The sequence below is a fragment of the Furipterus horrens genome, unplaced genomic scaffold, assembly GCF_987537825.1.
Source record: "Furipterus horrens unplaced genomic scaffold, mFurHor1.1.pri manual_scaffold_3, whole genome shotgun sequence".
Lineage (NCBI taxonomy): Eukaryota > Metazoa > Chordata > Mammalia > Chiroptera > Furipteridae > Furipterus > Furipterus horrens.
Genome location: NW_028327173.1, coordinates 179,584,565 through 179,656,653, shown reverse-complemented (window position 1 = coordinate 179,656,653; position 72,089 = coordinate 179,584,565). Strand labels below are relative to the sequence as shown.

Genomic DNA, 72,089 nt, shown 5'->3' with positions numbered 1-72,089 from the left:
TCTTGCCCATGACCAAAGGCTGGCTCCTTAGGGGTTTGGGACATTCAGGGAAACACAGCCACTTACTGTTTAGGAAGAACCTCCAGCCAGCCACTGTGATTATGGCTTTAAAGAAGCTGAAGGTGCCACAAAGAACCCAGCAAGAGAAGTTCTTCTGAATCCACAAATCTCAAAACAGACATTGGAGCTGGGCCTGTGAAAGAACAGGTGTCTGTGGACCTGCTGATAAGCAGAGGGTGAGGTGACTGGAGGAAGGTCTCAGGTGAATACCTCCCATTTGCCCAGCTGAAGTGCCCGCCTGGGGGGATAGTCAGGAGGGGTTTGGAATGACAGTGGAAGCACAAAGCAGGTGCATCACCTGGCTTGGTAGCTCAGTTGGTTACAGCATCATCTTGATGTGCTAAGGCTGCATGTTCAATCCCGGTCAGGGCACATGCAAGAATCAACCAATGAATGCATGAATGAGTGGAACAGCAAATAAAAAAACAAATTTAAAAAGCAAGCAGGTGCATCACCACAGACTGGCTGGGCCTGCTCGCCAACCTTTCTTGGTCCAGCAGAACTGGGTGGGACACAGGAACATGCCTGGGAGGCTCCAGGGTCGGGCTCTATCAGCTGTCTCCATAGTAACAACTATCACTTACTGAGCTCTCATGGGGGAGCAGGCCCTGATGTAAGCAATTGACCGTGGGCGTGGTTCAAGGCAGAACTAACATTCGGCATCAGCTGGACATTGCCATTCTTCCACTCCCTATTTATTCACTGGCTTGTCTCATAACTGTGTACAGCATCTAACATTGTTCCTCAGTGACAGGAATGAAGTCTTTCCCACACCTTTTTCTACAGAGATTAGCCCAGGAGCTTGTATGTACTGTTGGACACGTTAAGTAAAACCCTTCAACTATGTAGTGGGTGTGATGGGACTGAGTGCCCACCACACTCACAGGTGATCTTGCCTTATCCCATGTGACCTTACTGCTCTAGGTCAAAGGTTGGCCTGAGTCTAAGACAGCTGTTTCACAGGCTGGCCGTGCCCATGAGGTGGCCCTGAGAGGGAGCCCAGCCCAGCAGGACTGGGACTGGATGTTGACTGGCTAGCCACTCAGATCCTCTCTTTGGGGGAATTTAGGTTAAAGGTCTATGGAGGAAGCCCATCAGTTTGTAGCAGCCAAAGTAGTAGGAGCAAGCTTAGTAACATGTAGTGGAATCTTGAAAGTGATCAGCACTAGCTGCCCACATATAAGGCTGGGGCTGTTACAGCCTTGAATGATGTAACCCTGAGGCCTTGTTTGTCTAGCTAAAGTTACATGCTATATTTAGGAACATGTTTACTCTTCTATAACCATCATCCAAGGTATAAATGCTATAAAAGAGTTTGGAAACATAAACCCAAATGAAAAACAGCCAAAACAGTTTCTTAGCTCAGCTTATTGTTTTGAAATTGAGGACAAAATCAAGTGCTTTCTACTGCCGGGGCCCTCCACTTCCTAACCCAATTCTGTGGTCTCACGTGGCTGACTAGTATGAAATCTCTGGCCACGCAGGCTACTATTCCTAGATTATAGGTCACTACCTTGCTCTCCAGAGGGGCTGTGGGTTGAGAAATCAAGCTTTATTTGGATGAATTGTGTTTATGTTTGGCCAGGAGGGGCATTTCGAGGCTATGGTAGATCTAGCATGAGGTCTACTGTTCCCAAATAGTGTAAACAATAGATGCCTTCCAATGTGCAGTTAAGTTTTGTCCACACCTAGGAAATTTAAATTTTTTTCTAGTGTGCATTGTCTTTTCCTATCATCATCATTATAGTTTACAGATACTGGGGAATTGAATGTATTTAGTAAAACTACATATATCCACACATATCAATATAAGATGCAAACACGTTTACATGACAAACATTGCATTAAAAAAATGACATTTAGAAAATAAAAGTGGCATTCAGCTAATAACATGAAAAGCAAATACCATGAAAAGCTAATGCCATAACATGATTTTGTAATAATAATCTCCTTTCCCTAATCACTACAGATTTGAGGACATCCAACATCAATGCGGTGAGAAGAAATAAAATATCACTGAGTTTTTATTAGGATATTTTTATATAGATGTTGTCCAGAAGATGCAGCAGTTTCTGAGAGTTCTGATCACAGGTTGGTGCATCCAGGCAAAGACTTCAAGTGTGGGGTTCTCAAGAAGCAAGGTACTTCAGATTCCAATCAAGATGGAGTATCAGGGACCAGATTTATCCTTCCATATGAAGCAATTAAAGTAAGATAAAATATATGAAACATTTTGGGGGACATTGGACAATCATGCAGCAAAACACAAGGATCCTCTGAGAGAAGAGAAACATAAAACATGAGCCTCATGAATGCTCCAGTGTCCTGCCTGGGGAGAGGCTATGGTGCAGGAGGGAGAATCATAAGGGCCCTGGTGACTTCCCTGTGTTGAGCAGATAGAGTTGGGAGCCCAGAGAAGCCAAGGCCACTAGAATTCTCAGGGGTCTCAGGAGAGAAAGCTGAAGAGGGAAAAATCTCTAGAGGTCTGCAGAGGTTCATGCAAGTCTTCAACTGAGTATCAATCAGCATGTGTGCATGTGAGGAAACCAGGTAAGGCCAAGGCCAGAACCGCCCAGCACTGGATATTGGTAAAAGTATCGTACGTTTTCAGTAGCAAACTTGGTTACTTAAATTTTGGTAAATTTAAAATGTATCACTCTTTATTTGATGAATAAAGATGACAAGCTAATGATAAAACTCCTTTTTCACTGACTACTAAAAAGCCCAAAACCAAGCAAAGCCCACATGACATGCATTCTATACATTAGCCTTACTCCAGGCTTAATCTTGCTTTTGCTGCTCTTGCTTCCTGTGTTAGTCAATATGGGCTGCCAAGAGTCACTAGGACTGCAACTCTTATCTGATTAACCTTTTCCCAAACCCCTTACCTACTCTTTTCTTCTCCTTAAAAAAACGTCAGCTTGAGATAAAATGTTAAGATGCTTTTGAGGGTATAAAACCCTCCACCTTCTCAGATTGCTGGCATCTGAATAAAGCACCCATAAAGATTCAATCCTTGTCTCTACTTATTGGTTTTGGTAGTGACAGGCAGCACAAATGCCAACTTTTCTGGTTTCAATCCATCATCATAAATAAATCTGGTAATCTTTTCAAGAAATGGTGCTGGGAAAACTGTGTACCCACATGCAAAAGAATGAAGTTGGACCTTACCTTACACCATATACAAAAATAAACTAAAAAATAGATCATGGGCCCTCACCAGCGTGGCTTGGTTGGTTGGAGTGTTGTCCCAAAAGGTCTTGAGTTTGATTATGGCCAGGGCACACACTTAGTTTGTGAGTTCCATCCCCAGTGGGGGGAGTGCAAGAGGAAGCCAATGGATGTTTCTCTTTCACATCGATGTTTCTCTCTCTTTCTTCAGCCGCTCTCCTCTCTCCAAAATCAAAGGGCATGTCCTCAGGTAAGGATTTTTAAAAAGTGCATCAGAGGCCAGGTGAGAAAAGATCACTGGGAGATCCTGGGGTGAGGCTCACATGCCTGCCCCCACAAAGTCACCCAGCTCAGCCATGATCAAGGTGAGCTTCATCTTCAACAACCATGGGTAGCCGCAGCTGTCCAAGATCTACCAGCCTTGCAGTGGAGCTACACAACAGGAAATCATCAGGGTGACATTCCATTTATATTTAAGGTTAAAATGTTTGTAATTTCATAGAAGGATTATAATTGGGAGATCTGACAACAAACTGATTCATAGACATTATGCAACATTATATTTTATCTTAAGTGTGGATTTTTCAGAACGTGAACTTGACATTTTAGATCTAATTCAAGCATTTGTGGAAACATCATACAATTGTTTTAAAAATGTCTGTGAAATGGATTTAATTTTCTGTATAGACAAGGTTCACAATATTTGAGCCCAACATGAATGAGACTGTTACACAAATTGATACAGAAAATAAACTGGAAAGATCTGAGGCTGGCTTAGCATGGTCTCCAGCCTGCATTGTGTCAGTTGTAAAGAATATGAATCTTCCTGAGATCCCAAGGAATATTAACACTGGTATAAAAATGTCAAATTTAGCCTCTTAAAAAAAAATTAAAAGACCACTGCCAAGTAAAATCCAAGGGGAAAAGTCATCTAGAGGACTTGTGGTCAAGATGGAGTCACAGGTAAACAGGGCTCACCTCCTTGCACTACCACATCAGCACTACAACTAAACTATAGAACAACCATCACTCAGACCATCAGAACTCTAATTGAATGGAAGTCCAACCACTACAAAATTTAAGAAACGACATCTACCCAGACTGGTAAAAGGGTCAGAGATGCAGAGATGCTGAACAAGCTGGTGCCACACCCGTATATAGAGGATAATAATTCAGGAGGGATATCTCAGGAGTGAGGAGTGCCAGCCCCATACCACGCCCCACAGTCCAGGTTTGCAGTGCCAGCCAAGATAACTGACACAACTTCTGGCTGTGAAAACCAGCTGGATTGAGTTGATGGAAAAAATTTCTGGAGTCCCAAGCAGTACCTCTTAAAGAACCTACACACGGACTCACTTAGACTCAGTCCCTCTGAGCTCTAGCACTGGAGTAGCAGCTTGAAAGGTACCAGTGGCATACAGAGAGGAACTGAAATGTCTGGCATCACAGTGAGAGCTGGGGGACAGCTTTCTCCCAGACAGAAACATAGGCAGAGATCACTGTCCCTTTTCTGAACCCTCCTTCCCCCTACAGACACAGAGCTGGCATCAGATGCCATATCTAAGACTCCATCAACCTGGCTAATAGTGTTTGCCCTGCGATGAAGATCCTGAGACTCTGTCCACTTAACTTACAGGCCCCCTAAGTGTTCAAAGCGACTTTTCCATATGAATGACTGGTCTTGGCTCATGCTTCACAATTTCCTAAGTCCTCTCAAATAAGCAACAGCCGGCCTCAGTGAGACCTCAGCCCCCATACCTCTTGCTAAGTGGCCCCAGCCCTGGCTCTAGCAGCAGCCAGCCTCCATTCATAGCTTGGCTTCTTCTGGGAATCTCCAGGCCCAGTACAAGTAGCAGCCATCTCAGATTGCTTGATAGCTCAGGCAGGGTGGCCCCGGGCAAAACACAGGTGGGGGCTGACCTTGGCCTGCACCATGCAAGAAATTCCAGGGCCAGTACACCCAGTGGACAGCTACAGACCACGTCAGAGCACCACCACCCTGCCCCTGCACAGCTGATCTCCCATGAAGGGCAATGTTGGTGGTGGTCAGTGGTCACAGCCAGTCCTTACAGCTGACTGGCCTGGGTAAATCCCTCCATTGACTTGCCAACAGTAATAAAGGCTTACCTACAAGAGAAGGATGTACTCAGCCAACATGAAGGTGCACCTCAAGTATCTAGCTTGAGTGATAGGAGAGGCTGTTCCACTGAACCCTATAGGACACCTACTATATTAGACCATGCTACATAGCGAGTCATAGAGACTCTACCTAATACACAGAAACAAACACAGGGAGGCTGCTAAAATGAGGAAACAAAGACACATGGCCCAAATGAAAGAACAGATTAAAACTTCAGAAAATGAACTAAGCAAAATGGAGATAAGCAATCTAGCAGATGCAGAGCTCAAAACAGTGGTTATAAGGATGCTCAATGAACTTAGTGAGGACCTCAACAGCATAAAAACAATCCAGTCAGAAATGAAGGATACACATGTAAATGAACAATTTACAGGGAAAGAACAGTAGAGTGGATGAAGCCAAGACTAAAATCAATGGTTTGGAACACAAGGAAGCAAAAAACAACCAATGAGAACAACAGGAAGAAAAGAGAATCCAAAAAAACAAGGATAGGGTAAGCAACCTCTGGGACAGCTTTAAGTGTTCCAACATTCACATCATGGGGTGCTAGAAGTAGAAGAAAAAGAGCAAGAAATTGGAAATGTTTGAAAAAATAATGAAATAAAACTTCCCTAATTTGGTGAAAAAAATAGACATGCAAGTTCAGAAAGCACAGAGAGTCCCAAAGAAGATGGATGCAAAGGGGCCCACACCAAGACACAGCATAATTAAAAATGCCAAAGGTTAAAGGATAAAGAATCTTAAAAGCAGCAAGAGAAGCTAGTTACCTACATGGGAGTTCCCATAACACTGTCAGCTGATCTCTCCAAAGAAACTTCTGGCAGAAAGGGATTAGCAAGAAATATTCAAAGTCATGAAAAGCGGAGACCTATAGCCAGACCTACACCCAGCAAAGCTGCCATTTAGAATCGAAGGGCAGATAAAGAGCTTCAGAGACAAGAAAAGACTAAAGGAATTCATCATCACCAAACCACTATTATATGAAATGTTAAAGGGACCTATTTAAGAAAAAGAAGATCAAAACTACGAACAATAAAATGGCAAAAATACATATCTATCAATCACTGAACCTAAGAAACAGACTAAGCAAACAAGAACACACACAGGGCATTTTGATGGCTGCCAGAGAGAAGGGCATGTGGAAATAAACGATGAGGTGAGGGAATTAAGAAATACAAATTGGGAGTTATAGAATAGCCATGGGGATGTAAAGTACAGTATGAGAAATGGAGTAGCCATAGAATTTATACACATGACCCACCCATGAACTAGAACAATTGTGTGGGGATTGCCTGAAAGGGGGGGGGTGCTGTATGAAGGGAGATAAAGGCAGAAATATTGGAAAAACTAATTAGCATAATCAATAAAATATAATAATAATATAAAAAGACAAGTTATTTAAGTTCATCATGCAGTTGTTTACCAAAATTAGAGGAGAGTCTTAACTTTTACTCCTGAATTTAAGTCAAGAAGTTGTGTAAAATCAAGTGTGACAGGTCAATGTCATTTTTCTTGCTCAGTGAAATTAAAGAAATTGAGTAGTCCAGTGTGAATTTTGTCTTTTTCTGGCCTGAACTGCATTCCTATGCCCAACTAAGGCATGCCTCTATGTATTGGCTACGACAGTATTTTGAAAAGTGTTTTAAGATGAAATGTTGGTGTTTTCCATGGATAAGTACAGCATTCCTTAATTCTCCTGTTATTTGTTGCAATTGTTACTTACTGAATCAACTATGTATTACATGAAAACATTATGATCTTTTCCTCTTAGTTTAAATAAACTCCAAGGTAACTGGACTTGCAAAGCACCTTTCTGTTTGCCTGATATCTACTTTAGCAATAACGTTTTTTACGACCCTCTGATTCAACAAAGTAAATAAAAGTATATTTTATCTGTTAAAAAATAAAAATTAAAAAATGGATCAAAGACCTAAATTTAAGAGCTATGTAACCCTTAGAATAAAAAATGGGTGAAAATCTTCATGACCTGGATTAGGCAATGATTTCTTAGGTATATAACACCAAAAGCACAGGCAATAAAAGAAAAATATTGGACTTCACCAAAATAAAAAAGTTTGGGCATCAAAAGACACTGAACAGCGTAAACATCCCACAGAATGGAAGAAAGTATTTGCAAATCTCCTATCTGACGAAGTATTAATATTCAGAATATATAAAGAACTCCTACAACTCAACCAAAAACAAAAAAACAACCAAACAACCCAATTAAAAAATGGACAAAGACCAAACAAAGACATTTCTCCAAAGATGCATAAAAAGCCAATAAGCACATGAAACGATGCCTAACATCATTAGTCATCAAGGAAATGCAAATCTAACCCACAGTGAGATACCACCACACACCCATTAGGACAGCTATTAAACAAACAAACAAGCAAACAAAGAAACAGAAAATAAGTATTGGTGAGGATGTGGAGAAGTTGTAATGCTCATGCAATGTTGGTGGAAATTTAAAATGGTGTAGCCATCGTGGAAACAGTCTGGCACTTCTTTAATAAATTGAACACAGAATTAAAATATGACCCAGCAATTCCACTCTTAGGTATATACCAAAAAGAACTGAAAACAGGGACTCAAGCTTGTACACACCCATGTTCATAGTAGCATTATTCACAATACCCAAACAGTGGAAAAACCAAAACCAAAACCAAGTATCTATCACGTGGATAAAAAAATGGGTATATACATCATTAGTATAATATTCGGCCATAAAAAGGAATGAAATTTCTACACATGCTGTAACATGGATGAAACTTGAAAACATGCTAAGTGAATAAGCCAGACACAAAAAGGACTAATAGTGTATGATTTCACGTATATGAACTATATAGAATAGGTAAATACCTATAGATAGATAGCAGTTGCCAAGGACTGAGGAGAGGGGAGAATGGGAAGTTACGGCCTAACAGGTACAGTGTTTCTGTTTGGGATGATAAAAATGCTCTGGAAATAAATAGTGGTGATGGTTAAACAACACTGTGAATGTACTTAATGCCACTGAATTTTATGTTTAAAATGACATTTTATTATAGATATTTTACATTAAAAATTATGTCAAGATAATTAAGTTTGTGAGATCTTCCCTAAGAAATTAATTCGGGTGGTTAATATTGATCAAAGATGTTTGAAATATACTGTTTCCTCAGTTTGAGAACTTTTTTACAGGTTACTTTAAATTATGCTGGGATATAATCTAGTAATTTTACTTATTAGTATTACTCAATTTATACAATAATCCATATATTTAGACTTCCTATTTGATTTCTTTTCCCTGCATCACAAGAAAATGATCAGAAAGACTGACATCAAATTTGAAGGTTTAAGATAGTCTAACTTAAAATACAGGCTCTTTGGAGACTTCCGGCCAAGATGGAGGCGTAGACAGACATGCTGTGTCTCCCTCCACAACTAAGAAGGAATATAACTATCTCAAAACTAGAAACAACCAGAAGTTCCGGAAAATCAAACTGCACGGAAGTCCAGCAAACAAAGATATAAAGAAGAAATACTCATCCAGACAGGTAGGAGGGACAGGGGGGACACAGTGTAGTGGTGGCGGCAGCAGCAGCAGCAGTGGCAGCGGCAGGCCAGTGGAAAGCAGTTACATATTTTAAAAAGTCAGGAGGAACACCCGGGGAGCATTCCCAGCTCCTCACTGGACCTCGAAGCTCATGGTCCCAGCACCGGGGAAAATCAAGCCTCATTGCTTTTGACTGTGCAAACAAGTGGGGGTTGGGGCAAAGGCAGAAACTGCTGGTCTCTCAGCAGAGTCTGCTTGTTTAAAGGGCCTCCATGGTCCTAGACCATCTGCAGACCCACCCACTCTGGGAACAATGGCCAAGGCAACAGGTAGAGAGACACCAGTCTCATATGGAAGTGGGAGAGGTGTCTGGAAAAGGGGGGAGTGCTGGGCAGGCGGCCTTGTTCCTTCTCAGACCCCTCCCCTACATACAGTGCCACAATGTAGTGAAACAGGTTGCCCTGTACTGACGAATCCCTAAGGCTCCGCCCCTTACAATGTAACAGGAGCGACAGCTCTACTTAATACACAGAGGGAAACACATAGGAGACTTCCGGCCAAGACGTAGGCCTAGACTGACATGCTCCGTCTCCCTCCACAACTAAGAAGGAATATAACTACTGCAAAACCAGAAACAACCAGAAGTTCCAGAAAATAAATGGAAGTCCAACGTATGAAGTTATAAAGAAGTGGTGCTCGTCCAGACGGGTAGCTGGGGTGAAGCCGGGGCGGCGGCAGTAGTGGGACAGCCGTATATAAGGGGAGGCAAGAAGCGCCTGGGGAGCACCCCCGGCTGCAGACTAGACCTGTCAGCTTGTGATTCCAATGCCGGGGAAGGCAGACCCCCATTGCCTTGGACTGTGAGGCCCAGAGTGGGAGGGGACGAAGGAGGAGGCTCCTGGTCTCCCAGCGGAGAGTGAACAGCAGGAAGCCATCTTGGACCCCCACCCCCACAGAAAACGCCACATCGTGGTGAGAAGGGTCACCCGGTTGTGATGAGTGCACAGGGCTCTGCCCCCTATAGCGTAGGAGGTGTGACAGCCTCGCCCAGGAAGCACAAAATTGTCAGGATGGCACAGATCATGATAGAGATCCCAGTGATGCAGCTGACCAGAGAACAAATATCTTATCTAATGAAGCAGCAGATAGGAAATCTTTCTGAGGCACAGTTCAGAGCTTTGGTTATAAAAATGCTTACAGACCTAACAGCAGATCTTAGACAAGACAGGGAAGGAATGATTAGTCCTGCTGAAATGAACAAACACACATATGAAACTAGTAGTGAGGGAGAGAAAACCAGGGAACCAATCAACAAATCAGAACATCAGGAAGGAACAAACAGTCAACTAGTGCAGAAAGAGAAAACAAAAAGTGAGGAAAATGAGGAGAGGCTCAGAAACCTATGGGACAGCTATAAGAGGGCCAACATCTGAATCATAGGGTTGCCAGAGGGTGAAGAAGAACTAGAAATTGAAAAATTATGTGAAAATATAGTGAAGCAGAACTTCCCCAACTTGGGGAAGGAAATAAGACTTACAGGTCCAGGAAGCACAGAGAGTTCCAAAAAAAACTGGACCCAGGGAGAACCACACCAAGACACATTATAATCAAATTGTCAAAAATTAAGGATAAAGAAAGAATCTTAAAAGCAGCAAGAGAGAAGAGAATTACGTACAAGGGGGTCCCAAAAAGACTCTCAGCTGATTTCTCAAAAGAAACTCTGCAGGCAAGAAGGGACTGGCAAGAAATATTCAAAGTAATTAGAAAAGCAAAAACCTACAACCACGATTACTCTATCCAGCGAAGCTGTCATTCAGAATAGAAGGGCAGAGAAAGTGCTTCCAGGACCAAGTAAAACTGAAGTTCACCAAATCCAAACCACTGTTACATGAAATGTTAAAGGGACTTGTTTAAGAGAAAGAGGATCCAAACTATGAACATTAAAATGAAAATTATCACAACAACCAACAGAAGCTAGGGAATCGAAATAAAGGCAAACTAAGTAGGCAATAGAGGGGAAAGGGAATTATAGGTATGGGGAACATTTTGGGGGGAGGTCAGTAGGGAGGGAGATGGTACAGGAATTAAGAAGCGTAGTGGGAGGGAGTGGAGTAGATAGGAAGATGTTGAGAACTATATGCAAAACCAATGGGCATGGACTAAGTTGGGGGACAACTGGAGGGAGGATGTCACTGGGTGGAGGGGAACAAATGGAAAAGAAATTGGGACAACTGTAACAGCATAATCAATAAAGCATATTTAAAAAAAGATTACAGGCTCTGTGGTAAACATAAAATTCATGTTAGTGCCCCCAGTAGCACCTCAAAGCTAAGGTGCCATTATCTAGAGAAGCTGAGATTGAGGCCCAAATGTCTACTAGTATATGGGAGCATGGAGATACTCAATAGTTTCCACGTGAACTGTGTACTGAGTCTCAAAGGCAGAAATACCCATTCAGGTGTGGGCTGCAGTAGAGGCCTCTGAAAGGGGCAGCTTTAGCATATTTCAGGGTTAATGACAGCAGGGATTCTTTAATATTGGCGAATAATTCTCCCTTACAATGTGGGTCAGGATGGCAGGACAGCTGGAGAAGCAGGAAGATGTAGTGTCCAGTGGGTAAGAAGAGCCCGCACTGCTGGGTTTCGCTTTTGCTCACCATTTGTATTCAGAGAATTTCTACTCCAAAGAATCACAAGTACTAAGAAGAAAATATGTTGTTTTATCTCATGTCAGAGGCACAACTAGTATAGGTTAGTATTTGAGAATGGAAGGAAGCAGAGCACCATGGGTGGAGGGAAGCTTTCTGAATAAACAAAAGGTCTTGTAATGTTTACATCCACATTATCTTATTCACAATGAACGGATTTGGGTAATAGCTTCAGAAGCAGCTCAAAAATATGATGATGCATCTTTAACACAGTCACATTAGAAACAAGTTGCTGATAAAAACTGGACTGTTTTGGAAAATTATACATTATGCTGTCCAATGTTAAAACTTGGAACATGATGAACTATCAAATACCTGACTGCTTTTAGCTCTAACTTTGGTGGTGTCAGTGGCGGCAGTAGCGGCAGTGACGGCAACGGCAGCGGCAGCAGAAGCAGCAGCAGAGCTAGAGCAAACAGGAAACCTCAAGAGGCATTTCATGTGGTCCCCGCCTCCCTGCTCACATGCACTTGCCTCAAACAGTTCACATTAGACCACAGCTCCTGACTGATGCTGGCCAGGTGCTAGCCAGGCCAGCCCAGCAGGGCTCAGCTAAGGTTATGTCTTCTACATGGACCTACAGGTCTGCAGACCACTGCCAAGGCTCTATACACCCACATTTCTTCCTGAGGCCCCAGAACACTCCACTTGGGCGGGGAGGCCTAACAAATTGTTCTTGACTGGACAATCCGCCAAAATTATTTAAAGGTTGTTAGGTTTGTAGCACTGGGTGGTGTCTGGTCGGAAAACAACTTCATGTGTCATTGAAGTGCCACTGCACTTTAGAGTAAAGCTGATTTGAGATAAGCAATAGCATATAACTTAGGGAAAGCTCTTTGCAAGACGTGGAAGACATAAAAAGCAGGCTTTCTTTAGGATGTACCATTCTCAGTCCCCTTAGGTGGTGTGTGGAAAGTTCCTGCTAAGACCAACATCCTCACTGGTTTCAGCTGCCTTCCCTACCTAGCTTGCCTGTTTCTTCTGCTTGGAAAACTCTTCCTACTTAGCTCTGTTTTTGCAAAAATTTTTAAAAAACTCTTTAGAGAGAGCGGAGAATGGGAGAGAAACACCAACGTGTGGTTGCCTCTTGTGCACCCTCAGTTGGGGACCTGGCTAGCAACTCAGGCATGTGCCCTGACTGGGAATCAAACTGGCAACCCTTTGGTTCGCAGGCCTGTGCTCAATCCACTGAGCCACACCAGCCAGGGCTACCTTTGCAAATTTAACCCCACCCTCAATGCAGGGTGATCCATTCCATCCCCAAAGATGCAGGAATCCTGGCCTCTTCCTAATCATTATGGATACTTACAATGAGATGACCTCCGCCTCTCTGCTACTGGCACTTGTTAAGACTGTCTCCTAGAGCTTATGTAACATCAATCTCATTTTCTGCTGGCGCAAACACCCCCACAGGCTTACTTCGCCATCAAATGCAGAGTGGGCCACCACGCTTCACTAGTAATCTTTCCTGTTCCTTTCAGGTCTCCTTGAAATTAGATTTGACCTTGGTCAATGACACAATCCAGGTAGAATGAACAGCTAAAGCAAGTGCCTGTAAGACCCTAGGGTTTGAGTGAAACAAGACAGTTCTGAGGATAGCCAAGAAGGAGACCTCTGTGGCTAAAGCAGATTAAGGTGAGTCCCAGAGGTCCTAGGGACCATATGCTACAGTGATCCAACTTCCTAAGCCACTGTAAGAATGTTGGCTTTTACAGAGTGAAATAGGAGCCATCCCAGGAATTTGAACAGAGAACATGAAGGTGAGGGAGGATGCGGGTATTCACTGGGGTTGGGGAGGTGGTAGACAACAGGTCTTTTACTGTGATCTTCCAACTTAATCTTTACTGCTGAAGTACTTTTTAGGTTTCCCAGGTCATTCTACAGTATCTTGCTGGGAGGTGGCAGGTTGAGGACGCCAGAGTAAAACTGATAATAAAGGGGAAATCTGCAATCCTTATCTACTTTCCTACTCAAGCATACAAGCAATAGCTGACAAGTTAGATCCTCTCCTCCTTCCCCTAATACTTTGTGTAGGACATAATGGAGGGAGAACAAAAGGAGATCTGACTAATCTACCAACTAGTAATGCATTATTGACTGCTATAAAACCTAAGCATGACTTATGGGGCCTAAATTGATTAATTTCATTTGAATTTCATAAAAATAGAATCTTCTTTACTTAAAAATAATCTTTTAAAAAAACTTTAAAACCTCCTCTTTTTGCCCTTAGTATTTTTCTCCCTTTCCTCCCCTCCTTCAGTCTTTTTCCTCTTCCTTCCTTGCAAAAAAGAAAAAAAAAAGAGCAAAAATAAAAAAGCCAACTTCATGAAATTTTTGGTAAAAGTCTAAGATAAGATAATCACAGATTCTAAGATTAAAAAGTACAATTATTTTCACATAAAGTATTCAAATTTTTATACCTGAACATATCAAGACAGTCCAAGCAGATTTAGAGGATTAACTATGTGATCTTCAAAAATAGCTACTGTTTTCTTCCTTATCTCAAATTATGGAGACTTTCACTCCAGGAAGTTTCCTTCTTAGAGCCCTGCTCCTCCTGAGGTGAAGGATTTACTGATACTGTGGTCCCTGTTGGATACCAAATCCATCTGGTCCTGAAGCAGATGAAACTCTCTGGAGGTCAAGTTGAACCAGTAACATCTAGTGACAGGTCTTGTGGAGTTAACAAGGATGCTTATACATGCAGAAGTAATACACTTACAGCCATATTGTTAAACAGTCCAGCTGTAAAAAATCAGGACAGAGCACACGGCAAATCCTTATGATGTCCAAGGATGCAGAATTCAAAGCCTTCAGATTCAAAGGAAAAAATAACAAGGCAAGCATTCTGATTTCAGACATAAAAGTAAATACTAAGAGAGGGAGATGCCAAGCAAGCTTCTTTCTTTGATTTAGGCACAGAAGCAGTTTCAATGCCCTTATCAAATGGCAAGACTGCTTCTTTTTTTATTTCATTAAGAATCATTGCAGCAAAGAATCTGTCAAAATATTTCAAGAAAGGCAGACAGTTATAAAAGTTGAATTTAAATTAATTACATAAGACTTCTACTTACCTAAAATAACCAGTTTTAAAAGCCACCTCCTATGTGCAGATTCTACTACATCAAATACTAGAAAATTTTAGCTAGAAATTTCTGTTAGAAAAGTTCTGGAGACTTTTAGTTTTTAAAAACTTTTCAGTTTTGTTAGTAAGCAGTTAAAATATCAATGGCTAAAATAATTAAGAATTCTGCTTTTATAATGATATATAGTAAATCTTTGTTTTCCTGATTAAATATAATCAAATACACATTCAAGACTGTTATACTGAGAATTCAGAAGACAATCCTGGAATGGTTTTAGTACGCTAATATGAGGTACACATACAGCTCCTTTGACTGAGAATGATCACAACTCTTCCAGCAAACCCTCTGATGTTTAAATACTAGACAATTTTAGTTAATGGTTACCAAAACAAATAGCAAAATATAATAAAAGAAGATCTTTAGGAAGGGCACAACATGGCTACAACCTAAGTCAGGTCTGTCACCTAGAACAAAGTTAGAGCCCTCATTCACCTTTAACAGAGACTGCACTTAAAATAATAGTTCAGAGTTCAGTGATATCTCATAGTCATAAAGAATGAGTTGGAGCCATACCTCTCCACACCTTCAATAAAATGTTTGAAGGACCTCTCTACTCACCTCACTTAATTATGTAATTCAAAATAAAAGATTAAAAGCATTTTCTCACCTTATCATTACATTTTATTACGATCCTACCTGAACACTAAATTCAATATTATTTCCTTTCCAGGTCACTGCTTATATAACATTTCTCATACCAATGTCTAAGCAGCAAATAGATCATCTGTGTAAAGTTGTAATGACAGTAAGTTCATTTAAAATAAATTATAGTCCTGGCTGGTGTGGCTCAGTGGATTGAACACTGGCCTGCAAACCAAAGGGTCACAGGTTTGAGTCCCAGTCAGGGCACATGCCTGGGTTACGGGCCAGGACCCCAGTTGGGGGTGCGTGAGAGGCAACCACACATTTATGTTTCTCTCCTCCTCTTTTTCTCTCCCTTCCCCTCTAAAAATAAATAAAAAATAAAATAAAATAATTATATATTTGGTATTGTTAATATATATGGCTTTTCTTTAAACCTGTCGTCAATTCTAAGGATCAATTCTAAGGAGACATGATTAAATATAAATAGTGAGAAGTACTGACTTGCAATCTGATCATTCAAGAACTAATTTCAGAAACCAGTAAATTGAACCAGATAAAACTGCCATTTTAATAGATCAAAAATGGTCAAATCTTGGAAATTTCACTGTTTTGAATTAACACATGGCAAAGCTTTTGTGTAGATCTCAGGAAGGCCACAGAGAAAATGCCTTGGTCTGGAAGACCCAAGCCTGGACCTAAACTATAGCAGAGAACAGATGACACACATGTAGTATGTTTAACAAATCCATTATTTAGGTAACAATACAGCTATTAACATGAAACATGTGATCTAATAAAAATTTTAGATACTCTGAATCACCTTACATAACGTATTAAAACAAATAAATATAAATCTCATGTAGATAAGAGACAGCAGTGGAGCAAAGGTTTTGTGGCAAGTAAACAACAAGTCCTATGGAGAACACGCAAGCCAAGTTTTTCTGGGGTAATCTACAAACAGATTTTCAACTGGAATCAAAATTTCTATGAGTTGATGAGAATTTCAGCCTGAGCTATTATGTAGTAACAAGGAAAAAAGAGAAAGTTGAGTTCCTCACTATTAGTTTCTCAGTAAGTAATCAATTAAAGGGGGGAAAAGGAACTGAAACAATTTTTACATAAAAAACAAAAACCTTGCTTCAACTTTCAAATGAAAAACTTCAAAAAACAAAAGGATACACCTTGGCAAGTGAACAGGTACTAGCTATATTGTACACAGTCAAGTAAATCCTTATTTGCCTCAACCTTACTTAAGTTCTAAGACTTGCTACACCTTTAGGAGGCCTCATTATTGTGCTTCCTTACAAATTTTATAACAAGCAAAAAAGCTCTTACAGTCACAGAAGTTCACTTACATAACAAATTCAATGTACTCTAAAACCCCTCTAACTTAATTGTGCCAGCCTATAAATAAATCACACTTTCAGACAAAAATAAACACAGGTAGTACAACCACTTAATACAATTAGCACAAAAGTATCGTACACACGCACACATACTAGGTGGGGAAGTTCTTTTGCAGACCACTTCCAAATCCCCATCTCAACTTTTCAAGAGTAAGAATTCAAGAGTAAGAAATGTGTGTGTGTGTGTGTGTGTGTGTGTGTCTATAAAATCTATAAGAAGACAAGGAAAATGTTCTTGCCAAAGAGAAACTACTTCTGGCTTCTTTATTTATGGAATGTTTTCATGAAAGTAATCATTGACCCAAACTTACTGGCTTTCAGTAATCTTCCTAAAGTCAGGAAGAGATAGGCCTAGTTCAAACTGTGACTACCATATCTATCTTTTACAGCAAATTAACCAAGTTCAGTTGAAGAAAAATTCTCTTAAGGTCTCCTAATAACAAATTTCAAAATTTCCAAGTTTATAGCCAGAATAAAAATGCTGCTTGCTATAGCAATCATAAATACACACACATTATACAAATGCCTGTTTATTTAGTGGCAATAATTTTGCAAACTAGAAATTATTTCTGCTTTTCATCTCACGTAATTTGCAAGCATTCACAGGCTGAATAAAATTTCTCCAATGGACTTGAAAACAAAAAGTACACTCTTAGGACTTCCGGTCAAGATGGTAGTGTAGGCAGACATGGTTTACCTCTTCACACAACCACATCAAAATTACAACTAAAATATAGACCCACCACTCAGAGCTGTCATAAATCAAGTTGAATGGCGGTCTGACAACTACAGAATTAAAAAAACACATCCATCCAGACTGAGCCACAAAGCCAGCAAGCTGGTGCCATATCCAAGACTTCATTAACCTGGCTAACGCTGTTTGTCCGGCCATGGAGATCCCCTGAGACTTTGCTCTACTGAACTTACAGGCCCACCCAAGCTGCTTTTCCATATGAATGGCTGACGTTGGCTCATGCTTCACAATTTCCTAAATCCTCTCAAATAAGCAATAGCTGGCCTCATTTTGCCCCATGCCTGGCACTAGCAGCAACCAGCCTACATTCACAGCTCGGCTTTGCCTGGGAACCTCCAAGTCCAGTACAAGTAGCAGCCATCTCAGATTGCTTGATAGCTCAGGCAGGGTGACCCTGGGGCAAAACACAGGTGGGGGCTGACCTTGGCCTGCACCATGCAAGAAATTCCAGGGCCAGTACACCCAGTGGACAGCTACAGACCACGTCAGAGCACCACCACCCTGCCCCTGCACAGCTGATCCCCCATGAAGGGCAATGTTGGTGGTCAGTGATCACAGCCAGTCCTCACAGCTGACTGGCCTGGGTAAATCCCTCCATTGGGATTTAAAGGCTTAACTACAAGAGAAGGGTGTACTCAGCCCATATGAAGGTGCACTTCGAGTATCTAGCTTGGGTGATAAGAGAGGCTGTTCCACTGAACCCTATAGGACACCTACTATATTAGACCATGCTACATAGGGAGTCATAGAGGCTCTACCTAATACACAGGAACAAACACGGAAGGCTGCTAAAATGAGGAGACAAAGGAACATGGCCCAAATTAAAGAACAGATCAAAACTCCAGAAAAAGAGCTAAACAAAATGGAGATAATCTATCAGATGCAGAGCTCAAAACACTGGTTATAAGGATGCTCAAGGAACTTAGTGAGGACCTCAGCCGCATAAAAAAGATCCAAACACAAATGAAGGATACACTAATTGAAATAAAAACAATTTACAGGGAAACAACAGTAGAGTGGATGAAGTCAATAAGTAAATCAATAGTTTGGAACATAAGAATAAAAAAACCACCAATCAGGACAACAAGAGAAAAAAGGAATAAAAAAACAAAAAAATGAGGATAGTATTATAAGCAGCCTATGGAACAACTTCAAGAGGTCCAACATTTGCATCATAGGGGTACCAGAAGGAAGAGAAAGAGCAAGAAATTGGAAATGTTTGAAAAAATAATAAAAGAAAACTTCCTTAATTTGGGGAAGGAAATAGATATGCAAGTCCAGAGAGCACAGAGAGCCCCAAACAAGATGGATGCAAAGAGGCCCACTCCAAGAAACATCATAATTAAAATACCAAAGGTTAAAGATAAAGAGAATCTTAAAAGTAGCAAGAAAAAGGAAGTTAGTTACTCACAGGGGAGTTCCCATATGACTGTCAGCTGATTTCTCTCAAGAAACTTTGCAGGCTGGAAGGGATTGGCAAGAAATATTCAAAGTCATGAAAAGCAGGGATCTACAGCCAAGATTGCTCTACCCAGCAAAGGCTACCATTTCGAATTGAAGGGCAGGTAAAGAGCTTCCCAGACAATAAAAAAAATAAAAGTGTTTATCATCAGCAAACCATTATAATATGAAATGTTAAAGGGACTTATTTGAAGAAAAAAACCATCAAAACTATAAACTATAAACTGGCAAAATTACATATCTATTAATAATTGAATCTAAAAAACCAACTAAGTAAACAAGGACAGACACAGAATAATGGATACACAGTGTTTTGACGGTTGCCAGATGGGAGGGGGATGTGGGGAAATGGGTGAAAAGGTGAGGGGATTAAGAAGTATAAGTAGGTAGTTACGGAAGAGCCATGGGCATGTAAAGTACAGTATAGGAAACAAAGTAGTCAAAGAACTTACATGTATGACCCATGGACATGAACAATGGTGTGGGGATTGTCTGAGGAAATAGGGGTGTTGAGTAGAGGGGGTACAAAGGGGGAAACATCAGAAGAACTGTAATAGCATAATCAATAAAATATAATTTTTTAAAAAGTACACTTTAGAACTGAATTAACATTTTCTTTGAACTAAGACACTGTACATAATACAAAATATACCTTTATGTAATTTCTTTAAAAGTTTGAATCTCAAACTGCAAAGAGTGGGTGAATTACTGTGGAGAATTTTGTTATACATTGTGTTTAAGAAAAATATTTCTACAGCTGTATTAGTTTTACACCTACGAATTAAAAAAGATCAATCTACATAGAATGCAACATGCTTTTAATATGTATATGGTCTCTTCGCTCATAACATTGATACAAATTAAGAGAAATAAATCATTTCAAGAGTAAAACCAACCAGAACAGGGCATATTACTACAAATAAGACATTTTCCTGCAGGTATGGTAACTTAGTTAAGGGCTAACCAACTAAGACAATGAATGGTTTCTGTGTCAAAATTTCCACAAATAGGAATTAAATGAGCTGTAACTAAACATCCAGTTTTGGCAACAAATGCAACAAGCTAATGAATTTTTTCATGGTAGTTATACTTTGGTAGAAATCTCATTAATACTGTACATTGGTGGCTGCATGTTAGAACCTATTTTAACATTCTGTATCAGTAAGTAAATATCTAATTCCTTAGCATTGAAGACTTAAGCATTTAATGAACTCTAACACCAGGAAGCTCAAAATCTTAAAACCTGAGTGAGATCTGGCAATTAAATGTGCTGTTCGTGAACATATTGCATTTGCACCATGCAGGTGAGAAACATTCCAGAAATGCTTCATTTCCATTTTACCTCTTTTCTATTGTCTTTCAAAAGTGGCAACATCAGAGAATAATGTTATCCTCCAAAACTATCCTAATACTATTTTTTTCACCTTTAATCACTCTCCATTTCCCCAAAACACAACCTTTAAGAAGAATATTTTTAGCACTGGCATGGTGACTCAGTCAGTTGGAGCATCATCCCATTAGCAAAAGTTTGTAGGTTCGCTCCCTGGTCAGGGCACACATGTAGGTTGTGTGATTCCTGGTAGGGAAAACTGATCTATGTCTCTGTCTCTGTCTCTGTCAAATCAATAAACTCAGGTGAGGATTAAAAAAAAATTTTTAAGAATATTTTAATGTCAGATTCCTGCCTAGGCCCACATCTACCTCCTCTTTCAAAAAGTGAAACAATTCTTTAAAAGTCAAATGATTTTTGATGCCCTTGAAATATTTCTTATGGCTTTGTAGGAAAAAAGCTGATGCCCTACTATGCTATAGTATGAGATCTTAACCAGGAGCCCCAGAACCACTGCAACATTGTAAACTTTGGGGGAGTTATGTCTATTTTCCTGGGTAAGGAAGTTCCTAGGATTCATCAGTCTCAAAGGGCCTATACCGTAACCCTAAAAGGTTAAGAATCATTGCTATAGTGAATTTATGCCTATACCTAAATCTGAGCATTACCCAATCTCCTACAAAAATCTAACTACAGATAGTACCATACAAATTCAAATGTTATTAAATGTCCTTTACTGGGTCAGGAGGACTATGTAAAAAAGAAAGGAAAAACTCTAAATAATTTTTCTAAACATATAGTTCAATGACAAAGCTATTAGTAGAAAACTGGATTTGGAACAATGAAAAGAACTGAAGAGGTGGGTTTCGAGGTAAAGAAACACTGCATTCATTTTTCTGTTCTATGTTGAAGAAGCAGTTCTTTTTTATCATTATTTCCGTTGGTGGAAAATCAGATCACTCAAAGAAGCAAAGACTAGTTCTTGCTGGTTTATGTGATGCAACAGTTCTTAAAATATAGCTGGGTCCAAGACGACCTTACTATGACTTTAAAAATAATTAAGAATAACCCTCTTCTGTCATATCCCTATTCCTTCATCTCCCAAGTCTTATTTTTGGCCCAGTTTTACATAGTATTAATTGGCCTTGGTGAGGTACATTAAGTTTTCTTGCTCAAAAAAATGGAATTGGCCTTTTTTAGTCTGAAAAAAAAAAAAAGAGAGAACACCAAGAGGCTAGTACAGGAAATGAAGCAACATTTCATACAGGATAAGGGGGGTGGGGGGGGGAAGAAAGAGAGTCACTTTGTTATCATATCAATTTAAATACCACCCCCCAAACTAATGAAAGTTTAAGTTTTCAACTATACTTCAATATATTTTAGTGTTTCTAATTGGCACACTCCTACCTGCTGGTAATATAATTAGAAAAAGATGTGTTCAGAAGCCATAAGTATAATATAGAAAGCAGGTAAAAGGGAAATAATTTGTGTTGAGGTGAACAAAAGTGGAATATTTATCTGACAATGAAGTGGAGCCTAATGCCTCTCATTATTTCTGCATATAGCAATCTGACTATCAGTAATAACTAACACTTGAACTGACATAGCATTCTGACCAACCAAACAATACATTATCATATGCATAACACTTAGAAAATATATTCTTAAATATTTCAAGCATATTCTGAAGTAATGTTTAATTTAAAAGAAATACAACCCAAAACTCATGGCACATTATTAAACGAAATAAAGTAAAATTAGGCTTCTAAAATTTTAAACTATAAAGAAGTCTTCCTAAGTCCTAAAAACAAACAAACAAAACACCAACTAATTAGAAGACTAGATGACTCAATTAAAACAGCAGTCACCTCATGAGCAGGATCTGCAAGCAAGAAGTTTATGGAACTCTTTACAGTTCCTTCAAAGAAAAACCTCGAATGAGTGATATTTATACACAAATATTTACATAATATTTTCTAATACCAAATTCTAACTAACACAATTCTGTACAAATAGCAATCAAAACATTAAAAGGCGTAAACCTCTCAAACTTTATGAATTAAAAGGTATACACATCATGAAATTCAAAATTAAGTAGAGAAGAAAACCCTTAACCAATGTAATCATTTCTTTCAGAAGCCAAAAACTGAATTTCCATATGAATTTGTCCAGTAAAGACAGGCAGTGAAATTATTTTAAAATATTAAAACACATAGTAATCATGTAGCTAAAATTGGGTATCAGCACTGGCAATGTTTTCAAGAAAAGAACACAAGAGTTATACTTAACATAAATTTAGTCATATATACAGATAAAAATGTTAAATGCCTTAAAACTCAAAATACACCAAAATTTTGAGGGTTGAAGAATTCTATTCTAAGAAATCTATTCCTCTTTCTCTGACTTGCTGCTATCAGCAGGAGAGTAAAGGCCATTTGTTAAATGCAATCAAGCATGCTGAATAGACTTGAGCTTCATCAATTCAACTTTATTCCTATGCAGAGCAAAATTTATGGGATTTTCAACTTTGTGAAGAAAATAAACAGATTTTCAAGTGAATAAAGGAAGTACAAATCAGCTCTTTAGGGCAGAGACCTGCCCTGTTTAGGAAATTATCTGGCAGGCAGTAGGTGGACCATTAACTATTTTTTTGGATGAGTGATCCAGTTATATTATTAACATACATTAGATTATAAATTCTACTCAAATGTAAACTCCTTGAGGGCAAGGACCTATTTCTTTCTTTCTTTCTAGTCCAAGGTACTTTGCCTAAAAGTGTTTTGCAAATAACAACTCAATACATTTTGTGGAAAAGCTGAGTTATTAGCTGGATTAATACACGGTCAAATGGAAGATCACTAAAAGTACTGCTATAAACTCAGATTAACTGAACTACATAATTGACTTATTCTTTGATCCAAATTTCTTAATGTGATGAGGTTAAAAAAATTAAAAAATTTAAGTGGCTGAAACAGTACACTGATTGCATAGTACTCTAGAAGCAAGTTAATGCTTTATAATTAAAAATACATTTGAAATAGTTCTAAAGCTGAGTAAGAAAAATACCTCTTGGATTTTTAAAAGTTAATGCTAATACTGAGAACTGCTTCTGTTATCTGTAAAGGTATATTCCCTAAGAAAGTAGAAAGTAAGAGGTGACCTTGCTAAAACAGTAAGAGATCAGTGGAATTGTTTAATGTTAGGATAACAGGAACCTGCTATACAAAATGAATTTCCTAGTAAAAGCAGCAAAGTGGGTTCATCCTATTAAAACATTTAAATGAAAGTACATTTTGAATAGTATGTTATCATCACACACGAACTTCTTCCCTCCACAGAAAATAACATACAACACATCAAAAAAATTTGAGGCATTGCCCTGAGATGCTAATTAGCACACAAAAGGGGGTGGGAGGTCAAGAATTTAAGTGGTACAAAACGAAGTGCACAATAAAGGTGCAAAAGTGCCTTTTAAAAGTGTGGTTGGTTCCCTACCACCACCATTACCCACAGGAATGAAGAACACACACAGTCCGCTGTGATAATGTATACTTCCTTCCTGCATTTTTATCATGAAAAACTATATCTAATATGGCAATGCTGACTCATGTGGAAAAGATTTAGTCTTCTTAGATCACACTTATTACAGTCTTCTCTCACTTCTAAGCCTAATTTCAATACTAATAATTTTAACAGAGGAACATTTTAACCTCTTTTCTGTTTAAAACTCACAAATTAAAAGACTCTTTATATACTGTTATTGTTTAAAATATAGGTTTCTATCATATATTTTACTTGTGATTTAAGATTTTGCATTTCAAAATCTATTTCAAGGTTTTGAAATTTCTAGAACTAAAAACTTGAGTCTACTTAAATATTAAGGACCTGGCTTCTTGTAATAGGGATTTAGTTTTCAGTATATCTGGTAATCAATCTATACTAGAAGCACAACTATTCATTAAATGCACATTTATATGCTTGCAAAGCCATAACTTAAAACATTATCATTCTTCGCACTCTATCACAGATTTAGACATTAAGCATTTATTTGTAAGTTAAGTATGGAACTGGTTCTGTAATTCCAATTATTATGAATTTCTAAATATAAATAGCACTTGTTTTTCTTCATTCATGCTAGATTAAGATAAATTAAATACAATTAAGTTACATTTAATTACCTCACGAATAAGAGGGATAATGAAAAGATTTGGCTGGTATGTAACTACTTAAATCTGAGACATTTCACATTACTTTTCTCACTTCTCCCCTAACTTTACATTAGTATTAAAGCTATATATACAAATATATTTCCAAGTTACGGAAAAAAAAAAATAACAAAACTGATTAATTACCTTTTATACACAAAATTTTGATTTTGTATTCGAATGTTGTATTTTAATAGTTTTCTAGTGGGGACTCTGCCTACTGAATGATTTAATTACATGGTGATAGATACAATATTCAACCTAAAGAGACAAAAATACAGAAGGGCACAGAACAGTAGTCTTTTCAATGTGACAGATTTTAAAATTACTTTCACATGCTTAATCAGAGGACTTTAAGCCTAAATTAAATTAGGTTATTTTTATATCTACAGTTCCTTAAATTTTGAAAGTTATTTTTAAAGGCCAACAGCTAAATATTATCAACATGCTATATCTCGAATCACAAATACATCTTAACTTGGATTCTAAAGACATGAGCCAATTATAAATCACAGGGACACACTCACAAACACACACACAGACACCCCTACCATAAGAGTGTTAAGATTGTCAAGCTCTGACAATTAATTAAACAGTAGGCAAATTTGAACTGATACATATCTTAATGAGAAGTTAGCAGCCAGAAAGAAACCCATTTAAAAAACAGATTAAGGAACAGAGACTTAAATCTTTTAGTCTTGCTAATGTAAGGGAAACAGTTCCATCTAGGCCTTTGAGTAACAGGATTTTCCAATTAAAAGAGACTAATATCTTTCCCAATGAGAAACTTCTCATTTACAATGGCATGGTGTTTTAAAAGGGCAGGGTAAAGGAGGAATTACACATACATGATTTAATTTCTTGTTTGTTAAATCAAGCTTTATTGATAAAATGGAATTCAGAATATCTTACTAAGAACAGCAGCAGGCCCAGCCAATCATGATAGCAAAATGTGGCAGTCTCCTACTATATATAGGAAGCTGCTGCTTATCAATTAATAATTAAATGTAAGGACTTGTAAAAGAGATGCAAAGAATCAAGGCATTTTAGCCTCAAGACTGATATTTTTATGAATATACTGTATAACCTGCAATACTCATGGCAACAAGTATAGAACAACCTAAGACAGTTAAATGAAAGGACCAGCTTTATCAACAATGCCAACCCCGCTGCCAAGAACACTAAGTTTCCAATTAACTGCCTGGATGTTCAGCTTTATAAGATTTTGTATTTTTTTCTCCATAATCACATGCACATTTGAGTGTCTAGCTGACATGGCTGCTGCTCTCCCTGTCCCAACCCCAAGTCCAAACACAACATGACTTGAAAGATCTATATATCTGTTGTGTCCACAACAAGCCAAACATTTCTTGTAACTTTGATAGTGATTTAAGCGGTTCATAATTAAATATGAGCATTTTGTACAAATGACAATTACACTTTACAAAAAACAAAATCATACAACAAAAATTGCTGGAGTCTGATTTACAACATGAATTATGGTTTGAAATCATGTTTACATAAGTCTCAAATTTACAAAAAACAAAAAGAAAAGAAAAAAAAAACCAACAAAATAAACAACAACTCTCAGTTCTGGGCTAGCTGTTGTACTGCTGAAGTTCTCTGGTGTAACCACTCTCACCCATGCCATATGCCCTTCTTTAAAGTTGATGATGGATGTTTAAAAGGTTCAATGAAGTTGAGCTGTACTCTCCTTTGGAGGTGAAGGTAAATTCCACGGCTAGATGAGCAGTTTTACCACATATCATCAGTTGATGTAGAGTCCTTTATAAAAGGAAACAGAGCAAAACAAGGAACTAAATTAAAGCTTAGAGGTGCCAAAATAGATTAGTTTCTGGATAATGCAAGAAGATAGGTTTTGTAAAGTGGACTTTCAGAATATAAATGTTTTTTAAAGTATGTATATATGTGTATGTGTGTATAGGAAATATCAGTATTTAATCTTTCAAACAAATTGTTAATCCTTTGTTGTGCAATAAAACACTACTTGAAATATGATTTTACCACGAGGCTGACCAAATGTATTTCTAAACTAATAAAACTATGAAAAATTTCATTTTTCTTCAATAAACCCAATTTATTTTATTAAAAGATTACTTTTATAAACTTTTCTTGCCTAAAAGATTAAGAACTCAAGTAATGAGATTCAAGGAGGTTTCATAATGCAATATATAAAATATTTCAGTGCTTGTCCAAATGATCTGAAGTTATCACTTCTCTATAAAAACCACACAACACAGCTGTAACAAGAAACTTAACGGATAATTAATGTCTAAATTAGACTTAATGTCTAATTATATAAAACAGAACTTTCTACTTTAATAATTAAATGAAGCATATACTTCAGGGTACTTGGCAAAGGTATTTCCAACAATAAAATCTATTTAGTGGAGATGAACATTGTGAACTTCTGTTGCAGCTGCGGCTTATAAACTCAGAATAATTCAAGATTCTGAATAAAGATATTATTCTTAACTTCAAAAAAAACTTCTAGTGGAGGCAAATATTCTTTATTTGATTGCTTGTAGAGGCTTAAAAAACCCATAATAATTCAAAGGGACTTTCTTCGTTTCTGAGAGAGGTGGCCACTCACCATGATTATGTCCTCAATCACTAGAACTGTGGTGCAGGCAGAGTTCAGAGCAATCAATCAGGGGTGTGTGTAAGAGAATGGGTGCAGTGAACAGCTCTGCAAAAACAGGTAGGAAGGATATGCATTTAGAGTGGAGGGGAAGGGAAAGCAGAGAGAACTAAAATGCTACTTACAGTGTCATCATTTTTGTAAGGATTCAGTCTATTGTAAACGGCTTCAATTACATTCCGCCTAAATTTTAAAAAATGCAGAAAGTTAATTCTTCTCAAAGCATAAAATTGTTTAATAACTCACAGCCAAGTGTTCATTAAAATGTCAAAGATAATCTTATGCTTAGAAATTATTTTAGTTTTGTTTCTTACTGTCAATAAATGAGACTCACTTTAAGATACTTGGGGCCTTGAGTTAAAATAGAGGTAAATTTACTCTAAAATGTAACATTCCACCAACCTAATTAATATAAGACTAAAAGTCACAATTTAAAAAAATCAGCCTATATGGTCTATTTCTATTTGAACTGGTTTAAGTGGTTATGAGTCAAGCAATGATGATGTAGTCTTATTTTTTTATTTTTATCTATACCTGAGGACATGTTTATTGATTTTAGAGAGGGAAGGGAGGAAGAGAAGCATCACTTGGTTGCCTCTTGTGCACACCCTGACGAGGGACTGAACCTACAACCCAGGCATGAACCCTAACTGGGAATTGAACTGGCAACCTTGGTCTACTGGACAGTGCTCCAATCAACTGAGCCACACTGGCTAGGGTGAACAATGATGATGCAGGTCTTAAAGATATAATACTAATATATTTTGATCAAGAGTTGAATGTTGTAGTAAAGTAATTTACATATATTTACATTTAAGTTTGTGCTTTTTGTAATGCCCCTTGTAAAACAACTTTATTATGAGAAATATGACATTTCCCTGACAAGTCTAGGAATTAGTTTTAGAATAATGTTTTGTTAAAAAATAGTTCTGTACTGATATTTATAAATTATGGTCTCCCTACTTCCAAAACTTATCTGAAGTAATTTTAAAGACTATCATTTCACATCTGGAAGAAAAAGTTTCCAAAAAATAAAAAGCTTCAAACAGGAAGCTTTACAATTACTATTTTGTAAAAAATTATAAAGAACACGGCTACACTTACAGAACACAGTGGAGAATAAAAATAATTAGTTAATATATCTGTGTAGGTCAATTATATGGATATCTGAGGTAAAAATGTTTTAAGCCTTAAATTATAAAATGGCTTCAAATGTCCACTTGAGTTTATAAAGATGAAAGCTTACTATTTAACACAGATAAGTCCAGCTCTATGAAATAAAGTGCAAAGAGAAAAAGGCAAGAAATGCAACCTTACATCAAAATCAAACCTACCAGCAATCAACAACTAAAACCACCAGGAAAAGTCAAATGTAAAAAAATGGCCTCAAAGGAGAAGAAAAACGCTCATCTTTGCAGTAAATTATCCACGGCTTGATAAAATCAAATTATAATAGTAAGAATAATAATGACACTTAGAATTTTGTAGTGCTCTGTAATTTAGTTTAAAAAATTATTGCACTGTATTACCTCATTTATGCTATATGAGGAAATCAATATAACCCAAACCTCCACTAAGGACAGCCTTCAGTATAATTAAAAACAGTAACATTTTGAGACCTATTCTAAACAGACATCATGTATCATTAATACTTAGAAAAAGCGAACCACAAATTAAATGCTCTGAAGAGATAGATAATTGTATCACTTTAGAAATTAGGTAAATATATAGGTAAATATACAATCAACAAAAATCTGAGATAAATCATAAAAGTATGCAGAATATCACTTACTTGCTTGCCAATTCACCCCCTGGCGGGAGGCTGGGTATGTTCTCACTTGCTAATGTGCGCATCACATGGACTAAGTCAGGGACGCCTTCCCCCTGCTTCTTTATGATTTCTGGGAATCAGAAGTACTTTTTTTGTAAGTGTTATCCAAATTTAATTTGGAAAAAACAAAACAAAACTGAAACAATGATAACTTAGGTTTTTAAAGATGGCATTTACCACGTCTGAGATTTTCTAAACTGGTATAGAAAAATAATAAAGTTGACCTTTGAACATTTATGACAAAGAGATGCACAAAAGTGACACAAAAGATATTTTTCATAATTAACTGCAAAGAATGAAAATAAGACAAAAATATGAAAGCAAATTTTCATGTTAAAAAATCAATGTATTACATAATCAGAAATACATGTGTACAAATAAGAATATTCTCCTTAAGATGTCAACTAGTTATTTCTGAGATCATGTTTTCAGCACTATGCCCTGAAAATACACTGCACAAATTTTTTAAAACATAGAAATTTTCAAGATTTGAGGGAGAAAAATAAAAATAAAAAAGTAATCTTTAAGTAAAGGAGAATTTCCTGACTACATACTAATGTAAATTATTTTTCCACATTATTTTATATTTTCAAAATACTTAAGTTGCACTGTAGATTAGGTTATATATTCAAACACCATTCTCAGTTTAATTTTTGTCTAATGTATCTTTAAGCAATAAATGGATATATGGTATCTTTTCCTTAGCTGATTATTTGAACAAAGCCTACAGAATGGGAAAAAAGTCTAAATTCCATGACATATTTAAAAGAAAAACTGATAAATCATACAACTGCATTTAAAATCATTAATTTCAAAATATTCAGTTATTAAATGGCTATAGTGATATGATCTGCAGTCTTGCCATGCAGATGCATATTGTTATTCATATCACAGAACACCAACAATTAGGTACAAGCAACTTAAAAGAACTCTCAAACTAGTCACTTTAAGTACAAGAAGTCTTTACTTGGAGTTTCAGCATATTTATTCTAAATGCGAGATCATGCTAAAGGTATCTGTGTAAGTTTTATGTTCAAGTTTTGTTTTTTAATGTTTATACTAAGATATTTTTTTTGTCACCATTGGAGCAAGAATATTATTCTGGTTCTCAATTTGTAAATACCTTTGAAAATACCAATGCATATAAAGATCTTTCATTCGTTGATCAAACCTCAAAATATTAATTCATCCTTTAAAGCCATGTATTATAACACAGACAATACTACCAGTATTTCTTTAAATGGCTCAAACTATCCTTTTAGAATTAAGGCCAAATTTTACCACCTATTATATTTTGCCTTTTAAAAAAACAGTCTTAAACCTGAATAAAAAGCAAGGATCTCAGATTTGGTTTGTCAAGTTCCTTTATTGTATAATCTTTAACATCTAGTATATTTATTCTACATGGTTCTAATGCTGGAAATCTGCTGTACAAAAATAAAGGGACTGGATGTTTACCTAATCTGCACAATTTCACAATCTAAAGCTGTGTTACACTTAACATACAGTCTCTGCTAACCCAATACAATTTTTGGATAGATAACTAGATATAATGGAAATGAACACTGATGATAAATTCAATCAATGATAGTTTCAGGTCTAAAAAACATTACCTTGAATTGTCTATAACTGAAGTATCTTACATCTCCTTTGTTAAAATATAAATTAGGATGTTTTAATTGTGAAGAAAATTACAGTTAAGACAAATTCTATCTCCTATTCCACATGGGATAATACATTCAAACTATCTGACCATTAAATACTACACTAGCCTTGCTTCTTTCTGTTTTAAAAAAATAAAAAAGAAATGAATTTTAATAAATATTCCTTTAAATGTTCTTGGACTACACATTTTAATTAGAATTGTAAAAAGACTCTTTTATTGAAGAACATATATGTATAGAAGATCTATGTTTCACATATTCATGTATAAACACATTCTGCCTTCACCCTTCCCTCCACAAAGTCTGAGAAATTCTAGCAGTTATCTCCAAATTAGCAACTTCAAAGCTTGGGCAGTGAGTAGCAAAGACTTTAAAAATATGTACATACAGGTATGACCTTAAATTGACTTAGAAGGACCACAACCTTAGGCGGCATGGTTTAAATTATGAGCTGCATATTTTCACAATCTGAGAGTCAAGTTTTAGAAGGGCACAGATATTAGCAGAAGAGCTGAAAAGCCTCTGTCCTTTTCTGTGATATAAACAGAGAAGCTGAAAGTATTCAAAACAAATGAAATAAGGTTTAGTAGGTCACAGCAATTTAGTGAAGGTATGTATTTAAAGGAAAAAAGAAAGAAAAAGGTATTCGATGTCTGGGCAGATAAATGAAGTATTTTTCACTTTTTAAGACATAACTTTTATAATACAAATAGTTACATTCTTTCTATGTTTTTAAATATAGCAGTGGTTTTAATTAATGAAATATTTATTCTCAAGTCGCACTCTCATCAAATTTATCTCAGTTAAGAATATGGTATTTAATTCATGACAATCTCCAACTGAATGGTACAAGTGTAATAACACTACAACATATCAAAAATATTTAGTATTAATGTAAACTGTTCAGGTGGCAATTCTTGCTCAATAACAAGCAATATAAAACTTAATAGTATACCATAAAATTATGTACCTAAAGCAATTATTTAGAATTGAATTAAAAACTTGAGTGCACACTAAAAAGAAAATTAGTAATTTATTTCTAAAATTTGATCCCATTTCACAGTAAATTAAAAGTACTTATTCGTATTTCTTTAAATCAGTAAGAAAACATGCCCAACTTAAAGTGCCAACAAATTAAACATTAACTTATCCCAACACATATTTTTCTATGTCTTCATAGTTTTCCACTAACCAGCAGTTTGAAACAATGTGATGATTTGATACCATTCTAAATATTTTATTTTGCTGTACTATATATAAATAACTTACATTGAAATGACTCATTTAAAATATAAAAATTCTAAAACCCTTGGCAATAGTGAGGAAACAAACTCATTGAATAGTATGTCCAATGAATGAAATACTAAACAGTACATACACACAGTACTAAATATATCACTATCAAGTCGGGGAAGAACTATAAAAATGTAATAGCACCTCCAGGTATACTGCAAATCAGAACCAATCATGAGTCTAATACCAGATCGATTATAACTGATATCAGACAGTAAAAGGGAAAAAACAAAATTAAAGTGCAGATTGATTTTAATAACGCAGGCACGGAAGAATATAATAGTGTGTAGGTCAATGTTTACATGCTATTAGAGGTTTTTAACGTGCAAATTAATGACATTAGAAACCCCAAATGCATTTTAACATTATTATAGGCAAGCCAAGTTTTTCTGCTTAAAGAAACTATATAATTTACATGCTTATTGCATATCTGCAGTAAACTGGAATTCTCTGTGGAGATTTAATACTTATACCAAATAGTATCTGCACTGAAGATCATTTAAATTTTTCACATATTTAAAGGCATTACACTTGAGAGTTACAAATATCTTTCTAACTGTCTTAAAGTAATTTGCAGAATTCTAACATATATACTCCTAGATCTCTAAACGTATTTCTTGATTTATTCAGCATTTACATTTCTGCCAGGTAGAGACCTAGTAAGTCTTCTATTCAGGTCTATGTTGTCCAGGAGAGGCAGTTTATGACTTAGGCAAGAAAGCCTTAAAACAGTTTAAAATAAAAATTTAAAAGCTGTGGCACATGAGAGTTGTTAATAACCAGGCTGTGATCTTCGAGCTATTTAAAAACAAAACTCCTAAAGATCTTAAATTCGTATACATAGCTTTATAGAGAAAGACGATAACCAGATTATCATCATCATAAATAATCTGTTTATAATTAAATAAACCACAAATCAGACTTTCCTGGCATGAAATTACTCATGCCAGTGAATTCATTCAGAATTTCAAAGCATATAAACACTTGAGCCTTTTTAAACAAAAATGTCCTGAACAGAATGTACAGGGCCATACTGGTTGTTATTTCTAATGTAACTATGATAAAAAACATTACAAGCATCTAAACAGCTACTACAGAAATGCCCTTTCCCATTTTGTACACTACACACTAGATGTCACAGGCATGTAAATATCTAAAAGCTAAAATGTTAAAGTCTGATTGTGTTGAGGTTTTTCTTTAATAAAGCTACTTATTTTTTGTTAAATGATCCACCTTCTACTCTGCTTTCCAGGTACTTGTCCAACTCTGCCTCCTTCTTCACTGCTTCTGGCGATACTTTGGGTGCATTTGGAAAACAGATCAATATCACACTCATGTTGTCTCGACTTCCCTGGGAAGAAAAAAGTTTGAGAAAACATTTTGGTTTTCGTTTTGCTCTTAGAAGCCTTGAGAGTCTTTACAGCCATGCCAATTATATTTGTTTAAGTAAAAATATATATTGTTTTTAAGGAGGAAAAAATATATACATATGTAGAAGGGGCAACCCTCTATACACATATAGTATATATAGTATACAGTATAATCGACACTCTAAAAGGACAGGAAAGAAAAACTGCATGTTAAATTCCACTGCAGCAATAATTTTAAAAATTCTATAAAACAAAAATATTTCTGAATTTACTGGTGGCCTACTTAACTTGAAGTGATACTTAATGACAAATACACATATACAGACATTAATTTAACAAAATAGAAAATTCTAGTGGTATTCCTTAAACAGTATTTGACATGATAGTTGACAAATTTACATTTAAAATAAATTATAATAAATTGTGGGGCAAATAAATTTAAGTAGACATATGGAATTAGAAAACTTCAGATGTAAAATTTATAAACCAGCTTTTAACTTCCATAATTCAAAAAAATGGACAACTTTTAGAAAGCATATTCACTTCTGAAGACATCTAGGTATTTAAAATGCTATAATTAAAATACTTGGATAGATGTTGGACTCCTCATACTCCCCTTCCTATTAGTAACTGGAATTAACTTTTACATTTAAAATGTTTAACATATAGGAAAATCGACCTTATATCCTTAGTTTAAGCAAACCATACAATTTAATAATAAAAAAATATTGGGGTAAACTGAAGTTAATATGGCAATTAATAAAGTACTGAATGATTTTGAAAACAGAAGAATGCAGAAGAGAAAATGTAGAATCTGGGCCATAATTCACTAATCTCTGAATCTGACAATTCTCTTAAGGAAACGGCTTTTAATGTACCTAACAAGTATTTAATACTCAAGTGCTACAGAATAAACCTAACAAATAGATGCTATTTTTATGCATATACTAAAAGAGACAAAGAACATATGCATCATTGCTCAGTTCTCCCCAAATTCAGAAATTAACAGTGTACACTATTAAGTTGTGGCTCCATTAAGCTATTAATTTTTTTAACTTAAGTGTTGAATGTTTTATAAATTTGGTTTGGTTTGATTATTATATAAAACTGGTTTCTAAATAAGATCAGATTTTAAGGAGAGCTGGCAGTGCGCATATAAAATTACAAAGAATATTTTCTTGACTTTCTATTTCTGCATGTTAAAAAAAAAATCAAATATATAGCCTGAAAAGAGTTGTACATAATCAACATTTGCTTTAAACAATCAAAGACTTAGTCAATGAGCATTACTGACAAAGGAGAACAGTGTGGTAAAGAACACTAAACTTAAGCCAGGACTTAGATTCTAATCTTAGTGCTTCCAGAGAAGTACACTACATAACCCTGTAGAAGTCATTTTTAACACTTCTAGGATAGAGAGCAGCATGTATCCAGTACACACTGTCTTCTAAACTAGGCATTTCATATGTATATATTAGCTCCTTAATTCAGTTTAACAATTCTGAGTTAGACAGTGTTATCTCCATTCAATAGCTGAAGGGAGGTTGAACAATTTGTTCAATACTTTATAGAGTACAAAAGTTACAGCAGTAAGCTTAATTCCAGGTTTGTACAACTCTTAAGTCACAGAGTCTTCTCTCGCTTCAGCTTCCTCTGTAAAATAAAGGTGTGGAGCTAGCTCATCTACATACACAATCTCATTTGATCATCCCAACAACCCCATGAAAGAGGGTATTAATATTTCTTACCTTTCTTACAAATGAATAAACTGATTTTCCAGATAAATAGCTTACCTGAAGTCATACACGGTCACATACCAAGTTATTCTGACTCCACACGCCAGACTATTTCTATTACATCACACCAAGTGATCACTAAATTCTCTTTGTCAGTACTACAGATACATTAGACATAGTCTCAAAGTACTAAATGTACTGAGATATCACATGGTAAAATAAAATATTAAAATTCTAAAATACTTTTCCTTTACAAATACTGAGGCCTAACCTCTCATCACCCTTTTTTAAAAACATTATACTTTGTTTTTACCTTTGACAATATTCTACAATATTAAAAAACTCAAGAAGTCATGCTTACTAAAAGACTAAACACTCAGATTATAACTCTTGCATATTTGGTAACTAAGTGATTTATTTATAAAACATGTTCCTATAGTTTCATAATTGGTGAAAAGTATCCTGCAATTATGCCCAAACCTTATTTCTGAGAACTACCAGGTTCTAAGATGATTAAATACTATAGTAGTAACTGAGATGGCATAAAATCATTTTATCTTAAAAAGAAAAGTCTAGCTACCTTATACAAACAGGTGTCGACTACTTCATTGCAAACTTTCTCAAGGTCATCAGTGACTTCAAGTCTGGATCTTACAAAATCACAGAGCTCTTCATTTCCCATAACATCCCAAATACCATCACATGCAAGGATAATGAACTGATCATCTTCTTCAGATCTTTCAATATCATGGACTTCAGGCTCTGGTGAGACAAGCTGCTCTGTAGGACCTTTTCCATGGACACATTTGTAATCAAAGTCCCCAAGGGCCCTCGATACAGCCAGAGAGCCATTCACACGCTGAATCATTACAGAACCACCTGCATTCTGAATTCGTTCTTTTTCCAGCGGATTACTTGGTTTGTGATCCTGTGTAAAGAAGTGAACTTTCCTGTTCCTACAAAGTAAACCTCTTGAGTCTCCACAGTTAATGAAATAAGTATGTTGAGGAGAAATTAAGACACCCACAGCTGTTGACCCACTTCTATCTGCACCATGCTTCTTCTCTGACATAACTCTCATGTGTTCATCAATCTCCAGAAAACCTGTTCTGATTCCATTCTTTACATTTTCCACAGAAGGCGCTCCTGCAGACCCTTTAAAATCCTGGTTATTGGTGATGTGATCTAATAAATGCTCACAGCAGTATTTGGCAACCTGAGAACCAGCATGCCCATCATATACAGCAAAGAATGACCATGTTTCAAGTCCACTTGGCAAACCAATCACAGCTGTATGTGCATCCTCCATTTCAACTCGCCAGCCTTGCATGCTGCTTAGCCCATATCGCAACCCATTACCCTGCCCCTGGGCATTATGTTTTTCCATCTTTGGCTTGTCTAAAAATGCTCCCATTATGTCTTGATCCTTTAGGTCTGCAAAAGAAAAGAAACAACAGTGTTAATAACTATTTTATAAACGAAATACATATCCAACAACCTTTTTAAGAGTGAAGGAGATACAATGAAAGCTTTCAGTAAGAATTCACAAATCTTGTGATAAGACTCTTTATTGCTGACTTGTAATCTGGAGATTAACAGGAAATAAGTGCAGAAAGACTGATCAGGAACAGCTAAGAATGAACAACAGGCAGAGAGAACTAAAGCATTAGGATAAAAATGGCACATCTGACACTCTTCAAGGCATAACCATATAAGGCAAAAAGACGACCTGGCAGTGGCCATCAACTCAGATAAACTAGGCCACGTGTTGAAGGATGCATTGAATGTGTGACTCTTTTCGGGAATCTCACAAATTATGTGCATATATATCAAAAAAAGCCAAGGGAATTAACAGGACATAACAAAAGCCTACTAATTTCAAAAGTCTTAGTGTAACATTAAAACTTTCTTAAGTTTGATTCCAAATTACCTACTCCATCAACCCTCTGGAAAAAAAAAAAAAAAAAAGTGATATATTCACAAAGCTCCAAATCTGCACTCTTTCCTTTAAGTCTGTGCTCATGTCAGTTTCCCTACCTGGAGTCTCTTACCTCTCCTTCCTATTTATAAAAAAGTATACCCGCCCTGACTGGTGTGGCTCAGATGGTTGGATGTCCTCGTGGAAAGTTAAAGGTCACAGATTTGATTCCTGGTCAGGGCACATGCCTGGGCTATGAGCCTTGTCCACAGTTGGGATACATTCAAGAGGCAATGTATTGATGTTTTTCTCACACATCAATGCTTCTCTCCTCTCTTTCTCCCTCCCCTCCTCTCTAAAAATAAATAAATAGTCTTTAAAAATAAAGGCGTACCGATTCTTTAAAGCCTAGCTCAAATTTTACCTTTTCCATAGGTTTTCAGTCTTTGATACAGGCAATAAGATATTAAATTACCACAAGTGGCCCAGCTTCAATTTTCAAGTTGTAAAGCAATTATACATACAAGGTCTGTCCAGAGGTATCCAGCCACGTAATATGAAAAAGACATTTTTTGAAGATACAAAATACAAGAAACATTGTACACAGGAGAGTGAGGCCTCCGCCCCTACAAGGCGGCACCCAGGTACCTCACACAGTTCTCCCAATGTGCCATCAGCTGCCCCATCATATTTTCCTGAATCTCATCAACGGTCTGAAATCTCTTCCCTTCCAAAGGTGATTTTAGTTTTGGGAAAAACCAGCAGTATCAAGGCACCAAGTCTGGGCTACAGAGGGGCTAAGTCACCTGGGTGATTTGCTGTTTTGCCAAAAAACTGTGCATGAGACATGATGCATGAGTGGGCACATTGTCTGATGAAGCTGTCAATCATCAGCTGCCCATAGCTGCAGCCTTTTGAATTATTGAAATAGTTTCCACAGAGGAATGTTCAAGCTTAATGCAAAATCTGATGGAGATTCATTGCTCTACTCACTCAGTCGTTTTGAACGTGACAGCCACACAGTATACATGCTCACTCAACTGCATCTACCGCCTGACTACTATAGTGAAGGTGTCACTGTTCACACATGCACATTCCAGCCCACTCTCCTTGGCTGCCAGGGTACCTTGAGGCCATGCAAACCATTGTCGTTATATTAACAACGACTGGACTTTTTCCAGACAGACCTTGTACCTATAGCAAAGCTTATATATAAATATAACAAAATTAATCTACTATAATCTACTGATATTCTATTACTCTAGTGGTAACAATATGTATCAGTGTCACTGCACTCTATAACCATTAAGTATAAATTGTAAAGGAGATAAAAGGGTCTATGGACAGCCCTGTGGACAAGCCTAAAAGCTTAGATAATCTAATCTTTCCCAATAACCAAAAGCTAAAACCCCTTATCTGGAATGGGCCCACACAAGGCAGGGAGACAGCTGGTCAGGATTTAGATTGGCCTTTACTTGAGTAATAACATAGGAATGTAGAGGCTTGGGGTCCAAGTCATAAAATGGATCACAACGGAACACAAAGCAATCTGAAAAAAAGAGAGGAAGCTTTAATGAAGATGAAGGGGAGATGGGTAGCCAGGAGTAAAAACAGGAAAAAGTATCTAGATAAATCAGGATACAATTATAAGAATAGGGGATTGATTATGCTGGTGATGTTAAACTCTGAGAAGCTAGGAGAGAAAGGGGAAGAAGAAAAGCCCCTAAGGAAAGAAATAAGTTGACCAGCAACCTCTCCCATTCTTCTTCCAACTAGGATCAAACTTCCAACTAGGCAGAGAAGGCTGGCTGGTTGGTGCATGCAATAATACCCTGCCTACCCCTGTGTCCCTATTATAATTCCACTAATGAAAGGTAAATAACGAAAACTAGCAGTCATTCATTCCTTATACTGGTATTCATCAGATTACTGTTCTGACACCAAGTTGATACACATTATGGCAAGGGTGTTTTGACTGGACAAAGATTAACATGATGACACCTTAATGACAGACAATGTTTAAGAATTCTAAAAGCAAATCTTAGTGTTTTACAAGCATTACCTCACTCATTTAACCCTGGCTGGTTTGGCTCAGTGGATTGAGCGTCGGCCTGCGAGCTAAGTGTCGCTGGTTCGATCTTCCAGTCAGGGCACATCAGAGAAGGAAAACTCTGACTCCAAAAAACCTCCGCTGCCTTGCGGCATACCTCTTCAAGGGAAAGGCTAAGGGAGTAAACCCCGACAGAAAATCCGGAGCCAGAGTCCCTAAGGCGGTTTGACGTTGTAGTCAACACCGGCAACTCCTGCGGCGCACCTGAAGCCAAGCTGTATTGACTTCGTCTTTCCCTTGGACCCTTCAGCTGTGAAGAGAGGGGGGGTCTGCTGCATGGGCAACAGCAGACCCTCCATATCACCCTGCCCAGGCTCTGTAGCTTCAGCTTCACTGGAGAGGACACTCCAGCGTCATTGCAAGATGTCGATTCAACACGGGAGGAGACAAGATACCGTGTCACTCCCGAGTCGGACTGCACAACCATTCTCGGCGGTGCAGATAGACTCTTAAGAAGCTACACCATCGTCTCTCGAGACGGACGGCTGCCGACGACGACCTCACTCATTCTCCTCAACAACAATGAAGATGTCATAGAATATAGGGCTTTGGAGTGGGCAAAATATACCAAGTAAATATAACCAAAAATTAATCAAGGGTTACAGTTTTAATTTCAAACTAAGTGTAAGAAATAAAATAAGAGCCCTGGCTGGTGTGGCTCAGTGGGTTGAGTGCCAGCCTGTGAACCAAAAGGTTCCTGGTTTGATTCCCAGTCAGGGCACAAGCCTGGATTGTGGACCAGGTGCCCATGTGGGAGCGTGCAAGAGTCAACTGATAGACGTAGCTCACACACTTGATCAATGTTTCTCTCATCTTTCTCCCTCCCTTCCCCTCTCTCTAAAAGTAAATAAATTTAAAAAAAAAAGGAAATAAAACAATAAACAAGATGAATGTCTTTAAAAATTGGTATGGGTTTAATCTAAAATTATAATTCAACTTATAAATTTTATGCCAGATAACTCACAGCAAACCTATCAAAAATACTATATGCTGAAATCAAAAGACTATATATTCTATTCAAGCATGCTTAAAACATTAACTAAAAGTCAAGTGTTTATTGGATTTTATATTGGAAAACAAAATCTTTAGAGTTTCCTAACATACTCCCAATCCACCCTGCCCCAGGGACCAAAAAAACAAAAAACAAATTATACAGACCATATTACCTGACTTTAATACAAAAGTAGATACTGGAAACAATAAAAAAAGAAAACTTCAATCATCTGAAAACTGCTTTAAAAGCCATGCTCTAATCAACTATGCACTGAGTTTCTATATTTTTACAATTACAGAATATTTAGAAACAATAATAATGAGAAAAACCTCATATCAAATTCTATGAGACATTATCAAATCTTTTTCAGGAAAACTCACACTTTTTTAGTAAAAAAGGGAAAATCAGTATATTAAATATTCACATTCAGTTCAAGAAGTAAAGAGTACAACCACACACACGCACGCATACACACACACACACACACACACACACACAAGGAAAGCTGAAGGAGTGTATTATGAAAGATAAGGTAAAGACTATAAGTTATATGAGAGAAAAATGAACAAAACCAATAGTTAGCCTAATTGAGAACAACTATTATTAAGATTAGAAACCAAATAGGCTATACTTACCTCACAGATAGAAGGGTGTTTTATTTTTTGTAAAACACACTGTACAATTCTTTGCTAATAAATTTGAAAATATAAAGGAAACTGACAATGTTCTTGGAAACAAGTTACCAAACTTTTTCAAGAACTGACAGCATATAAAGACCTGTAACTCTAGGACAAAATGAGAAAGTTTCATCAAAGAACGGTCCCTTAAAAAAAGCTCCAGGGCTCAGGAAAGAAAAAAAACAAAAGGACTGAAAAACCATTCTGGGTTAAAGAAGACCGAAGTGTAATGTGTGATTGTGGACTGGCTTGTGTATATTTGTGTGTGTAAAGAGAATATGCATGTGCATACACAGAGAGGGGGAAAAAAGTTTACAAATGCTAACAATAGTTGGTCATTTAGGTCAATATGGGACTTCGCTGTACTTTTATTTTCAAATTTTCTATAAATTTCAATTGCTTTCAAAATAAAGTCATTAAAAATAGAAGTGCACTGGGTAAGACAATTTCATAATCAAGATCTTTTAAGCCATAAAAGAACATATAATGCCCAAATTATCTAAAATACCTAAAGAACAAAGAATTTCCCATTTCTTTTCACAAACCTACCATAATCCTGATATAAAGTGACAAAGATAGCACTAAAAAACTTAAAAACACACTCATTAATACAGATGCAAAAAACCCCAAGTAAAACATAAGCATTTATTACAAATCACCAACTAGAGTTCATTTTAGGAATTCAACTATGAGCCAACATTCAGCAACCTATTAATATAAGGCATCTTTTAAAAAGTTCAAAGAAAAAAAAACGTTATAATCATCTCTTCATATGCTAAGAAGTATCTGATAAAATTCATCCTGTAATGTGAAAACATATTTCAAGTTAAACAGAAAGGAGTGATTAGAACAATTCCAAGAAAACAAGGATATCTGCTCTTATCCCTATTAATAGTGATCAATGCAATAAGTCAAGATTTTTTTAAAAACAGACATAAAATTATGAGGTAACATCAAACTATTATTTGCAGATAATGACCAAATGATGGCAAACTCAAAATCTAAAACATTATTAGGAAAAAAATTCAATAACGTTACCTGGCTATATAAATAATAATAATCACTTAAAAACACAAGTATATCTAATTTAAAAATTAACAAGAAATATTCAGTACCTTTAAGAAGAGTGCCTCAGGCCCTGGCCATATCAATTGGTTACAGCATCACCAAGGTTGAAGGTTCAATTGCCAGTCATGGCACATACAAGAATCAACCAGATCAATGCACAAACAAGTGGAACAACAAATCAATGTTTCTCTGTCTCCCCAACCCCAAAATCAATTTAAAAAAATTTTTTTAAAGAGAGTCTCAAGATAAAAGACACAAAGAGTCAATATTGTAAAGACATTTATCCTCCCTCTATTAATCAATAGATTCAATATAATCATAACTAGGTCTTTTTGTTCTCAGATCTATTCCAAAATTCGTATGAAAAAATATTTGAAAATAGACAAAAAGAGTTTTTAAAAAATGAGAATTTACCATGCCTAATACTATAACAATTCAAATTACGGTATTTGAATTGATCAATGGAATATAACTGAGAGTCCACAAAGAGAGCTGAGAGAACAAAACTTCAATAAATGGCGTTAGAACAGCTGGCCTATTATTTCACTCCTGCCATCCTGTGGAGGGTAGCTGAAACACTATCGCACAACCTAAAGTAAGTACCAGGAGATTAAAACACCAGCAAAATAATGGTACCTTAATTCTATATAGTAAAGCTTAATCTCATTTAACAAACGTTCTTCGGGTATTTCATTTTTTTTCCCCAAATATACTTAAGTTAGAACATCTTTAAATCCTCACATCTTACTTTAGTGAAAGGTAGAATTTCTTATAAAACCTGTTAGTTTGCAGTTCACAGGATGACGGTCTCTACATTTCCCCAATTTCAGTAAGGACTAAATTTTTACAGGATTTTCTGGTTAAACAGTCTTTTAATAAAGCTCAATCCTATAGATTACTTAGTTAAATCAATGATTATTCTTAAGCTTCTCCGTCTACAAGGTAATTAGTCTATGACACAGTCATGGAGATTAGGAGTTGACCCACCTGAACTATGCAGGAGTTAGTGTCACTGTTCTCCACATGCAGTTGAAAATCCGAGTATAACTTTGCCTTCCCCCAAACTTAATTACTAATAGCCTACTGCTGACCAGAAGCCTTACCTATAGCATAAAGTCGATTAGCACATATTTTGTAGGTTACATTATATATTGCATTCTTGCAATAAAGTAAACTAGAGAAAAGAATATATCAGAGAAACTATATTTACAGTATTTACTGGAAAAAATTAATATATAAATGGACTCATGCAGTTCAAACTCATGTTGTTTCATGGGTCAAATGTACAGGGTAGGCAAAAGAAGGTTTACAGTTATGAGTACACGATATACATTTATCCTTATACTATTATTTATTACTATATCACTTTCCATCGGAACAATTGTAAACCTACTTTTGCCCACCGCTGTATAGTTCTTTTGTACAGAACAGAATACTTGCTACTGAAACAAAATATATAGATATTTGGTTAACTTGGTTTCCAATACTAAAAATCATTCATTTAAATCAGATATTATATTTTCCATTTAAATCAGGTATATTTTATATGTTAAATAACAAATCTCAGTTGCATAAAAAAAATGGTAGCCTATTGTTCTTTTTAAAAAATGTAACCTATATGTATCATCAGCTCCTTAAAAAACTTATATACAAAATGTTGTATACTAGGTTATATATAATATATCTGATCAAGGAACCGAATACAGGGTTTGAAACATATCATCCAAGGGTTGAATACAGGTACTAACAGTTCCTATTAGTTTGTACTCCTCTTTTCCCAAATTTACAGTTTGCTTATTATAGGATGACTCATTTTAAAGCTCTATTTGGGATTCTGGCTCTCTTGAGGCACTTTTACTGATTGTCCCTAAAATCTCATTAACAATTTTAATCTAACCAGAAGGTCCAAGATTTATCAAACTGAGTAAGATTTTCTTTGGCAGCAGCAACTTCTCAATTAGCAGCCACAGTCTGGCTAATTCTAGACCTCTGAAGCAACCGCTGAATATGGGGCACCCAGAAGAAGATTCTGCCCCTCCAATGAAGAAACTCCAAGGGAACATTGCCTTTTATCTTCTGTGGGACATCTTTGAAGAATCTCAAGGTGAAATGGGTTCCACACTCCGTACTGGTTCAAACCTAAGGATCTTTGAACAACCCCAACGACTACTCCTGACTACAGTTCGGCTTAAAAATGCCTACACAAAGTTCTGGAAAGAAAAAAGGTCAAGGGTACTAACCCCTCATCAAAGAATGAAATGATCATCTGTGCTAACTGACATATCGCTAAGACTCAAAATTCAGAACTGAAAATTTAGGAAATTTCATCTGTCTTCTCAACGTTCTATTACACTATAACATCTTTGCCTTCTATGTCGTCCCTCTAGGTTGTATTCTCTCCTAAGTAGCAGCCGAATTTTATTCTTCCCACAAATTCAGTCTTCCTGCAAATTTTATACCATTTCCATTCCTGCTCTTATCACCCTGTCCCTCCCCAGCCTGAACAGGCTCTTCTATTTTTCATTTCTTGCTTTTAATTCTTCCTCATTCTTGGGTTTAGGGGAATGAGAAGGCAGAGATCAAGCAAGCCAGCTGGCAAAGGGAAATGCGTACTTCAGTGAATTCATGTCAATCTGAGTTTGAGAGGTACAAGAGAAATGGCTGCTACAGCAACATTTGAGGGAAAGCTGGGGCGGGGGGGGGGGTGTGTCGGGTAAGAGGGCTACTAAGCAACCCACAGTGAAAAGCACAACTAGAGGTAAGGACAAATGGTACATATTTCTTGAAGTTTTAATACTAGTGGAAAGCACAAATCTTGGTTTAAACTTGGATTACAGTCTCCCAATTACTGAATAATTTTTCCTGGTCAGAGAAGGAGAAAATAGCCACTATTTAAGCTATAAAAGGAGGCTAAATTATTGACAGCAGGCTGTCTCATGAGATATACAAGATTTTGATAATGGCTAGAAATCACTAATCAAAAAGTTATCTGGATTCTACCTACAGGAAATACCCAAAAGACAAAAACCTAGAGAGACAGAAAGTAGATGAGTGGTTGACAAGGGCTGGGGGAGAGAATAAGGGAATTACTGCTAATAAGATTTCTTTTGGGGGTGATGAAAATATTTGAAAACTAAATTGTAGTAATGGTTGCAAAATTCTGTGACTACACTAAAAACTACTGAGCTATAAATTTTAAATGGGTAAATTTTATGCTGCGTGAGTTATATCTCAATGATGCCAATAAAAAAGATTACTATGGCTTTATACGGTTTTCTGTAGTTTTTTACATAAGAAGGTTTAAAAAGATGCCAATAGATATAGTAATATGTAAAATACTATAGCATAATAGTTTTAAAGATGAAAATTACCTAAAAACTTCTCAGCTACGTAATATTTTTTTAGCTTATAGCTTCAACTAAGTATTTACTTCACTCTTTCAACTTAGTATTTACTTAACCTCCTCCAAGAAACGAAATTTCATCTAAATGAATGCTAATGTAAGACTGATATTGAGTTAAACAAAATCCTAAATTAAATGCCCTAAGTTAAAACCTTAAAACCGAAATTTCAAAAAGCAAACCAAATCCGACCAATTGAACCAACCAAACTAAATCATATAAAGCTCTTCTAAACAGTATTTCCATAAAGTGTGACAGGTCATTTTTTTCTACCAAATATTATTCAAAAACAATTAGTCTTTGCTGAATTAGGTAAACACAAGTATCTAAACCACAGCCAGTTTTTACAGATATTAGCAGCAGTTTCCCTACACAAAGTGTGAGACAGAGCTGCCACTTTTGATGTTTCCTTCATGTTTTATGATTTTTAATATACCATCATCTTCCAGATGTGCCGTGATCTGAATTATACTCTGTAAGGCAGTATTCTTAAATTTCTACAAAAGTATGTACTGTACAATTTTTAAAAGTAAGCGTTAGAAGTACTTAATTGCCTGAAAAATATCTAAGCTAAATTTACTTGGCGGGTTCTAGTGACTATAAAAATTAAATACTGACCTATTTTCACTATCAATTATAGTACAAGCAAATCACTGAAAAGATTTAGAGAGCAGAGAGCTATTTAGTTTTTAAAGTTTTCAAGAATGTTTAGGTATTCACAATCTCAATTTGCCTCATCTGTTAACTATTCGAAATTTCTCAGTTTTGGATAACTTGTGTACAAACTGAGAAGTGGGTTCACTTCTCAGCTTGCTTTAAAAATAAAACTTAATTTATTTACTTTTAGAGGGGGAAGGGAGGGAGAGAGGAAGAGAGACATGAATGAGAGAGAGACAGGGACAGTGAGAGTGAGAGAGAGAGAGAGAGAACGAACGATAGAACGAGAACTGATTGATCATGGTTGCCTCTCGCACACCCCAACTGAGGACCTGGCCCGAAACCCAGGAATGTGCCCTGACTGGGTGTTACAGAAACAGGGGAGTCCAAAAAACCCCCAGAGCTTGCAGGCTGGGGGATGGGGAGAAGGAAGCAGCTTTCATAATGCCTCCACATGCCTGAGGCTGGTGGCTAGTGTCTTTCTTATGCAAAATGACTGTAATGCATCCAAGGCCTCAGGTAGATGGGAGGGGTCTTGGACCAGGGGATGGTAAGGAAAAGGCACAGAGCCTGCGTGAGGTTCTGTGAATGGTCAGAACTGGTTACCACACCCACTGCATCAGAGGACGTAGTCAGGGGTTTAAAAATAAGTGGCAGACATTTTAGCCAGGCTGACCTTGCGGATTTAACTAGGGTCTGACGATGCAGTTTTAAGGAAGGGACTTACCTTGCTTTGAAAAGGAACAGAACTGACCATGTGGATTACAAAAGGACTAACTATGCAGTTTACAAGGAGGCTGAGAATCCACAAGGTTCTGGATTAAAAGCTGGTGGACACCATAACACAATCAGAATTGAATGACTGGCAGCTGCTGGTAAAGCTGAACTGTGTTTGGAAAGTAGGGAAATGGTTTCTTTAACTTTTCTAAAACTAGCCTGGCCTGGTAGAGGGGAGGCAAGGATATGTGTTTATGGGTGTTTTAAACAACAAGACTTAACAGCAGAAATCCGCAAATAATTAGATCTATGTAACTATTAAATAAGCAATTCTTTTTCTTTTCACTAAACTCTGGTATTGAGAGTTATAATTCTGGCGGCAGGCAATTGGGCCCCTAACTAAAGAGCCTGTGGGTTCTGTTTAAATTGGAGCAGCCCAGGGGTTCTGTAACATGGGGACCAAACTGGAGACTTTTTGGTTCCCAGGCCAGCACTCAATCCACTGAACTACACCACCCAGGACTCAGTTTGCTATTTTTTATTATGTGAGGCTTCAGACTCAGACTGACCCACAAAACAATACCCGACTTCCCCAGTCAATTCACCTTTTTCTTTTCTTAAAAATAACTCTTCATACAGAGCATTTAAGTGTTTGCTGATAACCTTGTGTAATTAAGTTGAAAGAAGAGAAAAATAAAACATTAAATATTTAAGATAGGAAAAGGTCACTCACAAAATACATGGAGATTCTAAATATTTGACACATATGAAATGTCCCCACTAGAAAAAGGATAAAAATTTTTTTTCTAAGAGCAGACTTCTGTCCATATAAGCTAATATTCTTACAACAGAATCATTCGCTGAGTCCATCCATGAGGCTTTGTGTGTATGAAAAAGGGTGCTGGGAAAGTAACAGAAAAAGGGTGTTTTGTCTTTTTTGTTTAAGTGAAAATTTCATCTTTCTACTAGCTTAAAATAATACATACACACACAGCCCTGGTTTGGTGGTTCAGTTAGTTGGAGTGTCGTCCCATGCACCAAAAGGCTGCAGGCTTGATCCTGGTAGGGGTGCATACGGGAGGTGGGAGGCAACGGGTCCATGTCTTTCTTTCATCTCCTTCTCCCTCTCTGTCTTTCTCTCCCCCTCTCCCTCTCTCATCAATAAACATATCCTTGGGTGAGGATTAAAAAACAAACAAACAAACAAATGCCCAAACTATCTCCTATACTCGATTAGCCACACTTCAAATGACATGGCCCAAAATGAATTTCTCAACTCCCTACCACTTCTACGCAGTTCTCTGTCTCAGGAAATAGATCTACCATTTAGTCATGAGATCACAGGAATCCTGTGAATGAATTATCTCTCATTTTATATTTTAAGATCCATGAGGGAAGAAATCACACCTTTTTATTCACAGTACTTACCATATCATGACACTTGATTAATATGTAAAACAAGTGAATGACAGCCATCATTGTGATTTCTCCCTTGTCAACAGTTAAGAATTCTTTTCTACCCAGGTATTCCCATAGAAGTTGACCTGCAAACAAACTGTATCATGCCATTTCCACTTTGTTATTCAATTATAGACTATAGATCACACTAGATGGCTCAGTCCTCCGCTGCCTTGCGGCATACCTCTTCAGGGGAAAGGCTAAGGGAGTAAACCCCGACAGAAAATCCGGAGCCGGAGTCCCTAAGGCGGTTTGACGTTGTAGTCAACACCGGCAACTCCTGCGGCGCACCTGAAGCCAAGCTGTATCGACTCCGTCTTTCCCTTGAACCCTTCAGCTGCGAAGAGAGGGGGGGTCTGCTGCATGGGCAACAGCAGACCCTCCATATCACCCTGCCCAGGCTCTGTAGCTTCAGCTTCACTGGAGAGGACACTCCAGCGTCATCGCAAGATGTCGATTCAACATGGGAGGAGACAGATACCGTGTCACTCCCGAGTCGGACTGCACAGCCATTCTCGGCGGTGCAGATAGACTCTTAAGAAGCTACACCATCGTCTCTCGAGACGGACGGCTGCCGACGACGACGACGACGACGACATGGCTCAGTAGGCACTGAGGTACTTACTTATAGTATCAGGAAACATTTATACAGATAAAGAGAATGAAGACAACAGAACACAGGATTAAGCTGTCAATTCTAAGATCAGCCTCTTGATGTCCAAAACAGCCTTACGGACTCTGAGCAAGGATAACATTCTACCGCTTTATAGAAAGTGAAAATTTTATTTACTGCCTATTTACATTCTAAAGCATGATGACATACTTCAAAGATGTTTTCTAAAGCCTGTTAAGTTTTATGATTCTGTTTGCAAAACAAAACCCAAAACTAATATACAGCCTTTCTTTTATCATTATCATTAATATATTCATTCTAAATTTTGGTAACAAAAGTAAGCAAGCAAGCTTCATCTCCTGTAGACAGAATACCAAATTTAATGCAATTTTTACCACTGATGCTGAAGAATAAAGGAGCAATGCTATGAGGCCAAAACATTCATTCAACCTTGGCAATGATTTATGGGTCTAATTCTCTGAAACAGGACGACAGTTCTTGAACATATTCCTTAAATAAAAATTAAGCCACAGATAGCATGACTCAAAACAAAACAAAAAACAAACAAAAAAAAAACCCCAAAACCCTGTTTATCTATGTCCCTGCCTGAGACAGTCATATCACTGATGAATGCAAAGCACCAGCCTAAACTGAAACTGGATTACATATGATCTATGCTCTCTCAAAGTCCACTTTATTTCTGGCTTACACTCGATTTTGTCACGTGATCATCAGAAAATGTGCAGGGAGGCTAAGATTAAACAATCATACATTGAGCATCTGTTTAATACAAATAAAACCTGGTCCCTGCTTTCAAGGAATTTATTTTTCATAAACAACATAAAATGTTACATTTATAGTATAATCTCCATCACAAGACCAATTAGGTAGTTTCTACTTGAGACTATCTTCTTAAACTCACTACACATTTCATTTGAATGAAAGACAATGAAACCATTTATGCCAGTGGGTTGCAAAGTATTTAACATGAATAAATAAGCCTAAAACAAAATTGTGTATGGCTTGTGGTACTAGTTGTATTATAGCTGTATCTTATATCCTTCAATATTATCAATGTAATAGCTCTTGTTGGAAAAACCTAAAGGGAGTTGACATGACATGCAATACTGTACTTTTCAAATTTAGCATACACTTCCACCTCAGAGCCCAACTCAATCACAAGATTCACTTTCTAGGTACAAATGAACTATAGTGGTATCCTTCCTACTCAAACATTTTCTAATCCATCACAACTGCAAACAGATTTTCTTTTAGCAGCAGCAATAAAACTGCAGTGACCTACATATTAATTACTTTGAACAGTCCAATGACATGTGTTAACCTCTGTCTCAATGTCCTCACCTATTAACATGCAGGCAATAATAGTATGTATCCCATACAGATAAGAATATTTAATCAGACAGTACTTGAAAATCTCAATAATGCTACCTATGATTGTTACTAGCTAAAGTCAAGGCTAGAAAAAATGAAGAGGCACACACAAAAAAAATCAAATTTATGATTCTGGTCTCCTTGGTATCATGCTCCAATAAATGGATCTAAGCAGCCACAGACTGCCTACATAAAATTATTCATTTAAAAATTAAAGAAAATTTTATATGTATTTTGTAAATATTGGAAATAGTTTAACAGTTTGATAAGTTTTAAAGTTTAGCTTAGAGGTTTTAATGAACAGACTATTCATATATTAGACATTCGTTTGGTTCATGTTAAACCAGCTGACAGTTGCTAATACAGTGTCTAATTATTGTGATTCCACAATTCCTATCTGTTTCAAAATATGTACAGTTCATAATATTTTCAAATGTTAACCCTGGAAAGAGATGCATGATTATGAATGTCCTGTTAAGCTTCAAAGCCAAAACACAGGAAATTAAAATGAAACCTTTAGGTCCAGAATCAGTTAATCTAATTTTATATACCAACATAAACTCTGCCACATTTCAGATTTGTATACTCTTCACTCTTAAATACCCAGGTTCAGCCAAAATAATAAATAATAATTTAATAAATATCTGCTCCCAGAAAGCTCTTAACTTCTTCCACCACTTCGTACGGCAATCACTCCCACTCAGGTAGATTTTGCCTAATATTAACAAACTATCTGAATGCCTACTATACACAAGGCCCTCTGCTAGGCTTTGGGTATAATAAAGTTATTGTATTTTGCCCTTCAGAATTTTATAATTAAATTGAACACAAAATTAGAATTAAAACACAAATACCTACCTAACTGTAAATTATATGATTAAAGCCATACATATAATAGATCCTGCTAGGAAGTAGGAGAGAGGAAATACTCTGGTGATCAGGAAAGGTTTTGTGGAAGAGGAAATATTAAAAATGAAATCTGTTAAAGGAGAAAACAGAAGGTGAAGAAGGAAGGGCAAGAATTCCAAGTTACTAATTAGCACAAACAAGGATCCACTGAAAGAAAAGTACAGGTTGTATTCCATAGATGGCAAGTGTACCATTTTGGTTGAAACACATCATCAGTCCTGAGGACCAATCATGGAAAGTGTCAAAAGCCAAACAAAGAATTCTAAATTTTATTTTAAAGGCAAAAGAAGTCACTAAGGACAATATATTGAACAGATAAATAATATGATGAAAATAGTATTTTAGGACAAATTTTGTGATGTTTATAGAATGGGGAGGGAGACATAGTACAAGACGCTAGAGGTAAAGACCAGTTAAGAGTTCTGAAATCATGGTTTGGGTATGGGGTAAGAAGACGGAAATTGTTCCAATATAATTCTTCTGCTTTAAGTAACCCAGGACCCACATATACAGCTCTAATGTGTTTTATAAAACTCCCTATTTCTTTTTACAGAAAGAACAAAGTTAATTAGAATAATTTTGTTTTCTTCCTCTCATCTTTTCCTGTAGCAATATTTTCTTGCCTATTTCTAATCTTATGAACTGTTGACTCCTCTTCAAAATACCAACCCTTACTAAGCATTCTAGTCTGAACATTCACCTTTGCTTCAGTGCTTACTTTTTATCCTCTATTTAACTATCTACTCCCACCTAATGATTAACTCCAAACCCATAACTCTTCTCCAGTTTCATGAAGTCCAGTAAATCTACTGGTACTCAACTTTCTCTTACCTCTTAAATTTTAGTCTATTCATATGTAAATTCTATATACCCACAACCTTTACAACCTCTTCTAAAGCCTCTACTCACTCTCTTATAGTTCTACTAGCTTCCAGACTCACAGTTAAAATTTATACTCAAAGATAACGCTCTCATACGACTAAGTCTCCATTCCCCCAGGTATCTCAAGATTTCATATACTCAAATAGCAGCTACCATATTCCTTTGGCACTTTCTTCATGGTAAAAAATATGTCAACTGCTTCAAATAATTATGTCATTTAATCTTCAAGATTACCTTATGATGAGAAGGACGCTGGTAAAAAAAAAAAAAAAAAGATTACCTTATGAAAAAAGCTTTTCCACTTGACAGATAAAGAAAACTAGACTTAAAGAAATCAAGTAGCTTGCCCAAGATCATCCCACTAGAAGTGTTACCTTCTCTCTGTAGCCTTCAATGTGGCTCTACAGTATGTGTATACTCAGAAACATTTCCCTTAGTCCTTCATTAAGGATATCGACCATGTGAGAACATGATTCCATACTTCAACCTGAACAATGATAGTTGAAGACAAAAAATTAGCTCTGCTGACTTCTGAAACTTTGGGAGTGAAGAAATGAACTTAGCTTCTTAAATCTTTTCTGAACGTTTTAGTAAGGACACTTGCATTGAAAGCCTTACCTAAATTTATAATGACTCAATTCTAGGAATATGGATCAGAAGTATTAACATTCAGGTTTTCAAATTTTAATTGGTAGGAACAAGAAGGTTCATCTAATTGGGAAAAATCCACTCAAATACTTTGGAAATAATTTTATATCTGATAATAATTTCACACCTGATCTTGGCATATAACTTCGATACTCTGAGCCTATATTTCTTCATTTGTGAAAGATAACATCATATATTTTACAGGGTTGTGGTGAAAATTACAGTGTGACACAAGTAAGTGGTAATAAATCATGGCTTTATTATTCACTTCTGATCTAAAAGTAGTTTGGTCTCAAAGGATTTTAATTCAAGTGATATTAGCCACAAAAACTCTTAACTACTTTCAAACTGGGTCCTAAATAGGAATGCTACATAAATTTGGTTAATGGATTCCAAACAAATATATTAATAATTATAAAAACTGAAGCTCCCTCCTTTACTGCACATTTTACTTAAGGAATGTTTAAAACATTTCTAATTTTATAAACACAGTATCAAGTCTATTTTATTAATATACACTAATATCCAGTACCTTTCCCTCAGTTTCTCAAAAAAACTCCAAAGTCTATTACATTTTAGATGAAGTTATACTGAAACTCACCTCCCTTAATTATTTTCTCCAGCTCCTCCTATCTGCCTCAGCAAAACAAAAGCTAGGTAAAGAGATTATCCAGGTACTACAGATAGCTAGGACATGCAAAGGTCAAAATCATCAAGGAATGTATCCTGGAAACTCATAGTAAAACATAAAATTGTTACTTGAATAATATGGAATATATTAAATCATCTTTTGATTTAAATATACTTAACCCAAGCTTCTTTCATAAAAGGATCCAGGTGGAAATTCAGAGAATTTACACATTTAGGCTAATAGTGAAATAACAAATAAAGCAACTGAATTTTTAAAATTTTGCATCAGTTACTTCAGATGGAAAACAACATATTCTGTCACAAACTTACTATACAAGGTATAGGAAGACACAAATTTTTATCTTGATCCCTCATAACACCTTCCCCCTCCCCCAAGGGCCACACCTTGTTTTCTCTTCTTGCTTAACCCTTATAGGATCCCACTTGAGCTTTCTTACATGGCTGCCTCCTTCCTCTGACTCTTATTAAGGACAGAAAGTAGTGAAGAGTAACATTCATTATCAAGTCATGTTTATGCCCTTATTTACATACTTATATCTATCAATAAACACTGTGACACTTGGGAAGGTAGGGAAAGAGTAACATTCAGGGTAAGGTGCTCAAAAAAGAGTTAATCATTTGGGGTGATCATCAAAATATCACTTTATAATTAACTATTTCTACATGGTCACAGACTTAGACCTTAAGAAATTAATCCAGCTCTCAGGGATAACAGGATCCCTGTGGGCATGTATCAGTCTTTACTTACTTTTAAATCATGAAGTAAACAAACATTCATAGTTAAACCAGAATCAGTTACACTATTAGCCATTATAATAAATAAATAGTCTAGGTATAATGTAAAAATTTAAAGATTAGATTTTTGGTAACTGCTTAGCAATATTTACCATATGACAACATGATGTTGCTATAGACTCCTTTGGGGAAAAAAATTAGGTATTAGGGAACAAATTTTCAAACAAAGGTTTATTAACAAGATAAGTAAGACTCAACCAGAACTGACAGAAAAAACTTCATAATGTGTTCCTGTAATACCCTTCACATCAAACTACCAAGGGCCACTGATTGTTCAAACCTGTGGTCTCAGTCACCCATTGTCTCCTGTGCAATCTCCATCCCCCTTCCTCCCTACAGTTTCCCTAGACTTCCCTATCCTAATAGAAAGTCAATAAAAGCTACCTACTGGAATATTTTTCCTAAAGAGCAATCACCAGCTTAAAATTTCTGAAAATAAGACAAAACCCAGACAGAAAACCAGGTTTAGAATGCTGAAACATCAAAGTACACACTAGGCATTTGGTCAAAAGCATATTGAACAAGATAATAAAAAAATTTAACTTGACAGTATATTTGATAATATAATCTATGGCTTTGGCTTTACTGACTTGTAAGCTGGGACTCAAAAGGTTAAAGGACTCGTGCATGGACACAGATATTTTGGAGCACAGCCATGACTAAACAATTCTTGTCTCAGGGTTCCTTTTGACAGTTTATACTGTAATTATGGTCATCACTCAGCCCTTTAAACTAAAATATAAACATATATAATCCATGTTAAAATACATGTCTATACACAACATATAATGTATACATATGCCATGTAAAAAAAAATGTGATTACAGCATTCACCCATTTCTCAAATATATAGGGTACCTAGCCCAACTTTACCTGTCTTAGTATACCTCTCCCAAAATGACTTCACTGATGTGAAAAATGTTTAATGGTATTAACTCAATATGTCTTAAGCAACTTCCATGTGCAGTTCATTAAATTAAATGCAATCATCCCTACATGACTGAATATTTAATCAGATACAATGTGAGTTATATTGGGTTGGCCAAAAAGTTCGTTTACTTTTTTCATTTGACGGCTCTAGTAGTGTGCTTAGTTGTCTTTAACTTCATTTGAAACAATGCTGTCACATCAGCGAGCATTAAAAAAATTTTCAAATAGGTGAATTTTTCTGCAGCCATTTTAATACTGAAGATGGAAGAAGGTATGCAACATTTTTGACATATTACACTTTATTATTTCAAGAAAGGTAAAAACACAACTGAAACGCAAAAAAGATTTGTGCAGCGTATGGAGAGGGTGCTGTGACTGACTGAATGTGTCCAAAGTGCTTTGCGAAGTTTCTTGGTACTATTGACATTCTGGCCAAAAAATTCTTTGCTGTGGGGGTGTCTTATGCATTGGAAGATGTTTAGCAGCACCTCTAGCCTCTACACACTAGAAGCCAAGAGGAGACAGCCGACATACTCAGAATATGGTGAAAATGAAAAATGTGTCTTTTATTTTATGGGAAGAACTAAATGGACTTTTTGACCAACCCAATACATAAGAGGAGGACCATATAACACCAGGAAAGGGATGTCTGTGCTTCAATTTACTGGCAAAGGAAATACTAAATTAATAAAGGTAACATGTATGATTAGAAAATACAGTGGAGTGGGTCACTATCTTCCTTGTCAGTTTTCTAATCTGTAGAATTACAGAACTACAATCTTTGGCAAAGACCCAACATGTAAAAAGATAAAAGTATAAAAATGAGATTGTTCCAGTTAAGGAAGTTGGAGAGCAAGCCCTGCCGGACCTCTCTGAGGGCTCTGTAATCCCTAATGCTCAACAGACTACTGTTTAAATAAATAAACCCTCTGACTCTCCGTAGCTCTTTGCATCTAAAAGTGGCTGTGTTTAAAACCCCTACGTGCAAATTTGAAAATATTCTTATGCTTCAAAACAATTTTTAAAATTTCTAATTTCTTTCAATGTCAAAATCATTTACTGTGAGAAAATAATACCTATCTCATAGATTTTTACACCTCCGGTACTCTTCCAATCACTTCCTAGAATGCATTATTCCAATCAGCAGAAAACCTAAGGTTGGGCGTGGGGGTGGCGCATAGATTTCCTGGCTTGAGCAACTTAAGCATGACCTCTGTAAATTTTTAAGTACCACGCGGTGCTTGAGGAAAAGGAAAATTATCTCAGGTGATGAAATTTTCAAAATTTCTAAAACTGCGGTTGGTAGAAGGCTCTTCACGGCCAGAAAATACTTCAAATCTACAAGCAGAATAGAACCATACCCCAAGCAAACGCTAACATCAATAACTTACACAGTTTACACGGTTAAAAAGAGAAGAAATCACTGTGATTTACTTCAATGGATTTGTTCGATGCCTTAATAATGAATGAATCGGAAGCACCACTGACGTAAAGAGTTCTGAAGGAGCCTCACTCTCAGCTCTGCCCCTTATAAAACCTGAAGCAAATGCTACAGAATTTGGTGTTTCGAGGCCAAGTCCTGTCCAAAGGAAGCCCCTCCCCTTCTTTCTCCCGGCCTCCCCTCCCAGGGGTTGGAGCCCAGGGCGGTCGGGTGGGTGGGTGAGCTGGGAGCCCCTCGCCGCTATGGAGAAGTTCCGCTGGAGGCTCTCCGGCAGGGTCAGCCCGGTGCAAGGCCCTCACCCGTGTTGCCACTACGAACACCCTACCCGGCCCAGGGTCGCGCCCCCTCCCCATGCCGCCGCCACAAACACCCGCCCCCGCCTCCCTGCCACCGCCCTCGCGGAGCGTTAACCCCTCGCCGCCCGCCGCCCGGCTCCGAGGAGGCCGGGCCAGGGGGTGGAGTTGTCGCGTCGCCTCCCGGGAGCGCCCGGGCAGACGCCCGGCTTGTTTACAGGCCCCAGGCCCCAGGCCTGGCCACCATCGCCGCTGTGCAGGCCTGCACCGCCCGCCCGCCCTCGGCCCGACTTCGCGCTTACCCGGAGCAGCCGCGGGGAGGCAGGTCCCTGGTCGGCCGAGGCGGCGGCGGCGACGGCGGCCGGGGAGGGCGCGGGAAGGGGGTCACCACGGCTGCTGTCGAACAGGTCAGGCAGGGGAGGGGACAGAGGAGGGGAGGAGCCGGGTTGTGTCCGGGACCCCGGCTCTCGGTGCCCTCGCGGCTCAGATCATCCGGGCGTTGGAGCGAGAGGCGGAGAGCGGGTCCCTGAGGAGGAGGAGGAAGAACCGAAGATTCATCGCTATCGCGCCCCACCTGCTTGGAGCCCCCCACCCCCCCTCCCCAACCACCCGCTCCTGAACTGCAGTCGCCCGAGCACCCGAAGCTGCGGCCCGGGCCGCCCAGAGACCACTGCTCCCTCGCTCCCGCGCGCGCTCCCGCCCCTAGAGCCGCCGCCGCCTCGAGCGCGTCCCCGCGCAGCCGCGCTCACGACGGAGCCGTGCTGCCCCTCCCCCACCCCTCCGTCCGCCCCGCCCCGCCCCACCTCGCCCCTGCGGCTCAGCCGCCGCTACGGCTGCGGCGCGGCGGAGCCATCTGGAGAGACCCGGATGTCGTTGGGCAGGAGCTGCGGCGAGGGCCGGCCTGCGAGCGGGGGAGGGGCAGCCGTAGATGACGCCATTATCCTACCCAGCCTTTCTCTCCTCGAAGGCCGGGGCTCCAGGCCGAAGTTGAATGGAGTATCCGAATCCCGCATCGGAACTGGGCACTGGAGCTGGACAGTGTGTGCGACTGTCATAGCAGTGAGAAATCGAGAGCCTCACCGATCCAGGCAGTCTGCGGTGCCGGGACTCGGACGTTCTCCTTAAGACGTCCGCGCCTCCCCCCACCCGGCTCTTACACCTGTCTGCAAATACACACCCACTCCCCGCCAAGACGCAGTCCACAGAGCCCCGAGGAGCGACCCTGCCCTTTCGACCTCATGGGCGCTGTCGCGGCCTATCAGCCGCCTGGCTGCTGTAGCTCAAATGCCTATTAGGGCGTAGGGCGCCCCTAGACCTCCTACGCCAGGCTCTACGTCTCTGGAGCCATGCTTTCCTAGTAACCCCGGGAGGTCCACGCAAGTGTCCCAGCCACACTCCTCGCGTCCTGAAGGGCAGCGACACACGCACCCTATACCAGCCACCCACATGCAAGCACAGGGCACATGTTCTAAGTTAATGGAAGCTTTTTCTTTATAGCTTGTGGGATCCCACAGTGTATTTATTTGCACATGTTAGACAGTCACATGGTTCTGTTACCGGGGACCTCCAACGACCTCCAGAGAGGTCAAAGGAAAGGATATTTCAAAATCTTCAGGGTAATCAGAAACGTAATAGCTGCTTCTACGAAGAGTTAGAGATCAGCTAAACCTAATTGAAACTGCACGTGCAGGCGGCCAAAATCCAGTTAAGCTAGCTAGACTACGGAAAACCCGACCCACGCTGTTTGCAGACGCCGGGGATAGAATGACAAACTCTAGCCGACCAATGAATCAGAACTTGAGAGCAGTACATCACCAACATGGGTTCCCATTGGCTGGGGTGCCTTTCCTTCTTGTCAGAAGCTTAACCTGTTCGTGGATTTGACCTACACATTTGAAGAAACGAAAGTTTTTTTTTTTTAAATCCATAGTTTTTTTAAATGCTCTAGTATATACAAAGAGAAAACAAATACGTAAGTTCTTCATTGTAGGAGACAGGTACTTTAGAAAGAACACTGAAAAACAGCCAAATTGAGTTCTGGCCAATAAAATGGTAAATTTGTGATGAGGCCTCTCCATTTCATCTCAGGAGGTTACTGTAGAGAACAAGTTGTATCTACTAAAAACACTTTGTTATCCCAACTTTTATTGTTTTTCTGTCATCATTTAGCTGCTTTTAAAGTTGTAAAAACCATCTCCAATTTCTTCAACATGACTTTTTGGGAAGGTTCTGTTCTTTTCACATTTAGGCCTGGGAACCTAATAACAGGATCAAACAGTATCACCTAATGGTCACTGGCAGGCCAAATCTTCAAGGAGCCCCCGAAATCACTCTACCCAATATTTTGAGGGTTAAAATTGTTTAGAGTAAGGTGAAGATGGATCATTTCCAGGTACACAAAGTAAAAATAAAATTCACTTCTGCCCTTTGTCCCAGTATCATGTGAGGACACATTTCCTAATTGCTTCTTCACACACATGTCAAAAAAAAAAAAAAAAAAAAATTAAATCTTTAAAACTGCCTTATTGCAATCCTTAATACTTTAGACAAGTAAGCGCATGATTAGCATAGTGGACTCATTACCATCCTGAAATAGAAAAGTTCATGTGGCAACCACTTTTTGGAGTGTCTTAGAAGACAAATTTTTTTATAAAGCAGAACTGGGGTTGCTAATGTCAGTAGCGGCATTGAACTTGAAGGTCTTGCCTGTCTTACTGCTTCCTTCCTTTAGTCATCTGTACCCTCTCTCTGCTCTATACTTGTAGGAGAATTTGGGTCAATTGTAACAGAAGAGGTAGAAAAAAAGAAAATATGAACATAAAGAAACTTAAAGGAGTCTGCACAGCGTCTCACAGATGCAGATAAAACTGCACCTTCCTCTATTTCTTACTTCTCGATACAGCTTGCAGGGACATTTTAGTATAAACTTAGAAAATTCATGGGTTATAAGATTAACATTTTAAAATTTGGTGTAAAGCTATCTTAATATTACCTGAATAAATATGCTTGATATTTAATGTCCCCTCCCTTATACTAAATATTATATTTCCAAAATATTATCATAAAGATTCTTTAAACATAATACTATTAGAAAGGGGCAAAAGCATATTGGAAAAAAAGCGTTGTTTCCTTTCCTTTCCAAAATATGTAATAATTCATGGATTAAATGTTTTAAAAATATTTTTTAAATTTATTTTTTAGAGAAAGAGGAAGGGAAGGAGAAAGAAAGGCAGAGAAACATCATGTGTGAGAGATACATCAAGATATATCAGTCAGTTGACTCTCACACACCCCCAGCCTGGGACCTGGCCCACAACCCAGGCATGTGCCCTTGACTGGGAATCCAACTGGCAACCTTTTGGTTCTCAGGTTTGCAGGCCGGTGCTCAATCAACTGAGGCACACCAGCCAGGGCAAAGGTTTCTTTTTCTTTTGAACTATAAGGCTTTGCTTGGGCCTATACGTTAGGGATGTTTATAGTTTTTGTGAAACAGTGGTAATATACTGCCATAACTATTTTAGTAATTTTTATAGGTATATGTATATTTCAAATGAGATACTCTTTTTTTTCATTTTTTAATTGTTCTATTACTGTTGTCCCATTTTCCCCTCATTGCTGTCCCTGCCCCGCCCACCTCCCCCCTCTCTCACATATAGGTATATTTTAAAACTGTCCTACTCTGCTTTGAAAATCTGTTTATATTTCAATTACCAAAGAGGAAAAGGATTTTTCTGAAAGATTAGCTTTCAAGTCCTGAATTTAAGTGTATGCTATTAGTTTAGTAATCCAGAGCCTTGGGGTGAGGACAGGGGCTGCAGTGAGGAGTCTAAAGATTAGACTGATCAGTAATACTCTCTCCTCTTTTCTCCAACAATTGTGATTTAAAGAAATTACTGTTGTGAATCCACCCAGGAGAGTCCACTGCTGAGACAGCCTTGCTTGAGCCTCTCAAAATAATTGCAGCAATTAAAGTGACCCCTGCTTCAAGGGAATTCCTGAGAATCCCCTTCACCTGACCCATTCATCCTTTCACCCTGAAGCCAGTCACTCCCCAGAAGTTACAAAGCCAAGCAGAGTATAGATTCAGATCTTCCTTCCTCCTCCTCCTTCATTGCCCATTCCAGGTTTTTTCCTCACAAACATCCTCTTCATTTGTCCTGCTCTTCTCTCTTCTTTTTATCACATTACTCTTCCCCTTTTCTTTTGTTTCCTTTTTATATCCTTTACTCCTTTCCCCATTCTTCTTTTCTTTTTTTTCTTTAGCTTAATCCAAATTACAGCTTCTGCTACCCAGTTTCCACTGGAGCAATACATATGAGCGAACAGTGTCCCTAAACTAATTTTGTTGGAGAGGATGTATGCCTCACCACAGTCTTCCTTCCTTCATCCCTCTGTCCCCCACAATATCAGGTCATGAAAAATTTAGCTGTTTAAAGGACTCTCAGAGAATGAACAGGATTAGAGGATTCTATTCTGTGTAACCTCACTGGGACAACCCCATTAGGGTAGGGCAGAAGGAAGTCAGCAGTTTTCTGCTGCCACTTGGGCTCCCTCTGGTCCCTAAGTGAAATGTGGGCACTGTGAGCAACACTGGCCAAGCCCTGGATAGTCTTTAGAATAGGCTCTTGACTCAAGAGAACCGTATATAGCCACAGCCTTACAACATTGGTGTGTCTCTTGTCAGACAAGTTTACTGTGCTGGGTGCTAGTGGTAGATAATGACATCAATGGGCAAAAGCCCAGCTCCCAAGGAGCTCATGTTATAATGAGGGATATAGACAAAGAAGTAAATAAATAAATAAGGAAATTGCAGATTGTGATCAGTGTTGTAAGGAAATAAGTAATACTTGAAAAATGAAGTCATTTTAAGCTTGAGAGCAATTAAATACGGAGACACTAATATACTTTTTTTTTTTCTGTTGCAGGATTACACAAAATAGAGCTCCATCACAGAAAAAGGTAATAAAATCCCTTTGTGTTCTGCAAAGTAGAACTAGAACCAATTCATGGGAATTACAGAGAAGATAATTTTAATTCAATATAAAGGGATGGAAATGACCTAGAAGAGCAATTATCAACCATTGTGCCATAAGAATTTTTAAAACATGCAATATCTGACTCTTTGGTCAGGTTCACTGACCTCTTTTCCCTTAGATTGTCAAAAAAATGACAACAGCCAACACAGCAATAGTTATCCGGTGTGAATGAATCAAAATCACACCTATTTTCTTTGTTAGATCAGCAAAAATATATATATTTTGGTGTGCCGCAGAATTTTAGTAATTAGTTTATGTGTGCCATGAGATGAAAAAGGTTGAAAATTGCTGACCTAGAATGTGCTGATCTCCATATCAGGCCCCTTATGGGTATTATTTCACTCTCACAATACCTTTGTAAAGAAGATACTATTTTTCCGTTTTATAAAAGAGAAAACTAAGGCAGAGAAAAATAACTCTTCTGCAGACTTAGAACCACCTGATTTCGAAATCCCTGCTTTTTCTGTTGCAGAAGCTGACTGGCCTTGACAACTTGCTCTCTCTTTGAGCCTCTTTCCAGTGCATTTTCCCATCCAAGAAAAAGAGAACAATTCCAACAAAGGTATCTTTACTTGAAGATGTTTTGGTGAGGTGGGATAGGAGTTATACTACACATACACACACAAAAAAATACTTCCCAAGTTTCATGTAAAATCATTCCTTTTCCTTGAGTTTTGCTTCCAGCTCTTACCTCCTCCATTCTCGGGCTCTCTCCATTGAAAGAAAATTTCTCTCTTCCCTTCTAACACAATCTACTCTGACACACTCCTTAGAAGTCCCTCTTAAAAAGCTAACCCAATACTTATTGACCCCCATCCCATATATCACTGTAGAGCCTATCATCCTGCCATTCATATAAATATGGCAGAACATCAGGTAGGAGGAAAAATTCAGGTTAGCATCAGACTGAAAACGTAATAGCCTATGGTGGGGACCAGGCAGGCCAAGGTAAGTGAGGCTGGGTGTGGGGAAACAGCAGAAGGTAAGAACAAAGGCCTGGGGTGGGGTGGGGAGAGGAAGAATGGCATGTGGGGTAACAGACAGAGCTCTGGGATATCTGGGGCATGATAAGGGAGGAAGAGAGTGTTATGTAGGCAAGATACCTGTAAGCCATAGTAAGAATTTTGATTTCAAGAGTTATAGAAAAGCACTGGAGGTTTTTAGAGGGGGGAGTGACATGATCGGATTTATGTTTTGCTCTTGATGCAGTATAGAGAAGAGATTTTAAGAAAGCAAAAGTGGAAGAAAGATCCTTTCACATCAGTTTTATAAATCCTTACAAAGGAAGCAAAATTAGCTTTCAGCTTTAAATAGCATAGAATGATTACATTTTCATGGAAGAACGTGGTCATTTTCCCAGATAATGAACACGTTATCTGGGAACTATCCTTATTAGATATTGTTGCCAATGACTCATCAAGTAACCTTTCCTGGTAAGTTTAGTAAAATATAGCAAGGAGTACCTTATAGGAAAAGCCAAGAATCATTAATATCCATTTAAGTGATTTATGTAAGTGAATACTGATTGCCCTCAAAAATATGCTCTAAGAACCTTATTACTCTCTCCCTCTTCATTCACTGTTCTCCCAACATGCATCTGAAGACTAAAATTCTACTAATTAATTTACATCTTATGTATCTAGTGAGGATGGTAGTTTAGGTGTTCTTACTTAAGGCAGACATTTACATCTTAATATGAAAGTCTTTAAATCTTTTAAAGTCAAGTTTTAATACTTGATAAGCAAGTCACCTTGACATGCATTGGTGAGAAAGGGTAAAATAAATTTAAGAAGGGATTTAGTGAAGACCTCAATAGCATCGAAGGTGACTTCTACTTCTTCCACAACCATACTTAGGTCCAATCTTACGCTTGAATCTTTGAAAGAAATACATACACTCCATATACTTAGTCTTCTTATTTGCTACTGGGTTTCCCTCATTTAATCTAACGGTCATATATTGGTGGTCTCCAAAGTAAACCTAGAATAGGTCTTTGGCAAAAGACCATGATAAATTTTATGTTTAATTTTATAAATAGTACATTATAGATAACCCAATAAATAATTTGTAATAAAAATTATATGGCTATTATATTACAACTATAGAATCTATAGTTTCTACATTGATGAGCCAAACAATAATTTCTGTTTATGGTCCAAGTTCATCCCATGCACTAGATACTGTAAATCGTAAGCACCTACCACTGGAAAGAACAATCTATCATTCAGAACCAAGTACTCATTAATAACCTACCATGTGTCAAATACCATTAAACATGAAGAGGGATGCAATTAATAGCCGCTGTAATATATAATAAACCTCCCACCCAACAGCCTTTTATATATGTCCTATCAATTCTATTCAAAATATCTGTTAGAAATAATTTGTTCAAATTATATTTTATGGCTATCATAAGTTCTTGAAAGAAATACTTAATAAACTATATGCATCTGTACTTTTAAAGAACCACATGTACATCTCTTGGGGGTGAGTAAAAGTAGTGACCTTTGTTTAAGTAGGCAAGACATATGAAACTCTTTTGTGTTGTCAATCACAACAAAAGCATGGAAAGGTTAAAGGGAACATTGTGAGTACTTTAAACATGCGATGCCAACAGAAAAATTTTGACTTGATATAAAATTCCAGTGATTTGTATGGACTGGTGAGTCATATGTATCGTATCTGGATTATGTACCCATAAACACTGGCTTAAAAGCAGTAGTCAGACTATTTAGACTGTCATCACTAAACTCATCAGCACATGTCAGTTCTGCCTGAATGTGAAAGCAAAAACTAAAATACAGAAACACATGGAGTTGACAACATATAAAATTTCTGCTGTCCTACACTTGGAGTCCAAAGGCAATGTTACAAAAACGTGTCGAAGTCCATGAAATGCTCCTTGTAATTTTATCTAATTTGGATTGGCTAGATCCTTCTTGGTTATTTAATATTTGCTTGAAGCCTATTAAGGGCAAGAACTCTCACTGACTTATCAATAAAATGCCCTAGATGATGTAAATCTTAATCCCCACCTAGGAAAAGAATTAAGTTAGTAAACCACCAAGTATGAAATATGTGTCATATCCTATTAAACATTGCGAGAGGTGTAAACAAGACTACAATTTGTTGAGCATTTCCTGTTTGCTAGAATCTTAACTTCTACAGTATCTAATGTAATCCTGAAAGTATCCCTTCAAGGTAGCTTTTATTACTATATTTTCCAGATGTGAAATGGAGGCTGTGAGAAGATAAGTCCAGCCACTTCATAGTTGGTCCTCCACAGAGGGTGGAGGTTGGTGGTCTGTGGTCACAGCCAGTTCTTGCAGCTGACTGGCCTGGGTAAGTCCCTCCCATTGACCTGCAAACAGCAATCAAACTCAACTACAAGAGGAAGGTGTACTCAACCCACAAAAGGGTGTACCTTGAGTACCCAGCATGGTGATAGGGGAGGCTTTGCCACTAGACCTCACAGGACACCTACTACATTAGTCTATGCTACCAAGACAGGGAATCATAGCAGCTCTACCAAATACACAGAAACAAATACAGAGAGGCTGTCAAAATGAGGAGATAAAGAAACATGGCTCAAATGAAAGAACAGAACAAAACTCCAGGAAAGGAGCTAAATGAAATGGAAATAAGCAATTTACCAGGTGCAGAGTTCAAAACAATGGTTAAAAGAATGCTCAAGGAAATTGGTGAGGACCTCAACAGCATAAAAAGATCCAGTCAGAAATGAAGACTACACTAATCGAAATAAAAAACAATTTACAAGGTAATAATAGTAGAGTAGATGAAGCTGAGAATCAAATCAATGATTTGGAAGATAAGGAAGCAAAAAAACAACCAATCAGAACAATAAGAAGAAAACAGAATCCAAAAAAAATGAGGATAGTGTAAGCAGCATCTAGGACAGCTTCAAAAGTTTCAAAATTTGCAGCATGGGGTGCCAGAAGGAGAAGAGAAAGAGCAAGAAACTGGAAATACGTTTGAAAAAATAACAAAAGAAAATGTCCCTAATTTGGTGAAGGAAATAGACATGCAACTCCAAGAAGCACGGAGAGTCCCAAACAAGATGGATGCAAAGAGGATCACTCCAAGACACATCATAATGAAAATGTCAAAGGTTAAAGATAAAGAGAGAATCTAAAAGAAGCAAGAGAAAAGCAGTTAGTTACTTATAGGGGAATTCCCATAAGACTGTCAGCTGATTTCTCAAGAGAAACTTTGCAGGCTAGGAGGGATTGGCAAGCAATATTCAGAGTCATGAAAAATAGGGACCTACAGCCAAGATTGCTCTACCCAGCAGAGCTATCATTTAGAATGGAAGGGCAGATAAAGAGCTTCCCTGACAAGAAAAACCTAAAGGAGTTCATCATCACCAAACTATTATTATTTGAAATAGTAAAGGGATTTATTTAAGAAAAAGAAGATCATAATCATAACAATAAAATGGTAAAAAATACATGTCTATCAATAACTGAATCTAAAAAACAAACTAAGCAAACAAGAAGGACAGAGAATCATGAATACAGAAAACATTTTGATGATTGCCATTTGGAAGGGATTGTGGGAGAATGGGTGAAGAAGTAAGGGGATTATGTAGTACAAGTAGGTAGTTACAGAATAGCCATGGAATGTAAAAAGTACAGTATAGAAAATGGGGTAGCCAAAGAACTTATACACATGACCCATGGACATGAACAATGGTGTGGGGATTGCCTGTGGGAGTGGGGATTACTGGGTGGAGGGAGGGCAAAGGGGAAAAAATTGGGACAACTGTAATAGCATAAATAATAAAATACAAAAAAAAAAAAAAAGACAAGTAAGTGTTACTAGAGCCATCTTATGGAAAAATCCAAAAGAACTCTTTGTCCGACAATATTTCTGTCTCTTGGTTCACAGATGTCATAATAAGAATATCCTTGAAGAAATGGTCTGGATTTGCATTAGGAGAAGACTTTTGTGGGAGAAAAGCTATGCCCAGCATCTTTGAGATGGGAATGACTCCCTTAACTGGATTGGAAACAAAGTGTGAAGAGGTAATTAAGTATCAGGAAGAAAAAGTTGTATAAGACCTAATTGTCAAAGATTTTGAAAGCCTCCAGGAGGATTTTAGACTTGATGGTTATGTCAGATTTATTTTTCAAAAAATGCCTTTATGCTGATTTCTTTCCACTTCTCCTCTTCCAAACATTGCCATTCTTGGATCTTCTCCCACTGATTTTGGGTGAATCTTTGGAACTTCCTCAACCTATAGAATGTGATTAAAGTGATACTGCATTACTTCCAGGGCTAGGTCAATAAAAAGCATTATGGCTTCTATCTGGTTATTTCTCTTTCAGGGCATTTACCCTTGGAACTACTCTACCATGTAGTAAGGAAGCCCAGGTAACATGGAACGGCAATGTGTAGGTGTTCTAGTTGACAGCCTATGTAATAAAAAAATTATTTTGTCCCTAAATCCTGGGAAATAACCTCTAAAACCTTGGAATTTCCTAAGTGATAGGAATGTCTTTGTTATTCTTTACTTTCCCTGATAGGTGACTAAGGGTGGGCTCTTAGATAGTTTCACCAAAGAAGATGACTCAGGACAAAAGCTGACCACTGCAGAAAGACCAACCATCTGATTAGAGGGTTGGGCTTTAGAATTGAGTGATATTTGACCAACCTTCCAGGAGGATCAGGGAGCTGGAGATTGAGTCACACGGCCAACGATTTAGTTAATCATGCCTTTATAATGAAACCCAAATGAAAACTCAGGACATTGAACTTTGGGTGAGTTTCCACAGTTGGTAATACTCTGCATATTGTCACACAATGATGTGCTGGGAGAGTAGGGCCAAGTAAGCACAGGAAAGGCGGAGTCAGAGAAGTAGATGTGATGATGGAAGCAGAGGTCAGAGTGATGTGAGGAGGAGGTCACAAGCTAAGGAATGCAGGTGGCCTCTAGAAGTCGGAAAAGGCAAGGAAACTGATTCTTCTCTAGAGCCTCCAGAAGGAACATGGCACTACAGACAAATTGTATTACTTCAGACCTCCAGAACTGTAAGACAATAAATTTGTATATTTTAAAGCACTCCGTTTATGGCAATTTTCTTTACCGCAGTAATAGGAAACTAATGAATATACAGTAGTCCCCCTTATATGCAGGGGATAAATTCTAAGATCCCTAGTGGATACCTGTAATAGTGGATAATACTGAGCCCTACATACTATGTTTTTTCCTATATGTACATACATACCTTTACACTTACAGGAAACACTTTATGGCTTCTCTCTGGCATATCTGAATTGCCAGAATCACTTCTCATGTGCTTTAGGGCCATTATTAAGTAAAGTAAGGGTTACTTGAACACAAAAACTGTGAGAGTGTGACAGTTGATCTGATAACCTGGACAGCTATTAAGTGATTAATGGGTGGGTAGTGTATACAGCATGGGTACACTGGACAAAGCAATGACTCATGTTGATGGTAGAACCAAATGGAACGGCATAAAATTTCATCACACTACTCAGAATGACATACAGTTTAAAGCTTATGACTTGCTTATTTCTGAAAATTTCCATTTAATATTTTCAGACTGCTTTCCTAAGATTACCATAACAAAGTACCAGAAACTGACTGGCTTAAACGACAAACATTTATTGTTTTACAGTTTGGGGACCAGAAGTCCAAAATCAAGGTATCAGCAGGGGGTAATGCTCCCTCAAAGACTGTAGGGAAAGATCTGTTCCAGGCCTCTCTTTGAGCTTCTGATAGTTCCTTAGTCTGTAGCAGCATAATTAAAATCTTCACATGGCATTCCCTCTGTGTGTATCTGTCTTCAAATTTCCCCTCTTTATGAGGACATGAGTCATATTGGATGAGGGGCCCACCCTACTTCAATATGACCTCATCTTAACTCATTACATCTGCAAAGACCCTATTTTTAAATAAGGCCACATTCTAAGGTACTGGGTTAGGACTTCAACAAATGAATTTTGCCATGACACAATTCCACCTGTGACAGGGTTGTAGGTCCCAAGAGACTAAAAACAAGGCTTGTCAAGAAGATGAGCAGGGTAATGATAATAGCTACCGTTTATTCTCACATGGACTCTCCAGGGTAGGTGTTTTTATCTTCAGCGCAAAGATAAGGAAACTGAGGCTGAGAGGGGTAGGCAATTTCTCCACATTAACACAGTTCTACCGGGCCAGAGCTGGGTGCAGACCCAGATTTGTCTGGCTCTAAAGCCCAAGTTTTAATCACTTTGTTCCGCCACTTCCCAGAATTGTGAGAAGAGCAGAAGACCTGGTTTGTAGGCCCAGTTCTGCCACATAAGAAGCACGAGACATTCAATAAATCACTTAACTTCTCTAGGGTTTAATTTTCTCTTCAGCAAAATGAGCCTAATAATAATATGTGGGGAAGTACAAATACTTCATAAACTGTAAAGCATCCTGCCACTGTAATAAGTGTTATTAAGAGAGTGGCATCAGCATAAGGCAAAGACAATTAACATGTTCTCAGTGGAGAATGATGATATATTTGTGTTCCCTAGGTTTTTAGAGTTTGTGTTGTTTTTATGACTCTCCACCCTCCTTATGTGAGTCTTTTCATCAGCCCAGACAGATATCTTCTGATCTCTCCCCCAATTTAGACCTACATTAAAAATTTTTTAAATTTCTCTTTTTATTGTTGTTCTATTACAATGAATTTTGTTTTGTTAACTACCTGTCATGATTGGACAAATAATTTTCCAGCTACTTTTTAAAAAAGTACATTTTCTAAGTTAAAACCATTGTTTTATTGAGATGGTTCTTTGCATAGTTGTGAAAAAAAATAGTGTCCTAGTTCAGGCTGCTATAATAAAGTACCATAGACTGGGTGGCTTATGAACAACTGAAATTTATTTCTCAGAGTTCTGGAGGCTGGGAAGTCCAAGAGCAATGTGCCAGCAGGTTACATGTCTGGAGAGGGCCTGCCTCCTGGTTTATAGATAGCAGAAAGGGCGAGGCAGCTTTCTGGGGTTGTTTTTATAAGGGCACTAATCTCATTCATAAGAGCTCCACTCTTATGACCTAATCACTCCCAAAGACCCCACTTCCAAATACCATTACTTTGGGGGTTAGGATTTCAACATATGATTTTGGTGTGGTGGGCATGCAAATATTGTCTACAACATACAGAAAATTGAGCATTAGATCTCTTCAGAAGCTTTTTAAATCTTCTCTGTCCTTTTCCAGTTGATCTATTGTCAAATTGTTAAAAAGCAAACACAACCAAACAAAAGACCAATTAATTTACCTGACATCTTCACATAAATCTATTTTTTAACTTAGCTCTTACTTACGTTTTTGATATTGGCAAAAATGTACATGTTTATTATGAAGAATTTAGAGATAGACAATAAGTACAAAAAACAAACAAACAAAAAAACCTCTTCAGAAATCCCGTATCTCATGTCTGTTACCCAAGAGAAAGTAACTGTTAACATTTTGGTTATTTATGAAAAATTGAACTTTTATGAACATTTTGCTTTTTAAATTCATTATTGTATTTTGAGTATTTTCATGTCTTTAAGAACTTGATTTTTAATTATCATATAATAGTCTAGGCTATTGATATATTACAATCCATTTAACCAATTTTTTCTTTTTCTTTTTCTAAATGTTTGTAATTTTTTAGTAATAAGAAAGACTGCAGCTTCTGTGCACATGAATTTATAATCCGTGTAGGACAACAACTTGATGGTCACAGGCAGAGAGAGGGGAGAGCAAGCTATTACATGAATGGGAAACGTTATCTAGAAACCACATTTTGAATTATTTGTTACAAATATACAATATATAATTTCTACCTCAGGAGGTTAAATTTTCAAAGTTAAATTTTACTCCAAGGGTACTAAACACTATTCTTAGCATTTACAAATGTTGTAACATAATACAATTAATTTAAGTCTGACACATCAATGTAATTTGTAGATATTGACTGTCTACTTTTCAGACAACTGGATGAGGGCAAAAATCATCATTACGAATACCTTTGTTTTTACATCTATAACATTCTACTGAATATGAGAGCCAACCGAAAAGAATAAGAAAGTTAAAAATAATGAAATTTCCTTTACTGTTTAGCTAAAAAAATAAACAAGCAAACAAAAAATATGGGACTCCATATATTAAATACAATACTTGTTTTAGAGTCACTTTTTCACTGGACCTTCAATATTGAAGAATTATTTAATTTACCTGTGATTATAATTTCTTGCTTGGTCTTAACATCTGCCCCAAGGTTTTCCTAGGTGGGTCTGGTTCAAGTAGTGTCTCTGTGAATTACCTAGGCTGTGGCACAGTGCATTAGATCCTAGGTATTTTCTGCAAGGTCCATACTCTTCACCACTATGCTGGAGTGCAGGCGTGAGTAGGATAAGAGGAGATCCTGAGGCCATGAAACTGGTAGCTGGTATACCTGGGATTAGAACCAATGATTCCAGTTTGATAGTTTATTCTTTTAATCATATCTCAGGAGAAGGTGTTGCCAGTGGCTCTTTTCAAAATGCATCTGCATTCCTTGGCTCATGGCTCCCAGCCGGCACCCTCTGCTTCCGTCATTGCGTCTCCTTCTCTGACCCCGACCCCCCATTTAACCAATTCTTTATGGGAGAATATTCAGATCGTTTCTATGTTTTTGCTACTCCAACCAAGGCTTAGGAGAATATCCTTTTACTCAAATACACACATTTTTAAGGATATATCCTGAGAAGTGAAAATACTGGGTTAGAGTTTTTCTCTATATATTATTATATTAGTCAAACAACAGAAACCATTGCAAGAGTTTACTGTAAGGTGTTGGGCATCCCACAGATTTGTCAGAAAAGCTGGAGCCTCAGGCTTAGAAAATGGGCAGGAACGAAGTAAAGCTGTGCAGCCAGCAACCTAACCAAGGCCACACCACAGACCCGGTGTGATGAGGTTTCCTATGACATTTGTTTATGAGACTGAGTGGGAGCTGTATTTGCTTTGCTACCTTGGCTGGTGTTGGGTCTGGACATTGGACGCTAGATGTCAGATACCATTCTGACATACTGCCCTACGGGTTCTTGAAAATAGATGATACTACTGCAGCCAGAAAGAATTCTAGTATCTCCCAGCTTGACAGAGTGACAGGCAGCAGACCCACAATCTTGGGTTGTCACATCTGAGTGTCCAAGACTAGGAGCTGGCAATGAAAGTATCTGCAGGTTGCACTTGTGGACAGAGAGTACTTAGTATGTATACCTCCCATATAGACAGGTGAGCTCTGCCTTCTTCCAAGATGAGCAACATGGGAGAGTCCACTCATTGTCAGTGTTATAGGCCAAAAAAAAAAAAAAAAAAGAACTGTACCTTAATATATATTTTTAAATAGTACCTTAATATTATTTTAATCTGTACTTATTTATTTGCTA

The 72,089-nt window shown here is 37.6% G+C and overlaps 1 protein-coding gene, 1 long non-coding RNA gene and 1 pseudogene across 6 annotated transcripts; 2 read left to right on the top strand and 1 right to left on the bottom strand.

Annotated features, from left to right (window-relative positions):
• The first annotated feature begins 3,587 nt into the window (after positions 1-3,587).
• LOC150016863 (AP-3 complex subunit sigma-1 pseudogene) lies at positions 3,588-4,113 on the top strand (annotated as a pseudogene).
• A 21,245-nt stretch (positions 4,114-25,358) lies between these two features.
• On the bottom strand, positions 25,359-57,463 carry PPM1A (protein phosphatase, Mg2+/Mn2+ dependent 1A). 5 transcript variants are annotated; one of them, XR_016509835.1, is made up of 8 exons: positions 57,420-57,463; positions 56,919-57,142; positions 35,643-36,496; positions 33,190-33,307; positions 28,961-29,069; positions 27,294-27,351; positions 27,121-27,216; positions 25,359-26,291 (listed from the first exon to the last, which is right to left on the bottom strand). XR_016509835.1 is itself a non-coding variant. In XM_090270952.1 (6 exons), the coding sequence occupies exons 2-6, from the start codon at positions 36,474-36,476 to the stop codon at positions 26,262-26,264; spliced, it is 1,149 nt and encodes a 382-aa protein (XP_090127078.1). In that variant the 5' UTR covers positions 36,477-36,496; positions 56,919-57,207; the 3' UTR covers positions 25,359-26,261. The 5 variants fall into 5 exon arrangements, 1 of the variants encoding a protein (XP_090127078.1); XR_016509836.1 differs by lacking the exon at positions 57,420-57,463 and adding an exon at positions 57,255-57,353; XR_016509834.1 differs by lacking the exon at positions 57,420-57,463 and having other exon boundaries at positions 56,919-57,208.
• Positions 57,464-61,538: 4,075 nt separating this feature from the next.
• LOC150016861 (uncharacterized) lies at positions 61,539-66,776 on the top strand. Its single transcript, XR_016510074.1, has 3 exons — positions 61,539-61,575; positions 62,125-62,214; positions 66,561-66,776. It is a non-coding gene; the product is annotated as an uncharacterized LOC150016861 (long non-coding RNA).
• Positions 66,777-72,089: the final 5,313 nt, after the last annotated feature.

Bases quoted from the DNA above. Each gene is read 5' to 3' on its own strand.
- PPM1A (XM_090270952.1), bottom strand. From the start codon at position 36,476: ATGGGAGCATTTTTAGACAAGCCAAAGATGGAAAAACATAATGCCCAG. The intron at 33,308-35,642 runs GTAGCTAGACTT...TTTTCTTCCCAG, and splicing joins TCGACACCTGTTTGTATAAG to GGAAGTCGAGACAACATGAG. The intron at 26,292-27,293 runs GTAAGTAGCATT...CCTTTTATAAAG, and splicing joins CTTACAAAAATGATGACACT to GACTCTACATCAACTGATGA.